At 37.4% G+C, this 72,089-nt stretch overlaps 1 protein-coding gene and 1 long non-coding RNA gene across 2 annotated transcripts; both read left to right on the forward strand.

Annotated features, from left to right (window-relative positions):
• The first annotated feature begins 4,918 nt into the window (after window positions 1–4,918).
• LOC149201108 (NAD(P)H dehydrogenase (quinone) FQR1-like) lies at window positions 4,919–46,028 on the forward strand. The gene is made up of 4 exons (XM_089402871.1): window positions 4,919–5,342; window positions 5,450–5,543; window positions 8,506–8,768; window positions 45,546–46,028. Exons 1-4 carry the CDS (start codon window positions 5,320–5,322, stop codon window positions 45,775–45,777), a joined length of 612 nt encoding a protein of 203 aa, XP_089258997.1. The 5' UTR covers window positions 4,919–5,319; the 3' UTR covers window positions 45,778–46,028.
• Window positions 46,029–46,659: 631 nt separating this feature from the next.
• LOC149201109 (uncharacterized) lies at window positions 46,660–51,909 on the forward strand. The gene is made up of 2 exons (XR_016253401.1): window positions 46,660–49,177; window positions 49,392–51,909. It is a non-coding gene; the product is annotated as an uncharacterized LOC149201109 (long non-coding RNA).
• Window positions 51,910–72,089: the final 20,180 nt, after the last annotated feature.

Consider the following 72,089-nt stretch of genomic DNA (forward strand, 5'->3'; position numbering starts at 1 on the left):
ATCCATCATCATTGTGCGGATGTGTATAGATTGTTGGGAATTAAATAAGATCAAGCTAAAGAACAAGTCCCCACTGCCCAAGATATATGATTTGTTGGATCAATGTAGCAAGTGAAATACTTCAGCAAGTTGGACTTAAAGTCTAGATATCACCAGGTTCGATTAAGAGAAGAAGATACTTGAAAGACCTCCTTCAAAACCAGGTAAGGTTTGTATGAGTGGTTAGTCATGCCATTTGGCCTATGCAATGCACTAACTACCTTTATGAGATTAATTAATGATGTACTACGCCCTTTTATAGATTCATTTTTTATTGTCTGTTTGCATGATATATTGGTATGTAGTGCTATCTAGGAGGATCACAACTCAAATTTGACGTAGGTGTTGAATACATTAAAGAAGCACCAACTACTAGAAAATCTTAAGAAGTGTGAGTTTGCACAATATTCTTTGGTGTATATGGGGTATGTGATAGGTGGAGGAGAGTTGAAGATATATATACTACCAAGATGGAGGTCATCATGAAATGGCCAATGCTTACTAATGTTTTTGAGGTCAAGAGTTTCATTAGGGTAGCACAACCCCAAAGGAAATTTACAGCATTTTCAACGGTAGCAGTGCCACTCCATGCTATAATAAAAAGTGGCAAGAGTTTCCAGTGCGGAAAGGGTTAACAGAGTGCCTTCGTGGATCTAAAGAAGAAGATCAATCAAGCACTAGTTCTGGCATTACCAAACTTACAACAACACTTTGAAGTGAAGATAGATGCGAGCGAGTATACTATGGGAGCGGCCTTGATGCAGGGAGGAAGACATGTATGCAACCATTTTGAAGTATTTCATGGGGCGGTTCTTAACTACGATACCTATGACAAGCAGCTCTATGACCTATGAAAGCTATGAAGAAGTGGAAGTACTATCTTATGGGAAAGGAGACAAGTAATCCACACATATCATTAGCCACAACAATATCTGCAAGCCTAGAATAAGCTACAATAGACCAAACATTACAAGTGGATGGGGTTTCTACAACAATTTAATTTAGCGATTAAGTACAAGAAGGGTAACACAAACAAGTTGGTTGACACGCTTTTAAGGCCACCCACATGAAAGATGATAACTTTGGTAACTCTGATGCACATGGAAACATTCACCCATGATGCATTCAAAGAGGCATATTTAGAGAATGAGGACTTCATGGAGGTGTTTCAACAATTGCGAAGTTAGAGTCTTGTGCACAATGGCGACATCACCGTTGACTACCATCTCCAGGATGGGTTACTCTACAGGATGGATAAGCTATGTGTTCCTAAAGGTGAGTGATTGCAACTAATTAGAGAGGCTCACACCTCTAAGGTTGTAGGGCACTTTTGTGTAGGGAAGACCATGGGAAACTTGCAGAGGCATGTGTATTAACCCAAGATGAAAGAGAAAGTAGCTAGGTTCATAAGAGGGTGCATGATTTGTTGTACCAACAAGGCTAGCAACATGAAATATGGTATATATAATCCCTTACATGTACCCACTCATCCTTAAGACAACATTTCCATGGACTTTGTGGGAGGTTTACCAAGAACCAAGAATGGACATTACTACCTATATGTGGTATTTGACAGGTTCAACAAGATGTGTGTTATGATGCCCTGTAAAAAGATCATCAATGGGTAAGAAGCAACAAAATTGTTCTTTGGACAGGGCTAGGTGCACTTTGGGATACCAAAGAGCATCATTTCAAATAGGGACACAATATTTCTCAGTGCATTCTCGACTACATTATGGGAGAAGATGGACACAAAGTTGAAGAGATCTACGACATCTCATCCATAGATAGATGGACAAACATAAGTATTCAAGAAGGCTTTGGTGTAGCTACTGAGGGGATATAATCATAAGCATCAAAGACCTCAGATGAAAATCTGGTATATATACAATATTCTTACAACAGAGCAACCCACACTTCTATTGGAAAGTCCCCATTTGAAACTTGTTTTGGATATTTACTGCCTTCACCTTTGGACACTGCATATGGGCAGTAAGGAGGAGTGAGGGAAGAACTTATAGGAGATGCCTTGAGGGAAGAAAAATTTATAGAGAAGACCAGGGAGTTCCATATACAAGTACAATAGACACTGCAAAAGTCACAAGAGAAATATAAGGCTAGGCATCATCAACATAGAACAAACAAAATTGTTGAAGGTGGGAGATAGAGTATGGCTACAGTTGAACAAGGAGAGGCTATAGGGGCTTGGTAAGAAAATAACAGATTTACGGTATGGTCCCTTCAAGATGTTGGAAAGGTGGGTGATAATGCTTATTGACTCAGTTTACCACTGTATATGTGCATTTACCTAATTGTGTATGTAGAGAATTTAGAACTTTATGAGCCTTCGATGCTAGAACAGGCTCGAGGAACAAGTCCTACCTTTTGTGGAGGTTTTGGCACCCGATGCTCAGGAAGAGTTGACAAAAGATACTTTTTTCAAAAGAGGTTCAAAACTACAAGAAAGGGGCAACATGACCTTTAGCAAATTGGGTTGAAAGGACAAATTCCAGGCAAAGCTAAATGGCACACCCGAGAGAAGGTGAAGGGAAAATTTCTTGACCTCATTCAATATAAGCTTTTGGGGACGAATTGCCTCTCAAAATGGGGAGGTATGATCCGGATTGGAACATTATATTGTTTTCATCCATCTCGATGCTTTCAGAGTGGAAAAAGTGGAGGAATAAACTCACAAGACCCTTTTTACTGATGGAACGCAATTTGGTAATTGGGGTTTGAAACCTTTCAGGAGCATTTTGAGGCATCAAACAACATTAGAGGGTAAAAATTTGCCTATTTAGCACCACACTTCTTCTCCCTATTATACACACATAGACCCTTCCAACGACGCAAGAATCACATCAATTAGAGTCTGTATGCGAAAGTTATGTCACTTAGAAGTTGACCTTCCTATTTTCACCACCATAATTTGAGAGGATGCCACGTCAACCCTCATTATTCATGAAAAAGGGGCTATCCACATGATTATGATGAAGAAGACTCTAGAAGAGTTTATATTATAACTATGTTGAAGAGTTGGGGTAGTCAAACCTAACCACTAGTAGACTCTCAGACTGTGTTATAATTGGGCCACTAGGATGAAAAGGGGTTCCGTTTTTTTTTAGTGCATTTGTTCCATAGTTGAGAAAAAATAGCCAAGAGGGATAGGAGGTAGAGCACACAGAGAGGATTTGTGCACTGTAGCAGCCCATGGGCCACAAGCCATACTTCTTTGTACTCACAACCATATTTCCATTCAGAGAAAGAGAGCAGAGTGACCTCACCTTCCAGCTAGGTTTTTCTCCTGAAAGGGTTTCCTAGGTCATATCATGTGTCAAATGTGTTTGTGAGCTTTTATTTTGTCATTCTCTATTTTCTACATAATTTTAATTTGCATGCATACACTATTAACAATAATCTACAAATCTAAAGAGATATAAAACTATAATAATGTATATTTTGGAACTTTTATATATAATTTTATCAGATTCGTTGTGGCTAATTGTATAGTGGAATATTCACAACAATTTTTGGACCAATAATGTGGTGGCATTTTGACATCACCCCATGTTCTTTTCGTGAGATAGATGTTGCTTCATTGTCACCTGCTTGGCTCCTCGCATCACTGTTGCAGTTGGCTATTTTTATTTTTCAACACCATGCCATAGGTTTATGCAGGTCCATCCTACTCAACTATAGCAATCCAATTTCGTGAGCTCTTCTCCTCCTTCACAAGGGCTCCTCCATGCCAATTGTGCATCTTTACTCTACCCATAATATATCACTCTTTTCTCATTCCTTGAGCTCTTTCATGATAGCCAACAAGCACATCTCCAATAAGAACATAACTTCTCATCCACATAAATTACGACTCTTCCCTTTAGAAATTACAACTTTGGTAGTGGTGATTCATAAACTTGATGGTTGGGCACTTTTCTCCTTGTGTTCATCTAGGAATTCATTTTATTCAAGCATGGATTTCACATACAATGGATCCATATCCATCTACACATCTATCAAGCAGATTTACAATAACAATTTCGAATTAGCTTATTTACAATACACAACCAGCCCCTGAGCCAACTAGTTGCACCTACTCACATGTGTCCCAAGGGCTTTGAATGGGTTCTCCTTACTCTCATCAATGATGGAAAAATATGCACAAACTAAAAAAAACACTATACACTACTCTCCCCATGTCCTTAGGCCTTCTCATGGAGCGAGTGAAGCCCAAACCCACTCTGTACCATGTTAAGACGCAAGAGAGTAGACATTATTGCAAACCAAAATTGCATTGAGTGCTCTATATTAATAAATATAATACTACAAATATACACAAAATGAACAAATTATCTTGAACACAAATAGTCACTTAGAAGAATATTTCAACCACACACCAATCTACGAAGCTAACTAATTACACCAAATCTCTCACATCCAACTAAACTTCAATAACCTTTTCAAAATTAAAAACCAACTCTTTACCTAAAAACACCAAGTCTAGTGACTAATCACTAATAATCTCACCAATCAAATTATTCACTAATAATCTGACCAATCCAATATAATGACACTTTGAAACAAATAAAAGTTTCATACTCCAACTCAATTTTCCCATATCTCTTACCCATATTAATATAATTATTATATTATTTTAAATTTTTTAAACATAGAAAGGTGACATTGCTTTTAGCTCGTCGGTCGAGACTATTCGAAATTTCTCATAGCATTTTGGCCTTATCTAGTGCTGTACTCTATCCAACCAAAAACCGATAAGCTTGAACATGAGCCACATCACTCTGACCAATGATCATCAGCCTCAAGCGTCAGCTTGACAACACAAACAGCCAGCCATCTATAATGTGGAAGATACGAAAGGATTATGCTGACAAAGACGGTTAATAGAGACATTTCTCACAACTGGTTCAGTATCAATTACATTTCTTAATGGCTCTGCTTAATAACCCCCGAATCAACATGTCCCGCGAGTTCGAGTCTTGTTTTGGATAAATTTCGATCGTGTTGCAAATCAAAAAAGTGGGTGGTTTCTCTGAAAAAGAAACAGAATGATAGGGAGAAGGGCTTCGGTACTAAAAAGGAACCTTCAAACATCCATTTGAATGCAATTTAACAGCCAGATTAAGAGCAATTGAATTCTCTCTAGAAAATATCGTGCCCTGCGAAGCAGACACAGATAGATTTTAGCCGGGTGTTGTTATTTGGTAATTTTTATCCCTCGTGCTGGAACACCCTTCGGCGAATATAGTGTGATCAGCTACCATGGCTATTAAGCTCTATATTGTGTAAGTATTTGCTATATTCCAGGAACTGATAAAACTGAATATATCTATTTTGAGTTATTTGCTTCTTCAATTCTAAGCATAATATGTGCATTGGAATCTGCTTGCAGGTACTATTCCACATATGGGCATGTAGAAACAATGGCGCAGGAGATTTATAGAGGGGCGAACTCATTGGAGGGCGTCGAGGCCACACTTTGGCAGGTAATATATCTTGGTATGTGTTTATGATTATATGAAAACTATGCGTATCATTTTCACAATTCCGATGATTAATCAAACGCCTTCAAGGTTTCGGTGCTGTTAATGTCTATTTACAGGAAACAAGAAAAATATGAAATGAAAATTCTGTGTTTTGATGCAAGTAATCTTTTAGTTTTTTTTTAATATTTAAATATGGGAAAAGTAATTGAAAATGACAGAATTTTGCGAATGTGTTGATATGCTACTAATTCTTGTCGTTGGATCCAATGTCCATAGTCGCAATGTGGTCACCATATCGGTACATTAGTTGCCATAGGGCCACCAGATCAGTGCTTGTGCTTTAATTGCCGCATGGCCATCATATCAGTAAATTAAACCATCGATGTCTCTGGTGGGACAATTAAGTGTTGGGAACAATGGGATGCTATCCTCTCCGTCTCCGCTTTTACCAAGTCATAAATTTACTAAATCATAAATTTTAATAATAAATTTTTAATATATTTGACTTATCCGCCATTGATTGAATCAGATAGCTCTACAAAGCCGTTGATTGAATCAGATAGCTCTAGAATTGAAATTTTTGATATATTTACCTATCAGCCGTTGATTGAATCAGATAGCTCTACAATTGAACATTGACATTGATTGGTTCTTTCTATCTATGAACGGTTCTGAAACTATCCGCTGAAAGAAAGAACGTGTCGTAAAACATAACAACAGAGAAGAAACTATGTATACAGATGTTGAATGCCCAAAATAATCTGAAGAAGAAAAGAACAAAGAAATTCAAAACTAAAAACAATGACACAAACCAACCTGCAGATTGTAAGAGGAGGTCCAAAATCTGGTCTAATGTTCTTCTCAAGCTCTCTTGCAACTGTAAAATGCTTGCTTCCACTGTACAGCTTTCCAAGAGTCCAATGTTCAATCTCACTGGCACAAATTCTCTGCGTCCAAAGTGATACGGTGACAGTCACAAAATGGCAATTGCAAATGCTCTTTCCCTCTCAAAATACACTGTTCAGTAGCTCTCAGACTTCACTAGCAGTGCAAACTCATGTCAATTTCTGCGAGAGCAATGACGTCTTAGTGGATTTTATAGCATTTCCAAGGTTAGGGTTTTTAATTTATTTAATTTGGAGTATTTTTTATTTTTATTTTTTTGTTCCTTAATGTTCCCTTCTTTCTGCCTGCATTTCACAAGAATGCAAATTGTTTCTTGAAAGAACAAGAATGTTTCCAGAGAAATGCAGGCCATTTTTCATGAAATCCATTCTTTGAGAAATGAGAAATGAGCGCCAGCAAGGGCATTTCTCACAGGTTTCTCGTTTCTGATGGGTTTCACCTAGAGACTCTCCCTCAATGTCACGTTCCTGGTAGTCACGCAATGAACATATTAGGATCCCTTGTTTTATTAGTGTATAGTGCCCACCTTTAAATTGTACTTAAACAACCTCCAAATACTGGAGAACTGTTGGTCCTAACTTCTTATTTATCATTGATAAAAAAGGTGGGTCTTCAAAGGTCAATCCACTTTATGAGGCATCATTCACCTTACCTTCAAGTTCAGATAAGGTCATCACTTACCTTCGAGGTGAGGTAAGATTTTATCCCTTCCTTTATGCATACTCAGTTAAGGTTAAGAAGGGCTGGACCAGCTAAGGTCCCTGGTCTTATCCCATCCTGCATCGACATTACTTGTTAGGTTGGTCTTGACTGTTCAACATTTTGCTGGTGTTGGTTACAGCCTTATTGGGTTGGTCCTGCTGGTCAGCCTTGGAATAGAAAGGTAAAGTCTGTCCTGTGATGGTCATATGGGGTTGGTCCTGAATGAAAGTTCAATCTTGAGCTCTGATAGCACATGTGTGTGCGTGCACACACAGATATGTCAACCAAATGAATTTTGTGGTGTGATTGCTTGTTAATGAGTTCTTATAGTCTGGAATCTCTGTTATTGGATTCTCTATGACTCACTGACCTTCTTCATTAGTTGGTAGTTGTTGGGAAGAAAGGATATCACCTATATCTATAGTATACCTGTAAAGTTTGGTTGTTTGTTATTGAGTTCTATAGTCTAGAATCTCTGTTATTGGCTTTTCCCTGATTCACCGACCTTTTTGATTAGCTGGTAGTTTTGGGGAAGAAATATTATCAAGCATCTTGAAATTGGATTGTATATATTTGCAGGCATAGCATCTTTAGATGTAGCGTTTGTCCATCCCTGGTTTCATTTCTGTTCCATATTTTGCAAATTCAATTTCCCAAGTTATTTTAGGAGTGGTCCATCTTGTTGTCTTGGTCCGTAGATCTTGGGAATGGGATTTTATCCTTCTGATGGGATTGCATGGGATTCTAACTAATGATTAGACTGATATAGAAACAGTAGGATAAACTACTTTTCCTTGATGGTTCCCAGAATTCCCTCATCACGAGGCAAAAACGTAAAATCTTATCATACAAAAGAAAAGGCATCTTAACCCTTCATCAAGTTTCATATTTTTTTGGGCTGCTAAATTCCATACAAGATTAGCTCTAGGTTAGGCTATACCTTTGGCTAAGAGCTGCATCTGAGGGCTATCTATTGCATCACAGTGCTACTGGCCTCATCCACATAGAATAGTGTGTTAGCACAGGCAATGTTTTTGCTGGAGTTTGGACCTGGGTCATCATCACTGCAAGAGATCCACCTTGCCTCTATACCACAACCTAACGACCTCCTTTCAAATATAACCTTAAAGTGAAAAAAGAATTAGATTTACTACAAAAGTGAAGTTAACAAATGGATCACATTTCTTTCTTTCGTATGACAGCACTCCTGGTCTTCTTTGAACATACCTTCCAATGTTGTTGGTGTGGGGTTCTTTAACTAAAACTGCAAATAAAATGTTTAACACGTTTATATGTTGAAATTGGTAAAGCCGATAAGGGGTGGGTTTGTATGTAATGCATTTGAGAATTGCAGGTTCCTGAAACACTTCCAGACAAGGTACTTGAAAAGATGAAAGCCCCTCCTAGGAAGGAAGTGCCTATTATCACCCCTGAACAATTGGTAGAAGCAGATGGTTTCATATTTGGGTTTCCTTCACGCTTTGGAATGATGGCAGCACAATTCAAAGCTTTCTTTGATTCGGCAGATGACCTCTGGAGGACTCAGAAATTAGCTGGCAAACCTGCTGGCATATTTTGGAGCACAGGCTTTCATGGTGGAGGCCAAGAAAATACTGCGTAAGTTCAATGTCTTTTACATCCCCAGAATATGTTCTTGATTAATTAGAAGCTTTTTTCCATCGCACTCGTCAAGAATCATTGCTTATGAGGGAAATAATAGCTTGCATCATTCATCTTTTGGTGCTATTAGCCTATTTCTATTCACTAGCAGTTGCTTTTCTAATAAGTGGGCTATGTAAATTTATAGGATACTATTATATCTAATGAATAAGCGTTATGACAAAGCATTACAATAATATTTTGCCTGGATTATTTTGTGCACTTTGTTTGTGTAACTGTATAGGAGAGCTCCTGAAATATGCTGGAAGCTTATTTCCAATTCTGTTATACAGAAGTATTTGCTGAAACATTGGAAAGGAAAAACCAAGGTTAATATGCGACAACTGTTATCATTATGTATAGAGGTTTCTATTTTTCGCAAAAGTAATAATTTTAGCATTTGGTTTTTCATCTTATTAACATAAGAAAAATTGTGAAACAAGGAATGGAATTCCTACACACGGTTGAGAATCTGTGCAATAGTTTGAGTGTTTTTTAGTTAAAATGATTCTTTGGCTATGCCTTGCAACAGCTCTTATTTGCAATCTTTGGAAAGGAGCTTGGGGGAGTAGAAACTCCTAAGGGGATTAATGTCAGAATCTCTTTGTGGTGGTTTCTTGCAAATTCATCAGAAGGAAAGATGGGCAAAGATATGAATACGATCATTCTGTTCCAACTGAGTTTTTCTAACCAAGAAAATGGGAAAAAGAAGGAATGTAAGAAATTAAAAAATTCCTTGTGGAGGTGGGGGAGAGTTTTAGTGAGTGTTATCTTAACTGACTAATTCAAACTGATTCAACTGTCTTGAACCCTTCTTTTTGCCAAACTGGTCTGAATCTGTAGCTGACTGCTGACTTCATCTGACATGGTGGTGTCAGCAGTGACTCACCCAAGTCTGCCAAGCTGACTGAACCAACCACATTAATCCTAAAAAAGAGAAAAGGCCCACCCCAAAAGTAAATTAATCCCCTTTGATGGACTGCCTTTGACCTAGTTACTCTTGGAAATGGATTCTCCAAAGAATCTCTCTCTCTCTCTCTCTGTAATAACAAAATTTAATTTTGCAAATTTGAATGAATAGTCCAAAACTTCATTTCACTTGGAAGATGAAATGAACCATTATGATGGTTGGCTTTCCAAGGTAGCCCATTAAATATCAAAGATTTTGGGGAAGAAGATCATTCAATGAAGAACATAGCTGGAAAGGAAATGGAGAGGCAAAAGATGGACTCGGAAGAAGAAGCTTGTTCGAAGATCGAAGGCTGTCTCTGAGCCAAAACTATTTGCAATCTTGATAGTGAATAAAAATGCATTAAATCTCTGCTTGAGAATGCAGCTCACATTTGTCACCATTTCTGAAGCCTAGTAAAATTCCCCCTAAATGCTGGTTTTCCCATTTGGGTTTCCAGCGTAAAATCTTTGTTGCTATGGTGAGATTGAGTTTAATCTTGTTTAAACTTTGGGCACTATGTAAACTACAAGAAGTACCTAGAATTGCCTTGACTGTACCCCAATTTGTTCCATGGCATAAGATTAAATGTATCGGCATTCTCTTCAATTTGTTTTGACTTCCATCATTTAAAGAAATCAAGTGATTGCTTTGCTGTGTGTTACAAGAAAACCTAATACCCACAGTGTAAAGTCCTAAGCACCATAGTACTAGCTTTGTGTAACTTAGGATGGCTACCCATTGTCACCTCAGTAGCCCTTCCTCTCTCTTTAGGTTGGTTCTTCTCCAATGCAAGGGGATTATCCATAAGTAAGATTGCTAAGGCTTTGGTGTGGAGGCTCTAGGTGATGTTTGAAGACTAGCCTTAACAAAACAAAGGTTTTAGTGTAGATGGAAGAATGAATTGTGTGAGAGAAAAAAGGTGATGGAAAACCTCCCTACTAAATCTTGGGTGAAATGGAGTCAAAGAAGATCACTATAAAGAGGGATCTTTTGTTAATAATTAAGGAGAGGGCTACAAATAACATGCAATGATCAGCCTTAGGAGTGCTGGAAATAACAATAGAACTTACTCTTGGAGAGCTCTATTGGTGCTACTCTTGGACAAGTTTGTCAAGGTGATGCCCTATAATGATATATTAATTACAACAACTTGTTTCATAAATGAAGAATTAATATATGCAGAAATATAACAGCAAAAGAAAATAAAAGGAAGAACCTCCTCATAGTACTCCTATCCTAATAACAAATGCTCCATTACAAGGTCTACATAACAACCAGGTTGATTGACCTTCTCCCTGGAAACAGTGCCAAACAATGTTACCAATCAAGTAAGTAGAGTTGTAAATCTCCATGCAACTTGTTATGATTAGCACACATAGGATAAGGGCCCACTGTCATTTTGGTCCAAATCTCCACCCTTTTAGCCCAGTTTCCCCTAGAAGGGCTATGGAAGGATTTCTGTTGAGTACCTCAACCAACCAAGTGAAGACTAGTGCCTTAGATGGGGTCAAGGGATGAGGTGGAGGAGTTAATTCTTTGCTGTCCTACTGGTTTCTGTGTACAAGTTTGCCATAAAAATTCACAACCAGCAAGATGAAACACTTAAATGCACAAGATATATCATTTAAGTGGTCAAAATAAGTGTACAAAATATATCAGCTCCTGGGAGGTAGCTCAATTGGCGATGGCCTTGCTATGATTTTTTTATGTAAACTATGAGATCTGAGGTTTTTTGATGATTTTATAGATGATTCTAAATGCCTTTCTATGGATTAGTTTGTTTGTGTGGTTCTTGGTCTTCCACACTATGATATTTGTCCTTATGGGAAATACTATAGGTAGCACATTTCAGTGAATCACTTCATGGATTTTGTTCTCCTCCATCGTGTTTTTGATCTCTCATGGATGCTCTATCATTGGCAGTGCCAATTTCATCAATAGATTGCACTATTTGTAACAGCGCCGAAATAAAAACATGTAATTAATTAGATTAATCATGCGATTTATAATCAACACGCAATTTATCAACTAATTAACATCAAATTTCAAAAATATGAGTAGAGACAACTTACCTGTGGTGATGATGTTTCTCACTTGTGATTTCAGGGTTGAACGCTAGTTGAATTTTGCTAACTGCAACAAAGTGTTGGGGACAACTCTCCACCCAACCGTAGGCTCAATTGCACAAAATCTTGCTACAACTGGCCACCCCCGAGCTCTCAATCAATGTACTGCCAGGGAATCCTTTGTCTCACAACCCTATTCTCCCAAGAGAATGGATGATAGAATCATGGAATGATGGAATGCCTCTCATCTTCCTCACCATCTATTATAATAGAGCAAACATTGGAAGGGGAACTACATGCACACACTCCATGTGTCAACATGCAACTTTACTGCTTTCTTGTTTTATTTATTTTGTTTTTACTTTTTGATAGCTTTACTGATTTTTACTGCTTTTCTGTTTATTTTTATTTATATTTATTTAGAGCTTTAGTATTGTTATTTATTATTTATTTACTATTACTATTTATTATTTATTGTTTATTATTTATTTTCTTGTATTTTAATATTATATTATTTTATTTATTATTATTATTATTATTATTTATTATTATTTATTATTAAGGGACATGAGGTTTCGTGATATAATGGTAGGAGGATAATGATGCACATGTGGTTCTTATAGTGATGATATATCCTTATGATGATGATGATATGCATAGGCATTATGATGTTATGTCGAGGTATATTGACATATTCATTTACTACGTGATGATAGGTATTTAATGTTGAATACTCATGATGGATATGATATGCATAACGTGGCATAGGAATTATGATGCTATAATATGAGGTTTATTGACATGTGGTTCATTTATTATGTGAAGTCATGATATGTCTTTGATGCAAATATGTTGATGTTCTAACTTATGATGGTATTTCATGAGGTGAAGCATGTTATAGTTGCGTACAAATTTATGACATGCATGAGCATGCAGTTCGTTATTATTCATAATGTTGCGATTAACAATGATGAATGTTCTCATGATGACATGAAAGACTTGGCATGTGGATTATTTTCTATGATACTATGATGGTATAGCTAATGCATTGGTTGCATGTTGAGGTGTGATGATTGACAGGACTCCACAAATGGGCCGAGAGGGCTGGTTTATTTGATGATCTTGTGTGAGCCCATACGCACGAGGGAGAATAAGTAACACCACATGGGCTGGGGACAAACTCAATCAACACTACATATGCCAGTGGTTCCTTTGTCTTGTGTAGCTCTTGATGGATAGCTCTTGAAGGGCTATGGGACCATCTTGAGGAGGCCAAGTGCCTGATGTTCTAGGCTAGGTGCCTGTTATTGGATTGGGATGCCGAAGTTTGGTGGGGGTTTAAGGACTTCGATGCTTGGGGTTGTGGGCCAGCCTTGCGAGATGCCCAGAGTCATTGAGTACCGTACCGGATGCCTGCCTTGGGGCAGATGAGGTCCCTTGGGGCAGATGAGGTCTGAGTCAGGTGCGAGCCTTGGGGCCAGCTTTGGACTAGGATACAGACCGAGGAGGCTTATGCTTGGTTCCGAAAGTGGGAAAAAGGACAGAGATTCCTTGAGATTTCCCGGGTGTGGTGAAACTTTAGATGCTTGCTGGTTATATGAGTTCGGCAGAGGGTGTCGGCGAACATGAAGTAATAAATAACAAAATAAAATGTTAAATAATTCAACTTAACTTTGGGACGAAGTTCCTTAAAGTGGGGGAGTATGTAATGTCCCTTAATAATAAATAATAAAAATAATAAATAATAAATAATATAATATTAAAATACAAGAAAATAAATAATAAACAATAAATAAAAAATAGTAATAGTAAATAAATAATAAATAATAATAAAATAATAAATAACAATACTAAAGTTCTAAATAAATATAAATAAAAATAAATAGAAAAGCAGTAAAAATCAGTAAAGCTATCAAAAAGTAAAAACAAAAGAAATAAAACAAGAAAGCAGTAAAGTTGCATGTTGACACATGGAGAGTGTGCATGTGGTTCCCTTCCAATGTTTGCTCTATTTAATAGATGGTGAGGAAGATGAGAGGCATTCCATCATTCCATGATTCCATCGTCCATTCTCTTGGGAGAATAGTGTTGTGAGACAAAGGATTCCCTAGCAATAGTACGTTGATTGAGGGCTTGGGGGTGGCCAGTTATAGCAAGATTTTGTGCAATTGAGCTTATGGTTGGGTGGAGAGTCGTCCCCAAGACTTTGTTGCAGTTAGCAGAATTCAACTAGCGTTCAACCCTGAAATCACAAGTGAGAAACATCATTGCCACAGGTAAGTTGTCTCTGCTCATATTTTTGAAATTTGATGTTAATTAGTTGATAAATTGCGTGTTGATTATAAATCACATGTGTAATCTAATTAATTACATGTTTTTATTTCGGGGTTGTTACACTATTGTTTGCTCCTTCAATTGAACAACATACTTTAGTGGCTTTTTCTTATAAACTTAAGCCAAAGGCCACCTTTGTCAAGTTGTCCATGTTGGTATTGGTCTTATGGTGTTTTGGGGAAGTTCTATCTTTAGATGGGCCACATTTAACATTAAGTGGGGAAGGTATGATCTAATGCTTCCTCTTCTTGGCCTCCTACCCATGCATAGAGCCGACGAAATGTGTATTCATAAACTCTGTAACTTGATTTTGGCTACAATGGACCATGATTTTTGAGTTGGTTTTGTGAAAATTCCTAAACCCAGAATCCCTACTACAGTAAATTGATGTTACTTCTCCTACTTGTTTAATCCATGCAAGTTATTTACGGTGTTCTACTGCAAATATCGAAGTAAATACAACTGCAGCCTTCACTTAATTAAATTATATGCGGAAACAAGAAATTGAATAGGAAAGAGATACAACACACATCTACATAGTTATTTTTGGACAAATGTCCTCGAAAAAACCTAGTGTGGGAAAACCGGTGCAACAACTCTGAGGGTTTTATTATTATGCAGTAGTAATTTCTAAATACAACTTCTGGATGCCTTCCCGGAAATCCAGTTACAGAGAATATCACTGACAGAGAGATTTGTGAGATTACCTCACACTATCACTGGAAGTCCTCGCTGATCCAACCCTTGAATGAATAGCCCTTGGCTGCCTCTACGCAGTGTCTGCGTTAGCCCAACGTCACATTGTCTAGGACCTGCGTCACTCTTCCCGGCTGATCAATTTTCCTCTGAGATTCAGACTTCTGCTCTCCCGGTCTCACACCTCGGCTTCCAGCTACAGAAATTGAACCTTCTAGCGAATTTCGGACTCCCTCAAGGCTTCCACGCTGCCTCTGCGTTAGTCTACGCTGCCTATGCGTGGCCCTGCGTAGCTTTGCGTCAGCCTCTTCTAGCTCAACATCGCCTCTCTCGGATCTCTCTTTGCCTCCTCTGCTGAGTATTCTCGGATCAGGAGAAATCTCCAACCGAAACTATCCTTGCCCCTCACTGCAAAAGCTCACTTTGAATTTCTCACCGGTAGCTGCTCTGCTTCAGAAATTCGATCTTCTGAACTCTCTCTTTGTGTGTTCTCCAAGTGCCCATGAAGCCTTCTCTTATAATTCTCTCATTGATCAATCAATGGCCCAGATTAGATTCTAATCAATGGATAGGATCATATTGACTTATCTCTATCTTCTTCTAGAATTTCACTCACAGTTTAGATTAACACCCTTTAATTATTTTAATTTCCTAAGTTTAGACTTAGGGTCCCATTAAAAATAATTAATTATTTTAATAAAACTGTCTCCGAGTGGTATTTCCTAAAACGATTTCTGGGTATTGGAGAATGCATGTGTCTAAGCTTGGAACACACGAATTTAGCTATTGATAGCCATGATAAATATTTTATTAATAAATGAATAGATGATGTTTACATTTTGTGAGAGGCCCTGGCTATATACTGCCTTGGGTGCCTCTTGGTGAACGGACCCTTTGCCTAATAAACTATAAACTAACTAATTTTTTTATATAACATTGCCTTCCTCTCAAAAGAATGCTTTGCCCTCAAAGCATACGTAACGATGGATGTTGTTGACGAAATGCTTCAGTCTCCCAAGAAGCTTCTTCTTTTGGTAAGTCCTTCCACTTGATCAAGTATTCCTTGATTGCACGAGATCGAAGCTTCCTTTCTCTGGTAGATAAGATACCTTCTGGTTCTAGAATGGTCCTTCCTTCATCGTCTAGGGATGGAAGCATCGTTTGCTCTAATTGATGGTCGCCCAATGCCCTTTTAAGGTAGGAGAAATGGAAGACGTTGTGAACACGACTTTTTTCTGGAAGGCTTAAGCTATATGCAACTTGGATGATCTTTTTATTGATCTGATATGGTCCATAGAACTTCGGTGCCAATTTATTTTTTCCTTTTTGTTTCAAGGACAACTGTTTGTATGGCTGGAGCTTGAAAAATACCCATTCTCCGACTTCAAATTCTCTTTCGGTTTTGTTTCGGTCCGCTTGTTGCTTCATACGGTTCCTTGCATTATTCAAGTTTTCTTTTAGGGTTTGGATGATTTTTTGGGTTTCTTCTAGTTGGTTTTTAACAGCAGGTAGATTTGTTTGGACGGTAGCTAGATCCTTCCATTTTGGGGGTTCATATCCATACAAAGCTTGGAATGGCGTCATTTTTGCTGATGTATGATAAGTAGAATTATACCACCACTCAGCGAGATGCAACCATTGAGCCCACTTATTTTGTTTTTCTGTAGCGTAACAACGTAGGTAGGCTTCCAAACATTTATTGACAACCTCTGTTTGTCCATCTGTTTGAGGGTGATAAGCAGAACTCATATTTAGGTAGGTTCCTATGTGGTTGAACAATTCCTTCCAGAAATTACCCTTGAATTTGGCATCTCTATCACTCACAATGACTTTCGGAAAACCATGTAATTTATATATATTTTTGCAAAATATTTCAGCGATTTGTTTAGTTGAGTCTGATTTCTTTATTGCCATAAAGTGAGCATATTTGGTGAGTTTGTTGACCACTATGAAAATCTTGTCCTTGCCTTCAGATACAGGTAATCCCTCAATAAAGTCCATTGATATTTCTTCCCATTTCTGATTCGGAATGTTTAAGGGGTGAAGTAATCCAGGTGTCATAATATTTTCACTTTTATTTCTTTGACATGTGTCACATTCTGCTACATACTTCTGAATATCACGACTCATCCCCTTCCAAAAGAATGATTGACGTGCATTGTAGTAAGTTTTAAAGAATCCTATATGTCTGGCTAACAGTGAATCACGTGACTCCTTGAGTATCTTGGATTTAAACTTGGAGTTTGCATTCAGATAGATTCTTCCTTTGTACCATAGAATATCATTCTTCCATTCAAATTTTGAGTTGTTTGGAAGGTTATTGATTATCGCAGTTATTTTTGGATCCTTGGCATACTCACTTCGAATCTCATTAAGCCATTCAGGAACAACAACCGAGATTGCAAGTAGTGTTGGTTCTTCGTCTTTCCTAGACAGGGCATCCGCTACTACATTGACTTTTCCCCTTTTATGTAGTATCTACATGTCAAAGGTGACAATTTTTTCAATCCATTTTTGTTGTTCTTCGGAAAGTGTTTTTTGTTGAAGGAGGTGTTGGAGACTGTTATGGTCTATTCGAATGGAGAACTTACTTCCCAAAAGATATTGTCTCCACTTAGCTAGTGCGTGCATAATAGCGAGCATTTCCTTGTTGTATGTGGACTTGAGACGTTCTCTTTTATTGAGCTTCTTGCTTTCAAAAGCTATTGGATGCCCTTCTTGCATTAACACTGTGCCTATATCGAATCCGGAAGCATCACACTCGATGATAAATGGTTTAGAGAAATCTGGAGTTGCCAATACTGGGGCATTAGACATAACTTCCTTTAGTTCTTCAAAACACCTTCCTGCTTCTTCATCCCATTGAAATGAATTCTTCTTTAAAAGGTTTGTCAGAGGTGCAGTTATATGTGCATAGTTTTTAATAAATCTTCGGTAATATCCAGCCAATCCTAAGAACCCTCTTAGCTTGGATACATTAACCGGTTTGGTCCATTCCTTTATAGATTTTATTTTATTAGGGTCCACTTTTATGCCTTCATGGGATATAATGTGTTCGAGGTATTCTACTTCTTCCTTTCCAAAGGTGCATTTGGATTTTTTTGCGTAGAACTGATGCTCTTTCAGTAGTGTAAGAACTTTATCAAGATGTTGTAAGTGCTTCTTTCAAGTTTTAATGTAAATTAAAATATCATCAAAGAATACTAATACAAACTTCCTAATATATGGATGAAATAATTCGTTCATAGTGGCTTGGAACGTTGTTGGTGCATTGGTTAACCCAAATGGCATTACTTTAAATTCATAGTGACCTTCGTGTGTTCGGAATGCCGTTTTTGGTATGTCTTCCAACCTGATTCTGATTTGGTAATAGCCTGACCTTAAGTCCAATTTTGAGAAGTATTTTGCGCCATGTAGTTCATCCAACATTTCATCGATAAAGGGAATTGGGAATTTGTTTTTAATCGTTATTTTGTTTAATCCTCTATAGTCAATGCATAGCTGGAATGAACCACCCTTCTTCCTTATCAGTACCACTGGAGCAACATATAGACTTTTACTTTTCGAGATGATCCCACACTTTAAAAGGTCTTGGATTAATCTCTCAATTTCCGTCTTTTGGTGATGTGGATATCGATACGGCTTGATGTTGACGGGGTCTGACCCTGCTTTGACTTCTATTGTATGCTCAATTTCCTTGTTAGGAGGCATTTTCATAGGCAGGTCTTGAAATACCTTTTCATGCTTCTGAATTAGATCTTGTACCTCTGGTGACTCTTCACTGATCATATTTGCAGATAACATTTCTAATTGGTGACATTGTACTACATAAGCTGGTGCTCCTTTTCGAATCATCTTCATCATCTGAGATGATGATACGATTTGATTCTCTGGTGCTTGGAATCCGTATAATTTGTACCTCTGCCCTCCCCAATTAAATCTTATGAACTGTACTTGATGGTTGGCAGCGTAAGTGCCTAGAGTTCGTAGCCATTGGATCCCTAAGACCACATCTACTCCTAATGGTACAATGAAGAACGGGGATTCTAAATTAAAGTCTTGTATCTGCAATTTAACCTTATGGAATTTCCCTACCTTTTCAATCTTCTTACCGTCAGCTACCATCACCTTCATGTTCGGTAAGGGAAATGAGAAAATATTGAGTCTCTTTGCCACAGTTGCATCTAAAAAATTATGGGTGCTACCAGAGTCGATGAGAACCACTACGTTGTTCTTCTTTATATGTCCTTTCAATTTTAGAGTCTGAGGTTGTGATATACCTATCATAGCTGATAGTGACACTTGTGGAATACTTCCGTCATCTAATTCTGGAGAGAATTCTGGGGCATCTTCTGTTTCTTCTATGTCGGAATCATCACTGTTTGAATCATTAGTTGCTTCATAGTTATATAGGTTCTTTGATTCTTTTCCTTTAGCACACCTATGTTTAGGGTCCCACTTCTCGCCACAGCATTTGCATTTGCCTTCTTTTATCCTTTGTATTTCCACATTAGATTTTTCGCCTTCACGATGATGTGGTGGAACATATCTTGTATTATTCATATCCACAGACTGGGGCATTCTTCGTCTCAAATATACTTTTTCTGGTTTTGACCACAGTATCTGTTCAAATTTCTTTTCAGCAGGTTTTGCTTTTCGTCTTGCTATTTCTATTAACGTAATGTCATGAAGCTCAAGTTCGACTTGTAGATGAGTTTTAAGCCCAGAGATGTATGATTAAATTAGGCGAGATTCTGATAACCCAGGTACTCGTGTTGCTAAGGTCTCCTATTCTCGAGTGTACTCATCCACACTTCCTTTTTGTTGTAATCTGATGAGTGTTGAAAAGAACTCTTCTTCCTTTACACCTTGGAATCTTTTAAAGAATGAATCCTTAAATTTTCTCCAACTGATGACGATTGCCGTCTTCTTCCCCCACATATACCAATTATATGCTTCTCCTTCCATTTTCATGGAAGCGTGCCTAATCTTTTCGTCATCATTGTCGATGTCGTAAATATCAAAGTATCCTTCTGCTTTATTCAACCACGCAACACTGCATTTTTCGTTCCCATCGAATTTGGGCATCTCGATTTTTGCCTTTCGCTGATACGTTGCTAATGGTGGAGCGAAAAGAGGGTGTTGATTGGTGAATGTATCCCAGAGTTGCTTATTTGAGAAAGTCGCGTTATTATTTCCTTGATGGTGCGTGGATGATTTTTTTGGAGATTCCGCTTTTTCATGAGAATCTGCTGAATTTGTTGAATCTGATGAATTGTGCGGTTGATTACCTCCATCATCTTGGAGTAGTTGTTCGGGTGTAACCTTCGGCCTTCCACACAAAGTGTTCAACAATGCTATTGTCTGATTATGATTCATTTCGGATTGGATCTGGTTCTGCCCGAGCTGTAGTTCTATCCGATTTGACGTATCCTGAAGCTTCTTGATATCGTCAGAATGCTCGATAACCTTACTCTCGAGATCGACTAATTTTTTGTTGAAATCATCGGAGTGGCTAGTAATCCTATTCTCCAAATCAATCAATTTTTTGCTGAAATCGGCCATTGACATCGACGACATTGAACGAGTTTGTGGGGGTGTATATTTGTCTGCCAAGTTAATTTTTTTTTTTAATAATTAAATTAAATTAATTAATTTAATTATATGACATAGGTTTTTTTTTAATATAAAATATATAATGAATTAATAGTTCGAATTAATATGAGGACTTAATAATTCAAATTAGCAGAATGAATTAATAATTCAATTAATTCAAATTGTTGACCCGTGACTTCGAGAGGTTGACTTGTGGATGTGTCGATTGGGAAACGGGGCCGACGGCTAGACAAGATGTTCACGATGCCTATGGAGTGCTGTAGTTGGCATGGAATTCTCGCTGGACAGTAGCTCGATGGCGGCTGTCGACGTTAGGACAGGGACAAGTTGAATGGATGGGTGGCGGAACACTTCGGGGTGAAGGGTCGTGGTTTAGCGAACAATATACAGGGACAACGACAGTGAAGGTGTGAAAGCGTTGTACGGACAACAAGAAGCCAACAATCGACTTGCTATGATACCAGATGGAACACACGAGTTTAGCTATTGACAATCATGATAAATATTTTATTAATAAATGAATAGATGATGTTTACATTTTGTGAGAGGCCTTGGCTATATACTGGCTTGGGTGCCTCTAGGTCCTTTATCTAATAAACTATAAACTAACTATTTTTTTATATAACAAAGCCTCCCTACAAAATTGGAGACTTAGAGCACATCCGATGCTACCAGAAATCAACACTCCCTCTTAGCGAGGAATGTGCTCTAGCAATGCAACCTACTGAAGCATCACTCTGTTCTGTAACATCTCCTTTTGCACTACTGATGTCTGACATCCTGTCCACCAACTACTACGCAAATGCTGCATCTGTACTGCTGCTAACTCTGCCACTATCAACACTGCATCTGTACTGCAACTCCCTCTCAATTCTGCATCCGTGTTGCTGCTGCCACTGCCACTGCCAACTGCATTTGCACTGCAACCTTCTCCAACTACTATTGCTACTGCATCAACAACAAAAAATCATCCCAAATTACTGAACTGGTGTTCAGTATGATGTATCTCGTTGGTAGAGTTTGACTGCTGTTGGTCTCTATGCTGACCCTCTAAAGCCTCTGCGCTGCTGCTGACCTCTGTTTTGTGCCATCTGCACTACTGCCAACTTTGCTCTGCACTGCTCAGTCTCTGGCGCTACTAGACTCTACAACTGTCACTTTGGCACTCCTCTGCACCAACTGACATTGGTCCATCCCGCTACAACTGATCTAGGCTTGCGTAGCAAGGTATTGATCCTAGAGGTGGCCTCCTCAAGGATCCTGCCCATCTGCAGTCCTTTCGAACTACAACTCTAAATAAACCCACATCCCTCTTGGAGGTATCTCAGCTGTCATGACAAACTCATCCTCCTCGATCTTCGCGGTTGCAACTTTCGGATCACGCTTCTTATCTTTGTCCTTCTTTCTGAGAGCACACTGTGTTGTGTAGTGAACAAATTCACCACACTTGAAGCATTTGATCTTCGAAACGTCTTTCTTCTTCTTCCGTTCCTCCTGCTGCCCCTTGGATGCGAGGGCTGCATCCTCTTCCTCCTCCTTGGGCTTCGATCCACTGCTGCTGCTTTCGTCAAGTTTACACTTAACCAAGTCCCTCCTCAGCTCCTCTTGCTTAAGAGCTACCCACATCTCATCCCAATTTGGCATAGTCGCCTTGACCAGGATGCTCTGGACAAAGACTTGCCACTCCTTAGACACTGAATTTAGGGCCAGTCTTACCATCTCGGAACCTTGAGGTGTTGACCCCACAGCTGCCAATTTATCTCGGGTCTCCTAAAGTTTCGTGAGGAATGGATCAATGCGTTCTCCTTTCTACATTTGCGTAGCTCTCATCTTCTGCTCCAAGTACATCTTCCGTTGCTCGGAAGATCCTTGATACAATGTCGACAATGCATCACACATCTCCTTGGCAATGTTTCTGCCAGCTTTGTGATAGACTGTTAGGATATTCCGACACAGGAAATACTTAAGTATAACTTGGTCTAGTGTAGAGTTAGGTAAAGTGTGTTTCTTTAGTATGTACTTTTGTAACTTACAATCCGACGGTCACGATATGTAGTGATCCGATGGTTCATTCTCTCTTTGGTATTACCGACACTTGATCTGTGGCTACACCTGATTGGTCCATGATCTCTATTTAAAGAGCGTGGAGGGTCATTTGTAGGGTAATCGTTCATGAGAGAAGCTTATGTAAATTTTCATTCTTTTATTAATAAATTGCCTGAAGTGGCTGCGTTGGTTTAGGCCGTGGATTGTTTCCCTCTTTGAGGGTTTTAACCACGTCAAGAATACTGGTTTACTGATCTGTGATCTGTTTGTGAGCGGTGTCCTTTGATGTTTTGTTTGAGGAACTCACCCTGTAAATTCTTACATGGTATCAGAGCTATTTGAGGGCCGCATTCGTTGGTGATCCAAATCTGAAATTGGTAGAACTGCAACCGACTGTTGTTTCCTAGATTTACTGTTTCTGACTGCTTTCGGGCCTAGAGGACTGCTCTATTGTGTTAGGAGTATCTGTTCCAGTGAGGAACCCCTTTCATTTCACGCGAAAAGGTTTCCGGTAGCCCTAGCAACGTCATTTTTAAGATCTGGAGGTATACAGTGTTTATTTGCAGTTTTTAGTTATTTTCTCTCTGTTTATTTCAGTTTATTTATCTCTTTGTTTTTTTTACTGGATCTATACCTTTCATTTCTGCGTATGCTCTTTGCCCCGCGACTCTGTGCGATCTGGGCAAATCAGAAACAGAAAGGAAATATTTTTTCTCATGCGTATGCTCTTTTCCGCCGCGCCTTAGTGTGATCTCGGAAAATCAGAAACATTGAGGAAAATTTTTAGTTTCTGGGTAAAGCTAACTTCAAACCATAAGGTTTGTTTTTTTTGTATGTCGTGTTGGGTTTTGTGGTTTTTGTTTTGTAGGCAAAAAAGAGCTTTCTCAAGTAAGCATGCACCCCAAAGCTTCAGTGACTAAAAAAAAAAAACCCCTTTCCTCTTTTCCAAAAATTACTAACCTTTTAAACTAGCTCACTTGGTCCAAAGTTACTTTATGAGAATAGAGGTCTTGGGTTCAAGTCTTTCTTTTTGTTGAGTTACTTTTTCAAAAAGCACATGTAGCTTATGTTTTAAAGTTACTTTATGTAAAAGTGTTCTCACCCATTATAAAAAATGAGTCACTTATAATTCTAAAGTCTCTTTATTTTTTATTTAAGTTACAATTTCGTGGATAGCTCATAAAGTACCATTGTAAAAGTGACTTTCACTTATTTATAAAAGTGAGTCACATAATTTTTTTTAAAAGTAAGCTAATTAGATTTATGTTTGGAAAGCGGGGGGGGGGAGGGATTTTTTCTTAAATATAACATTACCATTCATTTCCTCACATTCACGCACTTCGTCGACATCTTCAACAACTTTTCTTCAAAAAGCCATAACTTCTTCATCCGGAAGCCATTTTTAGAGCCGTTTTTTTGAATCAGCATAAGTTTTCAAAATCTTTCCATTGGAACACTTAGTTTTAGCATCTACAGCTTTAGTTTCTATTAAAATGGAAAGTCCATGCCAAGTTATTCTTGACAGCACCAACTACTTCTAATGGTGGTCCTACATTGTGGATTTACTTAGAAATAAAGGTCTTTACAGAATAGCCTCAGGCTAAGAAACCAAACCTCAAGATGAAGATAAGGTAGCCAAATGGGAAAATAGGCAAGATCAAGCATGTGGGTTGATAAGGATGTTTATTTCTCCAAACCTTAGATTCCATATCGCAGAACTTGATACTCCTAATGAAGCAATGAAACAACTCACTAAAGTTTTTGGAATTAAAAATGAAATTAGAGCCCATCAACTTGAAAATGAGTTGCTTACATTGGACTCCAGTGATTTTTCTTCCATTGAAGATTTTTTGTCCAAGTTCTTGACCCTTAGACTTCTCTTGGAAGGCGTTAAGGTTAAGAAAGAAGATGGTAGCCTTATCTATTCCATTCTTACTAAGTTGGGACCAGCATACTTTGTGTTTGTTTCCACCTTCCATTCTACTAGAGAAGCCTTTATTTCTCAGGGACAAGACTACAAGTCCCCCTCTTTTGATGCCTTTTATGATTCTTTAATAAGAGAACAAGAAAAGCTCTTATATCTTGGTCTTTTTAATATTGGAAACTCTTTTAAGAAATCCTTAGCCGCCCAACATCAACCAAATTCAAAGAAACATAAGAAGCAGTATCCTAAAAAGAATGGTCCTAAACCAAACAAGGGTCTTAAGCAATTTTAGCCTCAAAATGAAAAATCATTTCAACAAAATGATAAGGCAAATAAAAACAAAGGGAAGATTGATAGACATTGCCACTTTTGTAATCGAGATGGCCACTTAGAATCCAAATGCTTTAAAAAGATGGAAGCCTTGGGAGCAGCAATGAAGAAGCATAACATCCATTTTGAGCACTCTTCAACTTCAACTTCATCTTCAGGAATAGCACTTTCTGCATGTGGTTGTCAAGCATCTCAGTCTAGTTATGCACTAAATGTATCTTCTTCTTCTCATTCTCATGAGTGGCTCATTAATTCTGGAGCTTCTTATTACATGGCCAAAAACAAAGCCATGTTTTCTTCTTTAAATGATTGTAACACCAAAAATATATATGTTGGTGATGATAGATCTCTTAGTGTTGTAGGGACTGGAACTGTTCATCTAGACAATGGTCAGTTTAATGATGTATTATGTGTTCCAAGCTTCTCCTACAACCTTTTATCTGTATATCAGATAACTCATTCAGGTGAAGGTAAAATTGTTGAATTTTCACCTCACGATGTTGTAATAAGGACCTAAGAGATCCTAGACAGATTTTAGCTACTAGCATTGCTGATGATTCTACAAGGTCGTATAAGTTTAACAACTTTGGGTCATCAAATCTTCCCTCGGTATTTGTTGCTCATAATGATGAAGTGAGCAAACTTTGGCATAAGCGATTTGGTCACTTAAACTATCGCTCCCTTCAGAATCTATGTAAAGAAAATATGGTGGCAGGTCTTCCAATGGTATCTTGCAGAGATGGTATTTGTTCCGGATGTGTACTCGGAAAACATCATCGGGATAGTTTTGAAAAACATGCCTCTTGGCACGCCTCAGCCCCTTTACAGCTTGTGCATAGTGATCTATGTGGTCCACTTCCAGTTGTTTCATTCTCTGGATACAAGTATTTCTTAACTTTCATTGATGATTTCTCCATACGCACTTGGTTATACTTCTTAAAACTCAAGAGTGAAGTATTTAACATGTTCTTGGCCTTTAAGGCCTTTGTTGAAAAACAATCTGGACATCAAATTCTTAAGCTAAGATTTGATAATGGTGGAGAATATGTTAACAACAAATTCATCAACCTTTGCACTGAGAATGGAATTTAAATGCAACATACTGTTCCATATACTCCACAATAAAATGGTGTAGCTGAAAGGAAGAATTGCACCTTAAAGGAAATGGCTAATTGTATGCTTCAATCCAAAGGACTTAGTCTTAATTTTTGGGCATAAGCAATTAACTGTGCAAATTACATAGTAAATCGCACTCCTGCTAAGGTTTTAAAGAATATCACTCTAGAAGAAGCATGGAGCTCAATTAAACCAGATGTAAGTCACTCTCGTGTTTTTGGAAGTGAAGCATGGGCCCATATTCCAAATGAGAAACATAAAGCTTTAGAACCTAAGAGTGAAAAACGTATTTTTGTTGGATATTCTGAAGATGTCAAAGGATATAGACTTATTCCACTTAAGTCCAAAAATGTTATCATTAGAAGAGATGTAAAGTTTGCTAAAAATATATCGGCCTACGAGCCTAGTTTGACGGATGTGCCACCTCTCTCTATCCCTTCTACTTCTGAAAATATTTCTTCTTCAAATGATGACAACGAGGATCAATGTTGCACTAATCGTTATCGGGATAATATCGGCGCGAGGAAAAAGTCGGAGAAAATCGTAATAATCGGGAAAAAATCGGTAATAATCGGGAAAAAATCGTTTGGTACAAAAATATTCATTTTTTTCAATTTTTTTAATATCTAAACCATCTAGAACATAAAATAAATACATTGACTCATAAATATGATAAAAGAACTAATATATAAGATGTTTAATATCATTTCTAGTGCTAAAATCACACACTACATTGAATCATGTCCTGAATAGTAAGTCCTGACTCCTGAGTCCCAATTTAACCTCAAAATATCAACAAAAAAATATAATAATGTATCTCATATCATGAGTCATAATGTCATATACATTGAAATGAACCAAATAACTAAAGTTTAATACTATTGATTTCCTTTGCCTCTCTAGATGTAGATGTCGGTGGAGTTGGCATGCTGTAGTAGACTATGGAGTCTGCTGTGCTCTAGAAGCTGAAGAATTAGGAGCTATAGGAGGTAGACCATGTCCTCTACTTGTGACAGGGGTAGCTTGGGTCACCTCTTCCTCAAAAAAAAATAAAAATTCCCCCCCATAAAAATTGCGATTTTTTCGAAAAAATCGCCTATTAAAAGAAGTCCGAGTACTACTCGCGATTTTATCTTTTTGCTGAAAAAATCACGAAAAAATGATAATATCGCGATTTTAACAACATTGGCGAGGATGACAATCCTCCCCCACCTTCTCAGGATCCTCCTTCAGCTCCTCAGCATCCAAAATGGGTCCGTGCTACTCGGGATGCAGCAGGTGCTCTTGTCGGTGATCCTACAGATCAACGACGTACACGTTCTCAGTTTGATAGAGCCTCTTCTTTACTGGCTCAAGCTTCAACGAATTATGATCCTGACACCTTTGTAGAAGCTTCAGGCCATCCAGATTGGGACGCAGCTATGAATGAAGAATATCGTTCATTATTGGCAAATGATACATGGGATCTTGTTCCTCTTCCAAAGGGACAAAAACTTGTTAGATGCAAATGGGTTTACAGAACCAAGTATGGACCAGATGGAAAAGTTGATAAACATAAAGCTTGTCTTGTTGCTAAGGGTTTTTCACAAGTTGAAGGCATTGACTATACTAAAACCTTCTCCCCTGTTGCCAAAATGAACTCTATCCACCTTGTTCTTTCCCTTGTTGCCTCTTTCAAATGGGAAGTCCATCAGATGGATGTTAAATCTGCCTTCTTGCATGGGGACTTGCATGAAGAAATCTATATGGAACAACCTACTGGCTTTATACAAACAGAGTCCAGTCTTGTATGTTGACTTAAGAAATCCCTTTATGGTCTCAAGCAAGCCCCTCGGGCTTGGTATGCCAAAATGGATAGCTTTCTTTTAGAAACTGGCTTTTCTAGGTGTCATTCTGACAATACTGTCTACACCAAGAAAGTGGGCAAGTCTCTTATCATTCTTGTTCTTTATGTTGATGATCTTATCCTTACTGGTAGTGATCCCAACCTTATAAACCATGTGAAGTCCAACTTTAAAAAGAAGTTTCAAATGACAGACTTAGGACTCTTGCATTATTTTCTTGGTCTTCAAGTCTTGCAATCCAAGGAAGGTATTTCCCTTTCATAGTCCAAGTATGCCTGTGATCTTCTACACCATTTTCACATGGGAGACTGTAAGCTAGCCCCTTCTCCCTTTCAGTCTGGAGCCAAACTTTCAGTCACTTGTACTTCCCCTGAAGTTGATGCTACCTTATACCGTCAACTTGTAGGAAAACTTTTGTATTTGACCCATACTCGTCTTGAACTTTCCTTTGCTGTTGGCCTTATTGCTCTGTTTATGCAAAACCCACATGAAAGTCATGGGAAAGCAACTAAAAGAATACTTTGTTATTTTTGAGTTACAGTTCAGTTTGGGATTCACTACAGTGCAGAAGCATCTCCTCTATTTGTTGGTTTCACTAATTCCGATTGGGCTGGTGACCCTGATGATCGAAAGTCTACTACAGGTTATGTGTTCACTATTGGTTCAAGACCTATTACATGGGCTTGCAAGAAACAAAGTGCCATTTATCTTTCTTTAGCAGAAGCAGAGTATCGTGGTGCCGTAGAAGCTAGTAAGGAAGCCCTGTGGCTTTGTCAGATCTTGTTAGAGTTTGGCTTTCAGCGACAACATTTGACTACACTTTGGTGTGATAATCAAAGTTCCATTCAACTATGCAAAGATCCAGTCCAACATCAGCACAGTAAACAAATTGAACTACACATGCACTTCATCAGAAAGCTCATTCATGACCATGTCCTTGAAGTGCAATATTGTTCAACAGATGATCAACTTGCAGACATCTTTATAAAGGCTCTCACAGAGGCGAAGTTTACTAAACTTCGATTTATGGTTAGAGTTCAGGAAGTTGTCACTAAGGGGGGATAGGTTCTAATGCCTCCTTCCTTCTCCTATTGTGTCATATTTGTACATCCTTCAATCCTATCCCAAGTTGTTCTTAAGGGAGGATGTTAGGATATTCCGACACATAGGAAATAGTTAAGTATAACTTGGTCTAGTGTAGAGTTAGGTAAAGTGTGTTTCTTTAGTATGTACTTTTGTAACTTACAATTCGACGGTCACGATATGTAGTGATCCGACGGTTCATTCTCTCCTTGGTATTACCGACACTTGATCCGTGGCTTAACACCCGATTGGTCCATGATTTCTATTTAAAGAGCGTGGAGGGTCATTTGTAGGGTAACTGTTCATGAGAGAAGCTTATGTAAATTTTCATTCTTTTATTAATAAATTGCCTGAAGCAGTTGAGGTGGCTCAGGCCGTGGACTGTTTCCCTCTTTGAGGGTTTTAACCACGTCAAGAATACTGGTGTACTAATCTGTGATATGTTTGTGAACGGTGTCCTTCGGTGTTCTGTCTGAGGAACTTACCTTGTAAATTCCTACACAAATTATATGATCCTTCACTCCGTTGAGGATCATCCTTTTAGTCTTTGGCATTTCTCCCTTGTACTTCTTGAGTTGTTTCGGATTTGTGGGCTAAGCTACCACGTCGTCAATGTAGGCTTTGAGAAAATGCTCATCCAGAAGGCATGACATCCTTGCCTTCCAGATCACATAGTTGGATGCCCCATCCAACCTATCCTGATCTCTTATTCCACTGGCTGCCATCTCTACCAATTGAAAAAGTCGAATATCCTCCTCTCTCCTCTACGCAACACTAGACTGGCCTACACACTCCCTGCTGGAGCTTGTAGATTTGCCCTTTCCGCTGCTGCTCAGCAAGTGAGAATTCAGACTCCTTGGTTGGAAGTCCTCTGAGGAAGAATTCCCTCAACCGTGTCTCTCTCTTCCCTCTGACGTCTTTCTGCCAACAACTGCCTACAGAAAACTGCGTCCCACCAGAAAACCCCTCTTCACTGAAGCTTCTGCTGCACTACTCCCTTTGACTTTGACAAATCTCGAACTGGAAATCTTACCTCTCTGTCGACTCACCTAGAGAGAGATTTACCACGAAAATTTTGCCCTCCTAGACTGCACTGCGCAAACCCTCTAGGGATTCGAATTACTGCCTCTGCAAGAATTTTGAATTCCCTTCTTCCTTCAGTGCTTGGTCTTTCGCCTATGCTCTTCTTGCTTCACCTGCAGCTCTGGTACCATCTGAAAATTCCTAAACCCTGAATCCCTACTGTAATAAACTGATGTTATTTCTCCTACTTGTTTAATCCATGCAAGTTATTTACGATGTTCTACTGTAATTATTGAAGTAAATACAACTGCAACCTTCACTTAATTAAATTATATGCGGAAACAAGAAACTGAACAGGAAAGAGATACAACACACATCTACACAGTTATTTTTGGACAAATGTCCCCGGAAAAACCCAATGCGGGAAAACTGGTGCAACAACTCTGATGGTTTTATTATTTTGCAGTTGTAATTTCTGAATACAACTTCTGGATGCCTTCCTAACAATCTAGTTACAAAGAATATCACTGACAGAGAGATTTGTGAGATTACCTCACACTATCACTAGAAGTCCTGACTGATCCAACCCTTGAATGAACAACCCCTAACTGTCTCTCTGTTGCCTCTACACAGTGTCTGCGTTAGCCTAGCATCACACTGTCTAGGACCTGCGTCACTCTTCCCGGCTGATCGATTTGCCTCTGAGATTCAGAGTTTTGCTCTCCCAGTCTCACACCGCGACTTCCAGCTATAAAAATTGAACCCTCTAACAAATTTTAGACTCCCTCAAGGCTTTTGTGCTGCCTTTGCGTCAGCCTACGCTACCTCTGTGTGGCCCTTTGTAGCTCTCCGTCAGCCTCTTCTAGCTCAGTGCTGCCTCTCCCCGATCTCTCTGCCTCCTTTGCTGAGTATTCTTGGATCAGGAGAAATCTCCAACCGGAACTATCCCTGCCCCTCACTGCAAAAGCTCACTTTGAATTTCTCATCGGCAGCTGCTCTGCTTCATAAATTCGATCTTCTGAACTCTCTCTGTGTGTGTTCTTCAAGTGCCCATCAAGCCTTCTATTATAATCCTCTCATTGATCAATCAACGACTTAGATTAGATTGTAATCAATGGCTAGGATCATATTGATTTGATCTCTGCGTTATTCTAGAAGTTTCACCCAAAGTTTAGATTAATACCCTTTAATTATTTTAATTGTTTAAGTTTAGACTTAGGGTCCCATTAAAAATAATTAATTATTTTAATACAACTGTCTCTGGGTGAAATTTCCCAAAACAATATCTGGGTATTGGAGAATGCATGCGTCTAAGCCTCCCTGCAAAATTTGAGACTTAGAGCACATCCGATGCTACCAGAAATCAACAGGTTATTCACACACCAACTCTTGCTTGTATTTCAGCTGCCTTCACTCCTAGTTGTGTTTGAGTTGAGTACTCACACACCCATTCTTTTCTATATTTTGGCCACAAAAACTCTTTGTTATATATAAACCCACTTCCATCTTGTATTTGAACTTTTGAAATGTCCTCTCTGAGGTGCATCTATGTTGAATATTCAGACACTCACACCCTTGTTGTATTTGAGGTCTCTCAATTGTGTTCAAGCTCTTAGATTGTATTTATGTTTTTTTTTCAATTGTACCCTCTTAGATGTCTTTGCGTAGGGTATTCACGCACCCACACTTTTATTGTTTTTCATCATTTTCAACAGTGTTTGAGCTCTTTCAAATGTATGGGGTTGAGTCTTCCTATTGTCATTTCAACCACGAGTCACATTGATCTTCTTATTAGAGTTGTGTACTCCCATCTCTTCTCCCTTAAAGTGTTATGGGGTGTTCCTTTTGACACTTCTTTAGATGGGCATATAATAGTATTATTTTTCTAGTAGATGTACAGTATGGCTCGGATGTGTCTTCCAACCCTCTCCCTTGGATGATTCGGTCAATGACAATGTTCAATAGTAAATATGTAGTTCACTGGCAACATATTTTTAGCAGACAAGTAGTGTAGTGGTCACTTTCCTTTAAGGATTGAACAATGAAGAGTTGATTCTGTTGAGAAGTGTAGCTTGGGAGGCACTCCCACAACCCTTGGGGTACTGGGTTAATGTGGAGTTGACCCACGAAAAAGTGGTTTTGTGGGAAATGTACCCAAGTGGTGGGATTTAGGTACAAGTTAGTGGGCTAAAGACCCAAAATAAATAATAATTTTTTCTTATTGTTGTGTGGGGGTATCCTTGAAGAAGTAAAGGGGCACCTAAAAGCAACATTAGGAAAGTATAAATATAGGAGACCTAGGAGAGGTCTCGCCTCACAACAAGAGCATTCATTCTTATGATATATCTGCCTAAGAGGGAGCTGCATACCTCAAGAGGAGCGCAGCGTTGGAGAGAAGTTTTATGGTCTAATTTTCTGTGTGATGAAGGTCGAGTTTTTCTTAGAGAAAAGAAGCACGCTGATTCTGTGTGTGAAGAAGCCCTAGTGTAGGTCTATCCAAGCAAGAATAAGCCATTAAATTCTCTACGCAAGGTCTGATGATGTTTTTGTGCATAAGGAGGGAGGGCCGAGCCTTGAAAGAGGCCTATTGTGCCTCAACACAGTCTGTTAAGGAGGGCCACAAGGCATCTAGAACAACGCAGGAGTTCTTTGGCCAAGTTCAGCCCTAAAGGAGGCCGAAATTAGCCTCAACCTTGGATAGTGGAGCAACGTGTTATCTTATGGAGAGAGAGTCGACCGTGGGACGTTTGAGGGCCGATATACTAAGTAGAATGATTGTTGAAATGATGTGTTGAAGTATGTTCATGCATGCTGGTGTGGACAATTGTTTTTTGGCTTATGTATAGTGATTTTGATGAGGCAAACATCGTTGTGATAGGGTTGATATTTGAGCCTATGTACAGTGAACTTGGAGCAACATAGTCATTGTGAGAAGGCAAATTGTTGAAGCTGAGTATGCAAGTGATTTTGAAGAGGCAAACATCCTTGTGAGTAGCTGATGTGCAGAGGTGTCTAAGGAACAATATTCTCTATGAGTATAGGTGGCAAAGGACCTGCCAAGTGTTCAAGACAAGTGGACTGAAAAAGTTGTGGTCATGTTCTTCTTCAACAAGTAAGTCAAGTTTGTTCTTGTTCTTGGGCAGATTGATAGTCAATTTTCAAACATTGTTGACTTCAAGCCCTAGTTTTCCTTGTATCAGGCTAATTGTGAAGGCCATGATCCATGGTAGGGGAGCCCTATGTTTTTTGTATTAAAGTTGTAACATAAACAAATTTTGTGTCTGCAAATCTTGTGTAATTTGTTGATTCATTGTTGTTACATTTCCATTTTGCAAAGTGCTTGGAATTGTGTGTATTTCAGTGTGTTTGTGATCATGTTTTATACATAGACCTAATTCTAAAGTACTAGAAAAACTCAAAATTGTATCAAAGCTAATTTGAAGGGACAACTGAGTCGGAGTGTGCACAACGGACAACTCAAGAGGAAGTTGGTTACCTTGTTGTTGAAGGACTAACAACATGGCGAAGTTGGTCACTACTCTGAGGTAGGAGGATAAGTTGGATGGGTTGTCCAACTATAGTCCTTGGAAGGAAAGGATCAAGCTGGTCTTGTTGGTGAACAATGTTGACATCTAATCATTGGGATTGGGTGAATCTTTGTAAATAATGGAGAATAGGAAAATGAAGAGACACTGGGAGGTGAAGCCCAAGAGTCTCTCCCTCCTTGTATATATCCATGAGCAATCTTAATGAAGAAATACAATTCATTTGAGGAGTTACCTTTTGGCCTGACATGGTATTAGAGCCAATTCCATTTTTGGCATCCCTTTTTGCCCTTGTAACTCCCTTTTGCCATTTTTTTTGCAGTCTCTCCTCTGCGCCTCTCTTTTGACAAAAAAATTGTCATGCCATGCACATCTCTACACCCCAAATCTCTGCATGAAAGTTGTGAAGGATTAAATGTTGGTGCATTGAAGTTGAAGGAGCTCGTTGATATATCAAGGTGAATGGTATGCCAACTCCTTTTTTTAGACAGTCGTGGCTTCGCATATTATTTGTGTGAAAATTCCTAGTCCAAGGAGCCCCTACTGCAACAAAACTGAATTTACTTCTCCTACTTGATTTTAATATATATTATCAAGTTATTTTCTGAATATTGAAGTAAAATACTTTTGCAGCCTACACTACTTTAAATTTGATTTACATGAAACATAAAACCGAGGAAAGAACAAGATACATAGGACAGTTATTTTTGGACAAAATAGTCCCCGGAAAAACCCAATGCGGGAAAATCGGTGCAACAATTCTGAGGGTTTTATATTATTTAGTAGTAGTTTTGAATATAATGCTGGATGCCCTCTCGACAATCCAGTTATAAAGAAAAATATAATGGCGGAAAACTGAGTGAGATTACCTCACTTCACCCGGCAGTTTCCGGTAGATTCGGCAGCAAAATTGGAAAAACCCTGGCTATCTCTGCGTTGGCCCTGCATCAGCCTCAGAGGCTCTGTGTCAGCCCTGCACTGTCTCTTCTGCCTCTTGGAGCTTTTGCGTCAACCTCTCCCGACTGTTCTGGCAACTCCCCGACAATTCTGGATTTTTGCGTGAAGGCAACTTCCCTTCTGTGTTGGCCCTTCTGGCTCTGCATCAAGCCTGCGTGGGCCCAGATTGGCCCAACGTCAGTCCCTCTAGGTGCTGCGCTGTCTCCACTAGTGGCTCTCCGCCTCTCTGCCCAGTATTCCCGAACTATCCCTGCCCCTCTACTGCAGAATGATCACTTAGTTCGAATTTCTCAGCTTCCAAGCCCCAAAAATTTCGAACTCTAGATCAATTTGTTCTCTAGGTGTGTCTTTCTAAATGGACCCCTAGCCTCCTTATACTTTTCTCGTTGAGACTTAAACAACTGAGATTAAGTCTCTAATCAACGACTAAGATTAAAACTTGACTTACTCCACCTTCTAGATCATTCTCATCCATATTTTGATTAATACCCATTAATATTTTAATTTTCCTAAGTTTAGACTTAGGAACCCTATTAAAAATATTAATTATTTTAATAAAATACAATTCGGGTGGAATTTCACCAAATGGTATATGGGTTCTTTCGAACTCATGTGCCTTAGCCTCCACCAATTTTCATGGCTAGAGCACATCCGATGCTACCAAAAACTAACACTCCCTCTTAGCGAGGAAAGTGCTTTAGTAACAATGTCCAACTGCATGTTGCTTTGTCTCTGAAGCATTTCCTTTTCGCACTGTTGCTGCCACCAACACTATGTTGCTGCTGCTACTATGCTGCTGCCCGTGACACTGACACTGCCACTGCCACTGCTGCATCTATACTACAACTCCCTCTGCATCTGTTGCTAACACTGCCACTGCTAGCTCTGCATTGCGTCATTTTCCAATTGCTGTTGCTCAGCAACGAAAAAGCATCCGAAATTTCTGAACTTACTGTGTTCAGCATAATACCATCTGAATGTCAGAATCTGACTGCTACTAGTCTCTGACCCTCTGAATCTTCTGTGTTGCTGCTGACTTCTGCATTGTGCCATCTGCACTGCTGCCAACCTTGCTCTGCGCTAATCAGTCTCTGGTCTCAAGTTACTGCATCTGTCTCTCTAACCAACCCACTGCATCATCTGACACTAAGTCCATCTCACTACTACTGAATCTCGGGCTCCCGTAGCAAGGAATTGATCCAAGAGGTGGACTCCTCAAGGATCCTTCCTACATGTAGTCCTCTCGACTACAGCTCAATATCGCCCCATTTCCCTCCTGGAGATGTGTGGGCACTCATGGCAAACTCATCTTCGTCAATTTTTGCTAGAGCAGCTTTAGGATCATGTTTCTCATCCTTATCCTTTTGCGTCAAAGGACATTTGGATGCAAAGTTGTTAATTTTAGGTATGTTCTATGCTTAGAGCAATTTATTTCAATTTTCACAGTTAGCTCAATATCTTTTCCAGATTAGCAATCACATCAGCGTTAAAGTAAATTGTAGATAGAACATAAACATAGATCGTAGAAGACAAGCCAAGACAAGAGGACACAAGATGTGGCGTCAGCCAGGGACAAACCTCAATGTGGGGAAACCCTTGATCAATTCTTCTTATATGTTCTTCAATAGTTTAGCAGAGAGAGAGAGATAGTACATATACAATAGAAGTCAACACTTTGACTTATTTAGATAAGAGCATAAATCATCTGTAGATGATACATGAGGTAGCTGAACTCAGTTGAAGACATGCTGCTTCAACTAATTCTCCCATGTGACTCCATCACCATGTTGCACCTATCATTGTACTGCTCCTCATCATCATGTTGCACCTCATTGCGCTGCACCATGCTGCACCCATCATTACTATGCTGCATCCCATCATGCTTTACCAATCATGACTGTACCCATCACTATACTGCATCATGTACCTTTGCAGTCCCAATGTGCTTGCTACACCTTTCTTACCATACTGAGGTCCCAATGTGCTTGCTGCACCTTTCTTACCATACTTGCTGCAGTCCCAATTTGCAGCACCATGCTTGCTGCCCCAATGTAGCATTGCTGTCCCAATTTGCAATACCATGCTTGCTGCCCCAATGTAGCATTGTTGTACCATGTTGCTGTCCCAATTTGCAGCACCATGCTTGCTGCCCCAATGTAGCATTGTTGTACCATGTTGCTATCCCAATTGTGCCATCATTGCACTATGCCATTGCTGTTGTCATGCTGCCCATGCATCTTGCCATCATACTACTAGCACTGTTGTTCCAAGTCTGTTTTCACTGCTGTTTATACTGTGACTGGTTAGGGCATCTCGTCATGCTGCAACAACCCTTAACCATCCACCAAAACAACTCTTAATCTCTGCGGCACACCTTCATGAGACACCTCCCCTAGCACGTTGTTGTTTAGGGCGTGTTTGAGCCCTCAACCTCTCCACATTGTCCCTGTTTTGAGGTGGTTAGGGCTGGGCAGACTTGCGGTTAGGGCAGCGTTAGGGCTGCTTTAGGACTGCGGCTAGGGCTTATTAAGGCCTCCTCCATAGCTGCGTTAAACATCTTCCACGAGCTCCTTTAGGTCAACGTAGATCCCTTCCATAGCTTCGTTGGCCTGTTTTCTTTGCTGCGGATAGGGTAGCCTCCTTTCCTCCAATGCTCCTAGATTTCTCTCACACTAAAACCCAAAACATGTGGAGAGAAATCAAGAGAGAAGTGTTTGTGAAATGACTCTCAAGTCATCTCCTTTTATACTAAAACGTTGAGCACATGTGGGTGTTATTTGGATGTTGGCTGACCTTAACGAATTGACTTATAACACAAATAAATTCATAACTCCATGAATACTTATCGAAATCGTATGATCTTTAGATCAATCCTACACCTCTCGATGAGAGGGATCCAAGAAAAATATCAGCTGCCAATGGAGTTTGGCCCTAGTTTCCAATTTTAACAAAAGTGGCCAATCTCGCCACATCTGAAACATTTCACCCTCGAAATGTCCTTCCGCTTCTGCTTTTGCTTTTCCTTTGATGCTAGAGTTGCGTTCTCCTCCTCCGCCTTGGTCTTTGTGCCACTCCCACTATTGCCATTGAGGTTGACCTTTACCAGGTCCCTCCTTAATTCCTCCTGTTGAAGGGCTTCCACATCTCCTCCCATGAAGGTAGTCTTTCCCTGCCCAATATACTTTGGACGAAGACTTGCCATTCATCTGAGACTCCATTCAGGGCTATCCTTACCATTGCGGTAGACTGAGGAGTAGACCCCACTACAGCAAGCTAGTCTCTGGTGTCCTGAAGACGTTGAAGATAGGAGTTAACTCCTTCTCCCTTCTGCATCAATGTCCACTGCAACTTTTGTTCTAGGTACATCTTCCGTTGTTCGAAAGAGCCTTCATATAGTGAAGACAAAGCTTCCCACATCTCTCGCGCTGTATCTTTGCCCTGCAAGTGTGAGACCACATGATCTCGAACTCCATTGAGTATGAACCTCTTCGCCTTCCCCTTCTCAACCTTGTACTTCTTCTTTTGATCATTGTCAGTGGGAACAACCACAACACTCTTGACGTAGGCTTCGAGATCGTACTCCTCTAGAACAACTAAGATTCTGGTCTTCCATATGACATAGTTGGAATCTCCTTTCAACCTGCCCTGATCTCTGAGCCCATGCGATGCCATCTCACCGAAACTGTCGAATTGACTCCTCTAGTAACTGCTCAACACTGCTGCCCGACAAGTGAGAAATTCGAACATTTGGCAAGAAAAGTCCCCTGAGGAGAAAATTCCCCTTCTATGTGTCTTCGCTCTTTTTCGACGGATTTCTGCCCTTGCAAAAACTACGTCCTTCAAGCACTGCGTTGAGGCTTTGTGTCACTCCCTCCACCTCTGCAAACTCACGAACTGGAAATCACACCTCTTTGTTGACTCTCTTAGAGAGAGATTTCCTCGGAATCTCTGCTTCCCAGCAAGGACTGCGCAATCCTTTAAGGGGATTTGAATTGCTGCCAAATGCAACTATTGGCCTCTCTGCTCAGCGTTGGATCTGCTCTTCCTGTTTCAAAATCAACGCTCTGATACCATGTGAAAATTCATTGTCCAAGGAACCCCTACTGCAGCAAACTGAATTTACTTCTCCTATACCATGTGAAAATTCCTAGTCCAAGAAACCCCTACTGCATCAAACTGAATTTAATTCTCCTACTTGATTTTAATATACATTATCAAGTTATTTTCTGAATACTGAAGTAAATTACTTCTGCAGCCTACACTACTTTAAATTTTAATTTACATGAAACAAAAAACTGAGCAAAGAACAAGATACATATGACAATTATTTTTGGACAAAATAGTCCTTGGAAAAACCCAATGCGGGAAAACCGGTGCAGCAGCTCTGAGGGTTTTATATTATTAAGCAGTAGTTTTGAATACAATGCTGGATGCCCTCTCGACAATCCAGTTATAGATAAAAATATAATGGCGGAAAACTGAGTGAGATTACCTCACTTCACCCCGCTGTTTCTAGTTGATCCGGTAGCAGAATTAGCAAACCCCCGACTATCTTTGCGCTGGCCCCGCGTAGGTCCTGCGTCAGCCCTATGCTGTCTCTTTTTCCTCTTGGAGCTTCTGCATCAACCTCTCCCGACTGTTCTGGCAGCTCCTCGACAGTTCCAGATTTCTGCGTGAAGGCAACTTCCCTTCTGCGTTGGCCCTTCAGGCTGTGCGTCAAGCCTGCGTGGGTCCAGATTGGCCCAACGTCAATCCCTCTAGGTGTTGTGCTGCCTCCACTAGTGGGTCTCCACCTCTCTGCCCAGTATTCCCAAACTATCCCTGCCTCTTTGCTGCAGAATGATCAATTAGTTCGATTTTTTCAGTTTCCAAGCTGCAAAAATTTCGAACTCTATATCAATTCGTTCTCTCGGTGTGTCTTTCTAAATGAGCCCCAAGCCTCTTCCTTATACTTTTCTCGTTGGGACTTCAACGATCGAGATTAGGTCTCTAATCAAGAGCTAAGATTAAAACTTGACTTGATCTGCCTTCTAGATCATTCTCACGATTAATAACCATTAATATTTTAATTTTCCTAAGTTTAGACTTAGGAACCCCATTAAAAATATTAACTATTTTAAAAAAATACAATCTGGGTGGAATTTCACCAAACGGTTTCTGGGTTCTTTAGAACTCATGTGCTTTAGCCTCTCCACCAATTTTCATGGCTAGAGCACATCCGATGAACCCCATTAAAAATATTAACTATTTTAATAAAATACAATCTGGGTGGAATTTCACCAAACGATTTCTGGGTTCTTTAGAACTCATGTGCTTTAGCCTCTCCACCAATTTTCATGGCTAGAGCACATCCGATGCTACCAAAAACTAACAATCTGCGGGGTTAATATAGTTTCGGTATTAATACAGTTCCACTTGGTGGCCTCCTCCCTCTATCACGTTGCCCATACCAGTCTGCTCCCGCTCCCACTCTCGGTTTTTACATTGCGTTTTACTGTGACAACTATGCCCCATATTACGTTGTATATGCGTTTTAAAAATATTCCACTTCTCGCATACCACTAGTCCCCATACCGACTATACCATGCTTGCTTCAGTGGTTACCCGGTCTACGCATACTGCCCTCCCAAACGCTATTACGTTAATGCTCCTAGCCATGTTCCTGGCCGACATATCATAATATGCCTAACACTCCTGGTGAGCATCCAATCATACATCCGCACCCAAAATGAGAATCATACCACTACACCCCTCCTCACTGCGTTGCTGCTACCATATGTAGCCCTTCCCTTCTGCGCTGGCCCTTCTGGCTCTGCGTCAAGCCTGCATGGGTCCAGACTGGCCCAACGTCAATCCCTCTAGGTGTTGCGCTACCTCCACTAGTGGCTTTCCACCTCTCTGCCCAGTATTCCCGAACTATCCCCGCCCCTCTGCTGCAGAATGATCACTTAGTTTGGATTTCTCAGCTTCCAAGCCCCAAAAATTTCGAACTCTAGATCAATTCGTTCTCTCAGTGTGTCTTTCTAAATGAACCCCAAGCCTCCTTCTTATACTTTTCTCGTTGAGACTTCAACGATCGAGATTAATTCTCTAATCAAGAGCTAAGATTAAAACTTGACTTGATCTGTCTTCTAGATCATTCTCACCCATATTTTGATTAATAACCATTAATATTTTAATTTTCCTAATAATAGACTTAGGAACCCCATTAAAAATATTAATTATTAACAAAATACAATCTGGGTGGAATTTCACCAAACAGTTTCTGGGTTCTTTAGAACTCATGTGCTTTAGCCTCTCCACCAATTTTCATGGCTAGAGCACATCCGATGCTACCAAAAACTAACAATCTGCGGGTGTTAATACAGTTCCGCTTGGTGGCCTCCTCCCTCTTGTCATGCTGCTCATACTAGTTCGCTCTCGCTCCCACTCTCGGTTTTTTACATTGCGTTTTACTGTGACAACTCTGCCCCATCTTACGCTGTCATATGCGTTTTAAAAATATTCCACTTCTCACATACCACCAATCCCCATACTGACTATACCACACTTGCTCCAGTGGTTACCCGGTCTACGAGTACTGCCCTCCCAAATGCTGTTACGTTAATGCTCCTAGCCATGTTCCTGGCCAACATATCATAATACGCCTAACACTCCCGGTGAGCATCCAATCATACATCCGCACCCAAAGCGAGAATCATACCACTACACCCCTCCTCACTGCGTTGCTGCTGCCATACGCAGCCCTCCCACTTGGCCTCCATACCACGCTGATCCAATACCACCCTCCAATACCTCCCGATTTATATCACTGCGTTTATATACCACTTCACATATAATGAGGCCTGACATGACCCAAACCGCTCGATTGTCATTGCTTGAATGCTGTTGGTTATGGCGTGTATGCTGAACGCTGTTGGTTATGGCATGAACATTGACTATGCTGTTGAATAATATAACCCCCCATATAACCCTTCCTCATATAAACTTCCCTCATATACTCCCTCCCTCATATAATACCTCTGCTATATATATATATATCAGAATTGTAATTTTTTACGAAATTACTATCAGAAATGCATTTGTTGCTAGCAGAAGTGCATTTTTTTTACAACACATACATTTTTAAATGCATTCATTGATATCTATAGTTGGAGTAGTTCTCTCTGGGAAAGAGAACTATTCAGAATGGTTGTGGAAGATAAAACACACTCTCATTTTCAATGAGCTGTGGAAAGGAGTTTGTGTAGGAGAAGGAGATAATGAACCTGCAAGGCCCATATTAGATTAGGAGTTCGCCATTTGGGAAAACAAGAACAGCAAGGCCTATGCTTTGATTGCAGCATCTGTAAATGAAGAGGTGAGTTGCCATATTTCACCATTTTCAAATTCCTTTGAAGTCGTACATAAGTTGAAGGAACTCTATGACTCACACTCTGAACTTGAAGTTGTCCAGTTGATGATTAAATTATTCAGTCTTGAATTGAAAAATGATGATCCTCTTGCTTTAGCATTAGAAGTAAGATCTATTATGCATGATATCAAAGCCACTGATGAGCAACTAGACATTCTTCTTATTGCTTTTGTCAAGGCACTTTATCTCACTTATTCAAATTATCTTGAGTCATTGCAAGCAAATGGAAACCTCAAAGATATTACCTTTGACTCCTTTGCGAGAAAGTTGCTGAGAGAGAGAAAGCTTTTGGGAAGAAGGCAGCTCCTCAATGTTTTGAAGAAGCTGTGTCTTGCACATAGAGAGAAGAATCATGCCCAAGATTCTTCTAGAGGAAGAGGTGGTCGAAGAGGAAGAGAAGAAGAAATTTCAGAGGTAGAAGGGGCAGACACTCTCAAGGAGAAAAGTTGGATCTTCATTGCATACGTTGCAATAGAGATGGACATGATGCATCTACATGTAAGTTGACTTGGGACAGAATTGAGCAGGAAAGAAATCAAGCCAAAGAGATAGGTAAAGCACTTAAATACACTCACTATGTTGTGGCACATTGTAATATTGGAGTAATTGAAGACTTGTTTAATGCTTCACTTGCTTTTTGGAAAAATGATTGGTTGCTTGATTCAGGAGCAACTTGCCACATGACTTTTAGAAGAGATTTTTTTGAAGAATTCACTGACAATGTTGATGGAGCAGTATACTTTGTAGACAAATCAAAACTCAAGCCATCAGGGCTTGGCACAATTAGGCTCAAATTCCCTGGTCTTTCAGACTTTCTTTTGCATGATGTTTTATATCTCCCACAGTTGAGGAGAAACTTGTTGTCCTTGGTCCACATCGCCAGTGAGGACACTCCATTCATATGTTTGATGGCAAGGTTGAGGTTAGAAAAGCATCAGATCACTCACTTGTCATGACGGGGTTAGAAGAAGAAAGACTTCTGAAGCTGCAAGGTACCTCTGTTCGTGCACAAAATTTCTCATACAATTCTCATTATGTTGAAGGTACATCTCCATCAAGTCTTTTATGGCATGCTAGATTTGGACACATGAACTATGACAACCTTTGCTTGTTGAAGAAAAGTGGTGTTATTGGTTTGCCTACAATTAGGAAACTTAAGCAATATGATGCTTGTATTCTAGGAAAACATAACAAACAGTGTTTTCATGATCCACATTCCAGAGCACATAGAAAACTTGAACTCATTCATTTAGATTTATGCGGTCCAATGCTTGTTCCTTCTGCAAATGGAAGTAAATATCTGATGACATTTATTGATGACTACACCAGAATGTGTTGGGTTTATTTATTAAAGAACAAATCTGATGCTTTTGAAACATTCAAGAATTTTCCTACATGGATTGAAAATGATGCACAATCTCATATTGGCTCTTTTCACGCTGATAATGGAAAAGAATACACTCCAAATGAATTTGAAAACTATCTTCGCCAGCATGGGAACAAACATCAAACCACTGTGCCTTATAAATCCCCAACAGAACGGAGTAGCTGAAAGAATGAATAGAACAATCTTAAATAAGGTACGTTCCATGATGTTTTTCAAGAATACAAAATTGATGTTTTGTGCTGATGCAGTTCTATGTGTTGTATATGTAAAGAATAGATGTCCATCTAATGCTATTAGAAACAAGACTCCTTATGAAATGTGGTATGGCCACATTCCTTCGGTAAAGCATCTCAGGGCCTTTGGTTCCACTTGTCATGCCTTGATACCAAAGGAACAAAGAAACAAACTTGGTGCAAGGAGTCGTAGGTGTGTCTTCTTGGGGTATTCAAATACCTCCAAAGCATACCGTCTCTATGGTGAAGTTAATAAGAAGTTTGTTGTATCTAGAGATGTAATCTTTCTTGAATCTTCCAAAGCTGACGATGTTGTTGAGCAACAACTTGATTGCTTGGATAGATTCAGACATGCAAAATCGTTTAAAGAATTTGATAATCAAATTCCACATCTTGAAGGGGGGATTCTTATACTGGATCAATCTGTGGAATCTTCTTCTGAAGTACTCTCTCCCCTACATGAAGCTCCAACCATTGATGATACTTTGAGTGATGTGACTAACAGAATTAGGAGACTTAATCTTGATTCAGTCCCAACTCAGTCAACTGAGCAGCCCGGGCCATCTCAGAAAGGTCCTCCAAAATGGCTGACAAAGACACTTGAAAGTGTTCATCCTGATGAGGTTGGAAAGATAGGAACACGAAATTCAACTAGGCAAAATGGCATTGATGTAAATGATTCTTATTCACATGTTGATATGGATGTTTCTTATGATTGTGAACTGAATTTGTCTTCAGATTTTGAACCAACTTCCTTCAAAGAAGCCACTTCTCATGATGAATGGAAAGAAGCGATGCAAAAGGAGTATGATGCTTTGATAAATAATGGAACTTGGAAGCTGGTTGATCCTCCATTGGGAACCAAACCAATTGGCTGCAAGTAGGTCTACAAAAACAAGTATAAAGTTGCTGGCTCACTTGACAAGCACAAAGCCAGGTTTGTGGCAAAAGGATTTGCACAGAAGGAAGGGGTCGATTACCATGTCTTATCTATGGAGTCAGTAGTACTAATTACAATAGGCATCCTGCATCCGAGTACTAAAAAGTAAAATACTTTTAAGATTTGTCAGTTAAAAAGTTTACGGTTTTTCACATCAAAACTTCTCAAACCTATTTCTGCTTTGCTCAGTCTACAATTCTCGGTTCAAAAAGGTTTGAAAATAGGTTTACTGTGTGCATGGTAGATGGTCGCATATCCTTGGTTATCAAGATCTGTATTCTGTTCCATATTTTTCTTGAAATTTGTTTACTTTTCCTGCAACGAAGTTCTGGGGTTTTTTCATATAAAAAATTAATATAAAATCTAGATAATGATTTCTTATAGACTTTCGGATTTAAGACTTAAATTCTCATCCTGTATTTTAGGCTAAGTTTCATGAATACCAATGTAGATCTGCTGGAATTTTTGAAAAGTCGGGTTATTTACATGGGGAAATAACATAAAAATTCAGATTTTCAATTATTTTAACACCAAATTGTGCTCACAAACACATATTTTAGGCAAAAGTTAAGGTTTTGGGGCTGCACACTTTCTCTTTTTTCTCTCTTGTTTTTTATTTTTTGTATGTATGTGTATTTGTAAATTGTTTTTCCTGAGGATCGATTGGCTTGATGTTTCTGGCAAGTTGGAAATATATCTTGTGTGCATCCTCTGGTACTTCCAAACTGAAAACGTATCCTGAACTGTGGAAATGTGGATCCTAGATCCTCCATAGGTCGATATGGTAATGTAAATACTATGTTACAATATTTTCTGATAATCCATTTTCCTATGATATGATTGTTCTTTAGTTTTTCGTTTGCTTGTCCATATATTAAACCTATGGCAAGGGAAATTAAAATCTGGAAAGTCTTGTGGTTCGGACTTTTTCTTTATCAGTTGTGTTTTATCTAGATATTTGTCAAATCTGCCCTGTACTGTGTTATAGGTATGCTATCTGAGATGAATAGTTTAGGCAGCGTACTGTAGGAACCATTAATCTGCCTGTTCTGCTCATTTCATTTTGACCGTAGAAGGCTAAAGTAAATAAAGACCTCAGAGGAAAGGACTGGGGTATCATGAAAAGGCTATGATTACATTTGACTATAGCTTCTGCGTTTATGCCCTGATATAAATGAGAAGAAAATAATTTAACCCATCTGTTTTTCCTTTGTTTGGAATGGTGACAGGCTAACAGCCATTACCCAACTGGCTCATTATGGCATCATTTTTGTCCCACTGGGATACACTTTTGAAGCTGACATGTTTGAAGTAAACGAAGTGAAAGGTGGCTCTACCTATGGTTCTGGGACATACGCAGGAGATGGTTCTCGTCAACCAACAAGGCTTGAGCTGGAGAAAGCATTCTACCAGGGGAAGTATGTTGCTAGCATAACTAAAAAGCTAAAATCTACCTTGTAGTTTGAGCAAATATTCTTTTGCTTCAAATATGTCCTACAATAATGACTGTTAAAGCTCATTAGAGCTACATAACTCTCTAAAGAAGCCTTCATCTGATTTGACTCAAACTGTCAAACCATATGGACAATACAGTTTAAATCCTTCGAAGTCACACGCTTAAGTGTAAATGAAGAGGTGGGAAATCTATTGCCCAATTGGCATTACTATTATTTCCCTTAAAGGTAACGAAAATTGGACCTCTTATCATAAAACCCATATGTTGATGTTTTCGTGACGATACTAGAAAGCTGTCAATTCCTTGACATGTTTGAACATAGAAATCTGGAGATTCTGTTTCTTGCTTTTAGGCACATTATTTGAGTGAACTCCTACACACTGAAGAGTGAGTAATCATTATAAAAATAACTAAGTGATCATTTAAAAAGGAAATAATAACTCTTGTGATTTATTAATTTAATTAGAGAGCTCCTGCACACAGTATAAAAATAACTCAGTGATCATTTAAAAATGAAATAATAGCTCTTGTGATTTACTGATTTTTGTTCTTTCTCAAATAAAGATAATTATTTATTTTTAATTTGTTTATTTATTATCAAATGTCCTAGTTACAATATTAAGAGTGATTATAATGGTTTATAATTATTTCTTTATTTGTTTATTGACTAAATATTTATTATCACTTGTTGATGATGATAAAATATTGAAATTCACAGATGCATGGAAAATGTGAAATGTAATATTTTATTAAAATAAAGCCACTTAATACAATGAATTTATGAAATATATTATTTTGTATTTCATATATTGGGTAGGTTTGTTCCCTTCTGAACCTGCACTTACGAGACCTTAATAGCCTGTAGTTTGTCACTTGACATAAAGTAATGTTAACCTTAATTGTGGAGTGTTAATACTGACCAGTACAGAAAATACTATTCTCAACCATCTACCCTTTTCACTCATTAAAAGCGTTTGTAACCCCTTCTCATTCACTGAAAGCATTTTTACAGAGATGACCGCAAAATTGTTGGAGACCGAAGACTGCATATGTGTCTACCAACATCTAGCAAGGCACGTGGGTGATCATCTGTGTTCCTTAGTTTTCTATGATGGTCACCTGGTTACATGTTGCATATCCTGCTGCTCTTCCTTTCCAGTCTGTTATAGACTGTTGTACCCTTCATTTTGAAGGCATAATTTTTCCAAATCCACATAAGAATTCTTCCAATTGAACAGATTGCCATCTCCTTACGTTGAGGGCAAGGTTTTAGTTGAATTTATCTTAACAAGCGAAGTGTCCCAACAAATGTACCTTTTTTCTGGAGACTCTGGTAGTTAAATAACAAGTAGCCTTCATCGCCGTCTTCGTTTTTTTATGTTTCATGAACTGTAGGAGTAAACTAGAATTGCCTATAACAGTGCTTGTGGAATAAATTTAACACAGTCAATCCCTCTTCCTTACTAAACTGCACCCAACACAATTATTTAAATTGCACCCAACACAATTATTTCAGCAATTTAAGTTTTCTTCTGCTTCTAATTTGAGTTTTACAATTAAGTGGGTAAAATATATTTTCCCTACCATATTCTCTTTCTCATCTGCTGGTCTGCTCTAGTTATGTTGTGTATGAGACATTATACGGGTTGGTATCAACATGAGTTTTCTGCCCTAGTATGGGTTCTCATTCTGCAACAATCTGTAGACTCTGACATATTTCTCAAAACAGATTTTGTCCACAGTACTGAGGATGCCATGTCTCAGATGGACAACCCTAGCATATTCATTTGAAGTTAAGTTAACTGTTAAAGGCTTTGTACTAGATGGCTAGGGCTATTTCTATGCATCATGCGTTGAGCCAATCATCATTAGTTTAGTACACTTTTCATCTTGTTTGGATCATTAGTTTAGTACACTTTTCATCTTGTTTGGATGAGAATAATAATATCCCATGGAAAAGAAAAGGCATAGAACCAATCATTAACTTAGTTCATAGTATAGTAATATGGCCAATGGCTAAATAAAGCCATAAAAACCAAACATTTTCCATATCCAATTTGGCCACCATACACTATCATTTCCAATGTATATAAATCAAAATTTCAGGTCCGTCGTACAAATTGTTGCTTTGACTTTGTTCACTGAAGATGAACTTAAAAAATTCCGACAGTGTGCAAAAGATTAAAAGTTCTCCTATCTTCATTTTGGAGTTATTAGAATTGGCCTTGCTTCTTTGTTCAGACACGGGTTGAATACTCCATGTATTGCTGAAGTCTTTGACACCCACCATAACCATTATGATCATGCTAGAATTGGCACTATCATAGGAAATCTAGCTACTGGATGTCAGTATGGTACTATTTTTCCAGATTATGCTATCAGTCTCACTGATAAACATCTAAAAGATTGCTGGAAATTAATGGTTGGAGTTCAGGTTTTACAGATGATTGATGATAGTGAATTCTTATCCGTTTTAATCCAGACATCATTTTAGTTGAATAATACAGTACATCCTAAGTTGAAGTAGCCACAATTAAAAGACTGTGTTACAGTTGGAATTAGTAATGCATAGGTAGGAGGAGTCTCATATGATCAAATTGATCTTCCTAACGACTAGTATTTCCAATATAAATCTCTTGAAGAATCTGGCAAACCAGTTGATAAGTCTAGAAGAGTGACTATTAATAATGGTCAAGTCCATATCATCCCAGATAGACCAATAGTCCCTATACCTATTGTGAGACCTCGTAGACATGTATTACCAGTTATACCTGTTGAAGAAACCTCTCTGCAAGCCTCTAATAGAAAGACAGAGATTACTCAGTCTGTTCAAGCCAAACCTATTCTGTCTACCTCAGAATTGTATATACCTGAAGAAAAACCTTTCTTTGCTGTAAATAAAATATTTAGAACTTCCACATCTCATTTTCCACTAATGGAAGAATGGCAATATGCCAATCATCATTTTGTAAAAGGGGGAAAATGGCCTCCTAAACAAAGTTTTGTACAACTTCTTCCCAATCAAGACAACCTCCAACCAGAGTTGATTGTGCTCCTCTGATTGAGCATAATTCATCAAATACAAATGAACTAGACCAAGTCTATCAGATTGGAAATTATCTTACCACTTGGTGTTCTCATGCTGAAGATGCTATTGATGATTTGGGAAAACAGAATGAGCTTATAATGGCTAATCTAAAGTTGTTGTATGAAGAACAGCAAGAAGAAAGCGCAGAAAGAGAAGCCAGACAAAGAAAAAAGGACAAAAAGAAAGCAAAGGCATCAAAAGGTCCTAAGTTTACAGTTGACATGAACACTCCAAACTTTTGGGATCTAGAAGAAGAAGACGCTGAAACGAGTGCATCAGAATCAAATCCTAAAGCTTCTGTTGAAGAACAATTAAAGGTAGCAAAAGGAAAAGCCTTAAAAACAGAAGATTCATTTGCTTCCAAAAATGAAATTCTTACTTTAGAAAAGGCTGCCTCAAAGTTTCCTTCTTTTATTTTGCCTTCTATTCAGAATTAGAATAAAGCTCATACAGTGAAAGAAATTCAGAAGTATCCTCGAGTAGAAGAAGATTTATTTGCTGCTAATACAAGTGGATGTGTGTTACATTTAGATGAATCTTCAAATCCCGGAGAATCTATCAGAATTTGGATTGGTGCATTATACCAAATGCAAGTCACCACCAAATTAGATAACATCTCAATTATGGTCCTAGTTGAAAAAGAATGACAGGTATAGTCTATCACTGGTGGATGGGACCAATAGATGAAGAAAGAAGAGCAATGGCTGAGTCAGGGTTATCAACAATAGAGATACGGTTGAAAACTCAATTTGTGCTAGAGCTTGTAGATGAAAGAAAACAAATCTTAACTGATCTTACAAGAATGGAATTAAAGGATTTGAAATATTTAGATCAGTTTGGGCAAGACTTTATGTCAAAAGTCTTCAAGGGTAATCTCTTTAATGACTTTGCTCAAAAAATTTCATTTTTATCAAAATTGCCTGGTAATTTAGAAGATCTGATCATGAAAGATTTAGATGTTCAAAATAAGAAGATAGATCGGATTTATTGGATTGAGCTTTTATTCAGTGTAAAGAAAAGGTGAAGTATTTGTGTTGGCAAAGAAAAGCACAAGATGTAACTCCCAGTGCTGATGTTTGTAGATCTATATTGCCTTAGACACCTTTTCCAAAGAGAAAGAAAAGATCAAAAAGATATGGAAGATTTAAGCCCAAGAAAGTTGCAAATACAAGAAGACCTTTCAAGAAGTTCAGATTTTTGAAGAAAAGAAAACAACCAAGAAAAAATAATTGCTGTTTTATTTGCAAACAGGAAGGACATTTTACCAAAAAGTGTCCCAATAGTTCTTCAAATAAACTGAAAGCATGTTTTGAAATTGATGAATTAATTGAAGATTGGTCAGTAGTAGATTCATAAGATGTATCAGATGTATATATTTTGATTGATGCCTCTTTGTTTGATGAAGAATCCTATTCAGAATTGGTACAAAAGATGAATATTTGTCATGACTGTACAGATAATGAGTCCTCTTTTTCAGAAGAATTACATTATAGTGAAGAATATGATACAGACAATACTGAAGAAGAAACTGCTGAAGACAGTGATGACACTGATGATGTACATCAATAGCTTGGTCTACTGATGTCAAGATTGATAAAGGTAAGCAACGAGTTTCTCCATTGAAGAAGTTGAATTCATTTTGTCCATATGAAAAACAAATCACTTCTTCATCCTCTTTACCACTTCCAGAATATGACAATTTAGCTGAGCAAAATCTTCTCAAAAAGATGGTAAAAACAAATAACTTGTTGTATATACCAGTTCAAGTTCAGGTTAGAGGAAGTTGGATAAATGTTGATGCATTTGTAGATACAGGTGGCTCTAATAATTTAGCATGCCCATCTCTTTTCAAAGGTCTTTGGAAACCTTTACAGAATATTTTGGTTTCAGAAACTGTTGGTGGTTCAGATAAACTCACTCATTATGTGGATAACATTTCTTTAAAAGTTCGAGGGAACATTGTAAAAATTTCAGCTATTCAACATTATGATCCATTAGCAAGCTTATTTTTGGGAATGCCTTTTATCAATGCTATACTTCTTGTGACCATCATTGAAGATAAATTGATATTAAATCTAAAAAAGAAAGCTATCTCTATACCTAGACTCACGCTAGCAGACTCAGAAGCCAAAAGAGAAAATAGCCAGAGAAAAGCAGGGGCCAGAAGACTAGAGAATGATTGAAATAATTGGCAAGAAGTCTTACAGAGCTATGAAGAAAAGATAGAGTTAAAGCATAAACAAAAGGCAAATGTGAATCCTAGTTGGACTTCAGAACAAAGTTCAATGTTTGAAAGATTGTTGAAAAGTTGTTCCAATAATCCTCAACAATTTTGAGAAGTTGAAAGTCCAAAGCAAGAAATTGTGATTCTGCATGATAATGGAGTCAAAGGTAAGTTAATTCCTTGCACTCCAAATGATGAATAAGAAATTAGAAAACAAATAGATGAATTGCTAAGTTTGTAGCGAATTGAACCTAGCATATCTCACTATTCTTGTTCTGCATTTTTGGTAAGAAATCATTCTGAGATTGCAAGAGGAAAAACAAGAATGGTTATTAACTATAAACCATTAAATGCTATAACTCAAAGCTTCAATTATCCCCTGCCTCGTCAAGAGACATTAATGCAGAAGATTCAGAACAACAAGATCTTCAATAAATTTGACATGAAGTCCGGATACTATTAGATTCAGATTGAAGAAGGAGACAGACATAAGACCGCCCTTACTTGTCTAGCAGGATTTTTTCAATGGAAGGTGGTTCCTTTTGGTCTGAAGAATGCTCCAGCTTTCTTCCAGAAAAGAATGGACTTTATTTTTGGTAGGTATGAGTTCATTGTTACATATATTGATGATATCTTGATACATAGTCCAGACTTGGCACCTCATATGAATCATTTAAAATTTTTCTTGAAAGAAGTTCAAAACCATGGTATTGTTCTTTCTGAAAAGAAGATGGTAATTTTTCAAGAAAGTATTGATTTTTTGGGAATACATATCATGAATGGTCAAATTCAGATGCAACCTCATGTATTAACAAAATTATTTGAATTTCCTGATCAACTACAATATACAAAAACCATTCAGATTTTTAGGTGTTCTCAGTTATGTTCATAAGTATATTCCTCAATTGTCCTTAAAAACAACACCTATCAGAAGACATCTTCATTTAGGTTGGTCAGAGCAAGCTACAAAAGCAGTTCAACAATTGAAGGTTGAATGTCAACAGCGTCCAAAATTAAAACCCCTTGGAAATGGTTAATTGATTCTGCAAACTGATGCTTCTGATGAATCTTGGGCAACAGTTTTATTTGAAAAAGGGGAAGAAGTAGAAGAATTGTGTACTTATGCATCTGGTGAGTTTCTACCTCATCAAAGAATTATTTTACTGCTGAAAAGGAAACATTTGCAATATTCAATGGAATTCAACGTTTTGAAATATATTTGGCACCAACGAAATTTTTGATTAGAACAAATTCTATGAATTTTAAATATTTCTTGTCTGCACAAATTTCAAGACAATTAGGAAGAGGAAGATTATTGTCATGGCAGATTTGGTTTCAACGATATGACTTTGAAGTAGAATGGGTGCCCGGTAACTCTAATTATTTGGCAGATGCTCTTACCAGAGATATGAACAAGGCATATATTCAAAATGCAAAATTTGAGTTGTTTGCAATCCAAGGTAAGACTCCAGAAGATGATGATTTTGATACATTTGTACATAGATTTCATATTCTTGAAAATCATCTTGGCCACATCACTGAAGAAATAAAAAAGATTGTTGGTTTAAGATTGCGAAGAAATCAGTGGATTCGAAAGTGCTAAGCATGGCAATCAAGGAATGTTGGGATCATCTTAAGTCTAAATGAAGATCTGGTTAAGGTTTATCCTTTACCAAATATGAAAGTAAAACTTTATTTTAAAAGTCTAGATCATCGTTGGTCACTCCAATACACTAAACCTATGCTATAGGTACTCAAAGTTTTCAATTATTATTAGCTAATAGGTGGTGTAGATTTCTCTTTGGCAATCTTCATAGAAGCCAAAATGCTAGATTTAGAAATGATTAATATTAAGACTGAGATTGAAAAATATCTATGGACTTTAAGAATTCCTGATATTCTTGATGAACTTGAAGCAACTTTTCTACAAAGAAATGATGAGAATTTTGTAGGAACTAATACTTTTCCCCGATATGAAATCTTTGAAGAATTTGCAGATTGGGAAATCAAAGGTGGATTTTGCAGAAAACGAAGAACAGTAAGAACTTCCCAGTGCATTGAAAGATCTCTATAGTATTTGAGGACATTCTCATCCCCTTGGGATTATCAGAGTCCTGAATCCAGAAAAGGCATTTCTCCAAATCCCTTTTCTCAAGTATTCAGTTTTGGTAAAGTTGAAATGTCAATTTTAGCAAACAATGGCAGTGAAATACAAAAGGTAACTCAATGGTGTAAAGAGTTTAACAAAGCCAAACTATTAGAAAAGCAACAGATTTTGCAACAGGTTGATGAGTTACAAGGTGAACAGAAGATTTTAAAGTTCATAATCAATCAAAAGGCCCTAATCACGATCAACATTACTTCAGGAAATTGGACCAATGATGTTTTGGGCATAGTCAATTTGATGTTATCAACCAGAGTTTGTACAACTATAAGTTTTGAGTTTGGATGGCAAAAGAAGGATCTCATAAATCAGAATTGCAGGTTTTGGGTTCAACATGCTATTGAAACTTCTACCAACATGTTTCAAATATTCAAATGGAACTTCTAGATGGTATCGAACTAGCAGTCTAGCCAGCCCCAACGTTTTCAACAACATACACAGATTCCTTCCTTGATATTGAAATCAACCCACTATCTTTGTTCAAAAAGTGGAATACAAATGATGATTTCTTTACACCCCATCAAAAGAATCTTCATTTATTAAAAGACAAAGTTAGGATAGAGACTGAACAATCATCTACAACACAGGCATCTCAAAAAAGTGAAACATCTACAACATCGACATCACGGAAAGGAAAAGAAAAGATAGATACCGAAGAAAGATCCAAAATCTTTTTGGACATGTATCAAGATGCCCAAGATCCGGAAGACATTGATTGGGAAACAAAATATATAAAAGCAATGGATGAAGCTGTGTTAGCTAAGATGCTCTCTTCTGACGAAGACTATGATAGTGACCGTAGTCCGAAAGGACCATGGTGATAGGTTTTCTTTTGCATTATTGTACTTTGGAATATTGAGTAGACACCGTCTGGATCATAGATATCCGACAGGACCCTCAATAATTTCATCTTTTTAGATAGGTTAGAATCTTTTCATCTAGGAGAATTAGCTATATAAGAATGTTCGAGTGTCATTGAGAGACACGATTGGTTGTAAGAAAGTTTGAGTATGAAGTGTGAGTTTTTTTGTGAGTGTTTGTAGATTTGGGCACTATTAGACAAGAAAGTTAGGCAAGGTCAAAACTATGGTTTCTAACTTATGCCATATATTATTATTGTTATAGGTAGAAAATATTAATAAGCATGATAGTTAAGTCTTAATTTTATTCTAAACAACTTATTCATAGCCCATAGTAATATGGTCGATGATTAAATAAAGCCATAAAAACCAAACATTTTCCATATCAAATTTGGCCACCATACACTATTATTTCCAAAATATATGTGTTATCGTTTCCAATGTATATGCTTGTAGATTTGGGCACTATTAGACAAGAAAGTTAGGCAAGGTCAAAACTATGGTTTCTAACCTATGCATACATTATTATTGTTATTGTTTCTTGTAATTTAAGTATAGGTAGAAAATATTAATAGGCATTATATTTAAGTTTTAATTTTACTCTAAACAACTTATTTTTATATTTGTTTTATAAGTTGACCACATGTTCTTATACAAGTATTAAGACAATTAAAGGTTGGCCTATATAAACCTATGCCAAATATGCATAAAGTATTTCATTCATCTTAAATGAAACATTTGTGGACATCTATAATCATGAGTAATTAGGTTCAATATGCATCTATAATATTAATGTTGTGGGGAATGTGTTATTCTTCCCAACAAATTGAACAACCAATAACTCAATGCCATGCATGTAATATCCTCCATAGTCGTCACATCGTCATCATTATAGAGCAAACCATGTCACAATTTGTTATCAAATGAAAGGGACATAAAAGGAGATTCAATTAACTTATATCTTTGTCATAGTGCACACTAGGAGGATTTGTCATAGTGCACACTAGGAGGATTCTTCATAGTGCCTAGGAAGGATTAGGTTAACTGATTGCATGTTGGGGTGAAATCAAAGCTTGTTAGGCTCAATTTTTTTTTTTGATAAGTAACTTTGATTCATAATTTGTTCGATTTGACCACTTTTAACTTCAACACATTATATGTCATGATTGTTTAAAGGGTTTCCAAAAATTTCACATGTGAAAGGTCAACTTATTCTATATAATGATTCATTCAAAGGGTTTCCAAAGATTTCACATGTGAAGGGTCAACACATCTTAAATCATGATTGCTTCAAAAGGTTTCCAAAAATTTCACATGTGAAAGGCCTCTTGCCGTTATCATGGTATCATACCCCACGTAGGTAGCAGTACCATTCATGTTCACAGATATAAAAAATTATACCTATGATATCAAGCATGGTTAAAGGAATGATTACCTCAATCCCTTATATGAACAAGGTGGGTATGGTTCACCATACATGTATGGATGCCACAACATCCATAATACTACTACTGCTAGTGTTTCTCATGAATGTGTGGAACATCTTTCCATTGGCCACTTAATAAGTGTTCCCTTATCCTAATTCTTTGATGGTTACACAACCAACAATATATACCACATTTTGTTGATACACATTGATATATTTGCAAGAGGGTGTATAAATACATACTCATGTACATTGGTTATGCTTACATGCATATTTTCACATAATTTCATGTAAAAAACTACTACATTTACATTTAATGACATTCCTATGCACTGGCCATACACATATAACCACATTTCTCATTCTAGAGAAATATACACTATTGTAAAAAGAAGAAGAAGAGATAAGTCAAGAAAAAATCCCTTCCAATTCTCAATGTAAAGTAGGGGTGTCCATATGTTACAATTGATTCAATTTGCTAACATATTGCAAGACACACATGCAATCATTAGTTATAATTTCTCACACTAAATGTAAATTCAAAATCCATATACTCAAAGATATTGTCTACTTCTACATATCGTACAACTTTTCATAAAAGAAAAATACACATTAAAATTTGAAGCCTTCACTATAATTGTAGGTGCATTGCAAGTTTCCCCACCATTCATTGTTTTAATTGTTCTCCAAGAAATTGTAGCATTCCCTTGTCTTGGCCTCCTTTATATCCTATAGAAATATAACTTACTCTTCCATTCCTCTGGCAATCTCAACGTAAGCATAACTTTGATTTCGTTGTTTTCATCACATTGCGACGTTGTATCCTTAGTAGTTGTTTCCTGAATGAATTGAAGTTCATCATTCACTTCACATCCTTACACATAATTGTTGGTTCATATCCTAAAACCATTTCTTGGTTTCCCAATTGATATCATTCAATCGCCACATGTAGGTAGCGCATGCCCTCATTTCTTTGATTAAATTTCTATATCATATACCATACCATGCATCCAACAACTCATTCATATGAAATCATGATGCCCATATTGATATTTAACCTTAGTTACTTGATTGCCTCTTTTATCTTAACTCATTAACAATTCCATATGGTTAGAAAAACACTCAACACTCTCCATATTTATACCATACTAGTCTCTTACATTTATACCATAGTGGTCTCTCACCATTGCAATTATTTTCTAGCAACTTGAATAATCATAATATGTCTTATTATGCATTTCAATCATGGTCATCCTCTAATAAACTAATTGAGGTAATTACATTTAAATCCTACACATGATAATGCAATACACAACAAGTTGATCCTTATGCTTATGTTTAGCGTTTCTTACTACAATCCCACTCTCACCTAGAGGTGTTGCTCACTTGATAGAAGACTTTTGGCACTTCTCCCATACGTTTGTTGATTTCAATTAGCTATATCATCTACAATCATATGTTGAGGTAGCATTATGTAATTTTCTTTTCCATTGATTTCTTGTTCACCAAGTTCATCTTCTAGGTATCCTAGCCATACTTCATGTCCATCATTAAAGTTGGTTATAATAACCCAAAATATTATGTTATTTTCAAACATTTCATGCTTCCATATTTCTTTGCAAGCGTTAGTATTACAAGCTTTGAAATAATCAAAGGTCCTCTTTTGTCTTTTATACTCATATTATATTCATCATAGACCCGTATCCTTAGTTTATAGAGCAATATAGGATATATGTGGTTTTTGACCTTTATTACTTTAATGTGGATAAATGATTGAATCCCAAGAAAAACACTGTAAATCTTATTCTTATAGGAATTGATTCATGGAATGAGTTTCCCATGTTATCATTGATGCCCCCAAAAATAGAACTCAATTATGTTGCCAACAATTCAAATTTCTTATACTAATAGAATTAGGTATTTAAACAAAAATTTCACAATTTGTTCTTTTTTATCCTCTATTTATCTCAAGTAGGATTAAGCCTTTTCCTCCATATCTACCAAACATTTATGAGTTAGGAGGAGTGATCCCCTTAATCTATACAAGTCAACCCTAGTTCAATTATTTAGTTGAAATCCTAGATCATCAATATCAATGGATTAGACATCTTACATATTTCTAGATAGTGTAAATTTTTTATTAATAGGAATGTGCAAGGTAAACATATTCCCTATGTATGACAATTAGTGGAACCACCTTCCATGTTAATCTATTATTTATTGAATTGGGATCCAAATACCATTGAGTAACTAGCCATATAAGGGCTTAAGTGGGTCCTTCATGCCAATATCTGATAATCATAGTAGCGAATGAGGATTGTCAATATTCATAGATATTGTGTATCATGTATTCAATAGAGAGAAACCTTTTTCAAAAATGGGTTGCACAATTAGGAAATCTGTCCCTTTGTCTCATAGAGGGAGCCCTCTAATAACCTTTCCATGAGTTTTTTCCACTAGTATACTCTTCAAATTGGGGCTCTTGTGGTACATTTCTAAAGTTTATGGGTGGAAGGATTTTCATCATGTCCATGTACTTTAGGTTCATAAAGATACATTGTAGATATCCCTTGATATAACATCTTATGCACTGACTCTGTTGAGCCTTTGTCAAAGCTAGATGCAAAGCCACACCACGTGTCCTACTTGTTAGGTGGTAGGAACTATTGATCCAGGAGGATCTTGTTAGTTCAGTGTATCCAAAGAGTTCAGGTCATCTTCAACGTCGTTAGCTTCGCTAGTGTCTTCAGTTCTTCAGGGTGTTGGTTACCTCTTCATGGTGGATATGGTCCAGGTTGTTGTCATGGTGTTAATGATTAAATTTCATATTGTGACAAAGATGTTTGTAATGGGTTTTCTCTATGGTGGAACTAAACCTAAGCTAGGTGGAAAGATCTTTTGTAATGGCCCTAAGCCTAAGTCTAAGTCCTAACCTAAGACCTAGCACTAAAGCTAAATTCCTAAGGGAAACTAAAACTATGGTGTAAAACACATGTTATAAACTTATGCACTAAAGCCATTGTAATAACCCATTCAAAATTTATTATATAAAAAAATACAAACAATGCAATCCCTAACCGCGTGGAGAAGACCGCAACGCACTGTGTTGCACATATGAACGAGTGATAGCCAAATCGCAGTTCGGAGACTGCAACCGCCAGTTCCTGACCGCAGCGCTCCTAACCATCAGGGACTGTGACATGTGAACAGTCAGCACGCAGTTTGGAAGCCGCAGTCTTGAAGTCGACCGCCACTGGGGAACAACTGTCACGTGAAACAGTTCGGGCACCACACTGTTAACCGGAACTGACAGAGGGTGACTGCGAAGGTGGCGGCCTGTGGTTAGACCGCCCTTGTTCACATGGGCATGGTCAAGGCCTGCGTGCTGTTACCTGACCTCTAGTGAGCTTAATTTAACCTATGGTGTATTTTTGGGTTTTTGTTGAAGTTTTGTGCTATTTTTAATTGATCCACCATGTAACCCTATCCTAAGGTGTCACAATATGACAAGACCATAACTCTAAGCATTCAAAGCAACCACATTCATGCCTATCTGAGCTTGAGGGGCCTCGAATGAACCCAATTCACTATAAAATCAACCTTTTTGTTCGTGGTGAAAAAAAGGAGAGTGATTTTGAGTCTTGTATGCAGACGCTGAGCCAGAGAGGCAGTTGTTGTTTTCAGTGTATCTTAGCCATCCGGAGGCGGAATTGGGAACCGAGACATGCATTAGAAAGCTAGGAGAGAGAGATTTTTGTTGACAGAGACTAGAAGTGCCTGTGTGCACATTCAGTTTGGTGTTTTTATGTGTAAAATACCTCTTTCGAACAATCCTAATAAAGCAGACGCCCATCTTGAAAGCATACCTGGAGACGTAGTCCATCAGGGACAAACTCTGTAATCAATGTTTTATGTCTTCTATCTCTGTTTTTGCTGCAAATTCATGCTTAATTATGTTTCTTAAGTTCATGATTAAGTCTTGAATCAACTGCTTTCTTTGAGTCTTGCACATTCAACACTTAATGTTAACGATCAATTCACTATTGGCAATTAATCTATTCTACTTCAGTTTTAGTTTATGATAGATTTTAGATCATATAATTTGGTATCAGAGCAGGTTGCGTTTTGTAGAATTTTTTCCACTGAATGTTAACCAGGTCTAAGTCGCGATGTGGAGAAGGAACACTTAAGGAGTTTGGTCCAGATATGGGAAAGCGAAAAGTCACTCATAAATCGACCATGATAGGATCTGATGCAGGTGAAACTCCTGAAGAGAAGATGAGCGATGAATAGTTTCAGAAAGTGTTTTTGAGCATGCGGCTTATGTTGGGAGAACTCTATGAAGATAAGAAGGCGATAGATGCAACTTCTTCTTCAAAGACATTGAAGAAGGACAAGGGAAAATGCAGGGCTGATAAACCTCCTTCTCCTCCATCATCTCCATCATCATCATCATCATCATCATTATCATCTTCTTCCAGTTTAGATTCTGAAACAGAAAATAAACCTAAGAAAACATATTTTTTGAAACTTGATGTAAAATTTGAACTACCTATTTATGATGGCGAAATGAATCCTGAAAAGTTAGATAACTGGATTAAGCCATTAGAAGTGTATTGTCATATTCAGAACATTTCTGATGATAAAACGAAAATTCAGTTAGCTACACTTAGAATGGGCTGAACAACTTTAATCTGGTGGGAAAGTAAAACTCAAATAGATGTAAAGAGGAAAGGTAGAGTCATCAGTTTTTAAAAGCTCTCAGGAAACAATTCTATCCTTTGGGATACATGCAGCAAGCTGTTATTGATTGGTTACATTTGAGGCAAAGGTAAGGGGCAGAATGTTAAAGAGTTTACTCAGGAGTTCAGGAAGAAAGCTTTGGCGCTTGGTATTCCATTGGATACACATGAAACTTTATTAAAGTACATTAGTAGTTTACATTCATACTTACAACATACATTATTGATGTTTAATCCTAATGACTTTGATGAAGTGTGTGTTCAAGCCATACATATTGAATCAAGTGGCAGACCGTTTAAGTTTTCACAAAAACCATCAAGACTGTTGGAAATCAATGATTCCAAACACAACAAGAGGAAGAGCAATTTGAAGGGAAAGAAATCGGCGACAACTCAGAAGGAAAGTGAAAGACCTACTTTTACTCATTGCCAAAGGATCGGACATGGTGAATCCAAATGTTGGAAACTTCACCCAGAACTCAGACCAAAGAATTTCCAGAAGAAGAAAGGTGAAAATAAGGCTAATGCAACAATCCAACAAGATTTGGGCTCCTACTCAGGTGATGAAGGTAAAATAACTACAATGGTTTTGACAGGTAAAACTTCTAACATTGGTTCAAGTTCTAGTACTTCTGCACCTTCTTCAAACATAAATCATCTGAATGAGGATAAAAAGGTTGAATTATTTCATATAAGGATAACTTCCAAGCACAAGAAAATAGATACATTATTTGACAATGGATCACAGGAAAATTTAATATTTGAAGATTTAGTTAAGAAATTGGGTTTGGAGACACATAATCATCCAAGACCATACCCATTAGGTTGGCTAAATAAAGAGACTCAGATTAATGTCACAAAGAAGTGTCGATTAAAATTTGCCATCAAAACTAATTACATTGATGAAGTGGATTTAGATTTGATTCCAACAGACATATGTGGAGTAGTGCTAGGAAGTCCTTATCTCTATGATCGTGATGCAGTGTTTCATAGGAAAGAGCATAAATATCACCTTAAGAAATATGGAATTGAATATATTGCCAGGGCACATAAACTCAAATCACACTTGGATTTAGTTTCAGTTAATCAGATGAAGCGTTTAATAATTTCAAGTAAGAAATATGTACTCATGGTTGTAAAAGAACAGCATAAGGATCTACAAGATCTTTTTCAGGTTGTGAGTCTCAGTTTAAAGATAGTTTGGTTAAAGTGGTAGAATCTTTTCCAGGTCTATTTAAAGAACCAAAACATCTTCCTCCTAAGCGAGAAATACAACATGAGATATAGTTGATGTCTGATTCCCCTCTTCTTAATATTGAAATATATCGCATGTTAGTTATAGAGAACGAAGAAATAAAGAAGCAAATCTAGGGATTGATTGAAAAAGGTTTCATCTGACCCAGTTCATCTCCATGTGGTTCACCTATAATTTTGGTTCCTAAGAAAGACGAGACATGGAGAATGTGGGTCGACTTTAGGGCCTTAAACAAAATCACAATAAAAAATAGGTATCTTCTTCCCAGGACATATGATTTACTTGATCAACTGAAAAATGTTGTTTATTTCACTAAGTTATATTTAAGAAGTGGGTATCATCAAATTCGCATAGTAGAAAATGACATTTGGAAAACTGCATTCAAAACTAGGTAGGGACTATTTGAATGGTTAGTAATGCCTTTTGGTTTGTGTAATGCTCCAACAACTTTCATGCGGGTTATGAATGATGTATTTTTCCCATACATTGATAAATTTGTCATAATCTACTTAGATGATATTCTGATTTTCAGTTCAAGTATGGAAGAGCATGTTAGGCATGTTAAGCAGGTGTTTGAAGTGTTGCACAGGGAAAAATTGTACCTTAAACTTTCCAAATGTGAGTTTGGAAAAACTTCACTGAATTATCTTGGTTACATAGTTGGAGGTGGAAGTTTGAAAATCGATCCAGCTAACATTGATGTGATTGTTAAGTGGCCAAGACCACAGAATGTGACTGAAGTTAAAAGTTTTATAGGTGCAATTTAGTATTGGAGGAAATTTATTGCTCAGTTTTCTTTGACTGCATCACCGTTACATGCTTTAACAGGTTATAAAGTTCCCTTTTAGTGGGGAGGAAAACAACAAAAATATTTTGATACACTTAAGCAAAAAATTGTCACAACAGCAATATTAGATTTACCAGATCTTCAACAGTGATTCAAAATTGAAACAGATGCTAGTGGTTATGCAATGGGTGTAGTCTTACTTAAAAAAGGGAAACCAATTTGTTTTCATTCTGAAACTTTTTCTAAGGCAATAATGAATTATCTGGCATATGATAAAGAACTGTTTGCTTTGGTTGAAAGTGTTAAGAAATGGAAACATTATTTAATGGGTAATGAAATAATGATTCACACAGATCATCAGCCGCTTCAGTACCTTCAGTCTCAAACTAAATTGCAACAATCTCGTCATTAAAGGTGTCACAAACAAAGTAGCTGATATGTTTTGTAGACCATTTTTGAATGCTTTAATAGTACTGCAGAATAGTTCTTTAAAACATGAAATTTATATAGAACAATATAGTACAGATGCTGATTTCAAAGATATTTATGAATCACTAACTCATGGTGCTCAAGTGGAAGAAGTCAATTATCATATTCATGACAGGTTGTTATATCATCAGGGTAAGTTGTGCATACCACAGACAGAAAGAGCGCATGTTATTCGGGAAGCACATTCTTCTCACGTTTCAGAACATTTTGGAGTAAGCAAAACAATGGCACAAATTCAAAGGTATTGTTACTGGCCTCACATGTACGAAACAGTTGTTAAGTACATTAAATAATGTGTGATGTGTTCGACCAACAAGCCAAGCAATCGAAAGATCAGTTTGTACATGCCACTTCCAGTGCCTTTGCGACCATGTGACAACAATTCCATGGATTTTTTTGGAGGACTTCCTATGTCTAGGAGAGGGCATGATTACATGTATGTTGTGGTTGACAAATTCAGCAAGATGTGCATTCTTGTTTTGTGCAAAAAGCAAGTGACTGCTGAACAAACTGCAAAGATGTTCTTCGAATAGGTATGGGTTCATTTTGGGTTACCTACTTCCATTATTTCTGATCGAGACACTCGTTTTGTAGGAGAGTTTTGGACCACTTTGTGGGGACTCATGGACACAAAACTGAAGAAGAGTACAACTTTTCAACCACAGACCGACAGGCAAACAGAAGTGGTGAACAAGATAGTCATATATATTCTTCGAGGCTATTGTAGTAAACGTCCTAATTTGTGGGATGAATCTTTACCTCATGTGCAACATGCTTACAATCAAGCCTTACATTCTTCAACTAATCGATTACCATTTGAAACATGTTTTGGGTATCTACCAAAGTCACCGATGGATTTCATGTTCGGTGAAGAGGATAAAGTGGGTGAACATGATGATGCAAACAAAGCAGTTAAGTTCATTCAACGGGTACAATAGATACATGAAGCAGTGTAGGATTAGTTAGAGAAGAGTCAGGCCAAGTACAAAATGTGCCATGAAAAGCATCGAGTTGATCATCATTTTCAGGTTGACGATCAGATATGACTATATATCAGTAAAGACAGGTTGAAAGGAGAACGTAAGAAACTGAAACCCATCAGGTATGGCCCTTTCAAGATTGTGGAAAAGGTTGGAAATAATGCATTTTGATTAGATTACCTCCTTACATGCATATTTACTCAGTTGTAAATGTGGAAAATCTGAAGTTGTATGAACCTTCGATGATCATGGATCCCTAGGAATATACACAGATTTCGACTATTGATGATTTGGCCCTGAGTATATGAATGAGTTGCAGGAAGATACCATCTTAGACAGGAAGATTCGATCTTCAAGGCATGGAGATGTTGAGTATCTTTGAGTGGGACTCAAGGGCATCAATCCGAGCAAGGCAAGTGTTGGGGCAAAGTGATTGCCTGTCATTTAATTTTTCAACCCGGGGGCTTTGTAAACTTGTGAAGCATGCGTGCACTGTATGTGTTAGAAATTGTCTTTCAGTTTAGATCAATCTAACTACAAAATAACGAAAACCAATTCATCTAATAATGAAAATGAAATTCAACTAACCTATGAAATCGAAAGCAACAAATGTATACTTAGTTACTCCAACATTCAATTATGAAGTGTTACCTTCTTGAGATGATGTGTAAGCAACTATTTATACTTTAACTTCTAATGTCCTAGAAAATCAAGTAAAGTGTGCAGAAAATAATTCAGTAATTGCATGTATTAAATATTCAACCATTCAATCTTGATATATGATTAAATCAATTTCTTAGAACGATCTTTATGAATATCAGTGAATGCAATTAAATGAGGATCTTAAAAGAAAATATAAAAGCACGAAAAAGTAAAGCTCACTGATTGCATAGGTTGAACATTCAATCACCCAATTTGAAGCCATCTTCTTGGCCTGATCTTTTATTCAATTATACAATGAATTGATAGTTTGATATAAGAAAGAAAATAAATGAACATGAAAGGAAACTAAATAATTATGAGCTCTTGCCTCAGACTTAATCCAATTGGAAAATACATAAATCTTTCCTATTGAAATGTTTTTAGAAAAGCAAAGATTACACAGTCATTTTAAAATTAATACTAAGAAAGCAAATAAACTTTAATCTATAAAAGCAATTAAATCTCACACATTTTAGGTAGCTGATCTAAAAGTGTGAGAGATGGTAAATCGAGATGCTCCATATGTAAGCAAAATCAAGTCAAAATGAAGGAACATTCATGAGTAAGGTGCCACAATCTAATTCTGTATTCAAAGCTTGAGCATAACTCTAATTTTACACATGAAAATGAAAGGAGAAAACTTCCCCTATTTATACAGAAAGATGAGAAGCTATTTCATTAATGAAAGTCCATGAATCTCTCCCCATATCTTTAGAGTTACAATCAAAATAGGAAATGATAAGACACATGTCTTCTTAGAGTTTCAATACAAATAGGAAATGAGACACATATCTTCATGATCCCATGATCTTCTCCACTCAAATTTGAATTTGGTTTTGGGAGGCCACATAAGGGTCTTTTAGAAGCTTCCTTTTGACCTACACATATCAAAAATCTCATCCCACTTGTTAGGTATAAGCATATGCACATTATTTTCTAATTTTTAACCATAAGTTCACTTAAAAATGCTAAGAATTAATAAAGTTTGGAAAAACATAAATGTGACCCAATAATGATAATGATAAGGTAAATGTAATGAAATAGAGGTGGAGTGAAGATGACAATATGGAAATATAAGTGAAAACATAATGGAAGTAAATGACAATTTCAAGGCCCAACATACCCCCCAATTGAAGCTATTGCATGTCCTCATGCAATCTATTACATTAATTCTTTTTGATCCTTGAGCTTTGACTTAACTTTGTATGATATCATTTGATAACTTCATACTTCTGCAAAATCTTTTAGTTGAATTGCAACATGGTTGGTTCTTGTGTTACAACCATCTTTTGTTGTTGCATTCATTTTTGATCTTTGAACTTTGCCTAATGATAATTTGATTATTGTTGCAAAGTATATTTTTATTGGATTGTATCATAGTTGGTTCTTGTATGACAACCATGATTGTGTTTATATCCAATAATCTTCTTAATATTTTTGACAAGCCTTTATATGCTCATAAAAATAATGTAATAGTTAATATCTTTTGAAAGTATGTGGGCTTTTGAATGTGATATGAATATGGAAAAATATGAATATGAATATATCCCCCCAAACTGATGATATTGGCAATTTTTATGAGATGAGGATGAGAAATGATTTTTAAAAAAAATTATCAATCTAGCTTTTCAAGGAATTTTATGGTAAAAAGTTAGAAAATGACATACCTTAACTTATCCTTTAGAAATGGATGAGTTGCATGTGTGGTGGCTGCGAAATTCTGATCATAATCTTCTTCAAGTGATTGGACAAGTCACGGAGAAAAGAGTCAAGATGAATTTTTATTTGCTTTTATTAAAACTTGCTGAATCTGTTGCAGAATAGTGTTGATTCTGCTGCTGCCATTTGATTTCGCCGCTGTTATTTGATTCTGCAGCTGTCATCTGATTCTGCAGCTGCTGTCTGATTCCGCAGCTACTATCTGGTTCTACAACTGCTGTCTGATTCCGCAGCTTCGATGTAGTTTTGTAGTTGCATATCTTCTACATTTTCTCCAAAATGCTGAAAATGATAGTCTTCATGTCTTCAAAACTCATTGTCACAATTCTTGCTATGTGAACAAATTTTCTGATATCGAACATAACAAGAAATTATTAACTTAGTGGCCATTAATGGATGCCACTAGTCAACACGAGAACTCTCACCATTGATGACAATGAGAGTCAAGATGCCTAAACACATCTTGCTAAGTACGAATAATTTGTTGTTGTCGAGTACCTAGAAGATCTGATAAACAAGGGACATTGATGTATTCCCATTGTTCATCGGCATGAGGACTTGCCATTAAAACATGCAAGCCTCAAGGTGTTTTTGCAAGGATTTTAAACTCAAAGGACTATGGACTCAATAATTTGCATTAAAGCAGAGTTTATTTGTGAAATGAAAAAGAATAGAAAAAGAAAAATGAAAATGGAAGACGACAATGGAAAATAATAATGACAATGGGCAATAAGCATGTAAGTGAGCTTCTTGCTTTTATTTGTGGGTCAAGCGGAAAGTGTATGTAAAGAAAGGAAAATGAACAACTGACTCTTACTGGGAAAAATCACTGTGGCTTGCTTTGAATTGCTTGGTTGGATTTATAATTCAAAAGGGAGGAAAGGTAATGGTTTTGGTGGATATGAACATGGAATTGTTCTTATGTTTCTCATGGAATTGATCATTTGAAGACCAATTGTGCGCACAATTAGTTTTCTTCAATGATCATTCGATCATCCCAAACCTGCAAAAAAACTTGACATAAATAACATAAGTGTGTTAAAAAAGAAATGGCCAAATTACTTTCTGATTCTTATGCAAAATCTAAATGTCAAATAAAACAGATTAAGGAAAATAAAAAATGTTATATTCATTCCAATTCATGATATTGATAACAATCCATTTTTAAAAAATAACCATGAAAATTAAATTAACTCCCTGTTGTCAGATGACTTCATGCACTGTGCTCAGTAAAACAATTGGCATCACAAAGATTTGTTGTGCTCTGCAAGTTAAAACTTCATAGAAAAATACACAACAACAATATTAATGCCAAATGTTCATAAATCATCTAAATAATTTTCCAATTGTTTTGCAAGCCATTATTGAATCGTCATTTGTGCTGCAAAAATAACATGCTGTCAAAAATATTTGCAGCGGAAAAAATATGAAAAAGTACTTGTACAATTTTTATTTTTATTTTTTTATTTTTTTTTAAATTATTTTTTCTCAATCAAATTTTGTAAGTATTTTTCGCTTTATAAATTTCTTCAATAAATTGATTGCATATGTATTGATCATCACATTTTTTTTTTCACAAATAAAATGATTTTTTTCATTCAATCTTTGAAAATTATTGTTGTTCGTTTCATTACTTCAGAAGTAGGGACCTTTCTCATTCTAGCAGTTGGCGTTCCTGGCCTTTGATAAAATTGTGAAATGTGAACATGCGGAAACTTGTATTCTTTGATCATATTAATAGTGGCCTCCGAATTATGTTCCTTTGTTTCCCCTGGAAATCCACATCTCACATTAGTCGCTATCTGCATGTCTAATACAAGTCGCATTAATGTATAAACCACAAATCTGAATTCACTGATTGTGTATTCACGCTTCATAGCATTCAAAATAGAATCACTCCCTAACTACATTGACACGTGACGAAACGAGTATACACATGGGTGCAGAATTAAGTTAGCAATTTCTTCCAAGTGTTCAAAGATGTAAGGAGAGTAAATCTGTTGAAAGTTTGCAGAGGATCAAGAGTCATTGTTTGATTAGAAGTCTTAGTGAATTAAATTTGTTATTGCCAGCAAAACTTCGTGCATAAAAAAAATATGTTTTTCTTACGCAGTCACCAAACAGGGTCCCCAAGAACCACGATTTTCTCCCGAATAGTTAGGAATCTGAGGAAATGGTTTTTGGGTTATTAAATTCATTCAGTTCTAGAAGAAACCCATGTCCCAGTTTTTTCAGATTCACCCTGGTTTTCTCAGAAAATTCGTTTTAAAATCAGGTGTCAAGATAGTTTACGCTTTCTGGCAATTACGTTTTCTGCAAAAATCAATTTCGGATTTCTCCTAAACGGTTGCAAAATCTAGAAAATCACTCATAATTTATCTAATTTCCCCTGTTCCAGAGAAAACCCATGTCTCAGTTTTGTCTAATATTCCTCAGTTTGCTCAGAATTTGCGTTTTAAAATTGTGTGTTTTTGCTGCTGCGTTTTCTAGAAATGTTCCAGTGATTTTTGATTTGCAGTTTTTGAAGGCTGGGCTTCTGGCTGCATGGATGTCTTCCAACAAAGGAAAATGGAAGATCTATCTATATCAATTGTCCTATAGACAATTCTAGGGGACTCGAAATTTGGAATGAGACAAAAGATGGAACAACGCTTTGAAGAAATCTAACCGCATCATTTTTGTAATTCCGGAGAAAACTCTTGCATTACGGAGTTAAGGATTTTCACACATGGATTTGCAAGTATTGCAGTAGCTAAATAATTTTTATGATATACTAAAAAAACAATTTCTTTTTTTGATCCTCCAGGTCACACGAAGAGCAGAAGGAGAGCATATTTGAGAGATTTATTTTGTTAGCATAGTCAAGATTTTATCAATCGATTCCTCTGTAAATTTTGCAAAAATAAAATGAAAAGACTTGATCTCATACCTTAAATTATTGTTTGTGATCTTAGTTTGCGCTCCTTGTTCTCAACCATTTGTTTTATTGCAAAATTTTCCTACGAAGGGTTAATAGATGGGTGGTTCTCACTGCACCATAAAACATCAAATTTATCCTAAAAACTATACAAATTTATTTTTATTCTTCCTATCTATCTAAAATTAATTTTTTTATTTTTTAAGTATATTCATGCTTCCAATGAAGCCATTTACGGATTAGAATTTTTGAAATGCTCATATCCCAACTTGAAAAATGTACCTGATTGTTTGTAAGGATATGTGAAATCGACTTAACCTTTCAATTTGCCGCAAGGATTTCTTGAAGAATTGATGAATATTGTGGCGTAACCGCTTCTTGATACCATTCCTCAATGTAGTCTTTGGGCTGCATTCTAGATCCTTTGTCCATAAATGGTTAGTAAAAACAAAAACAAATAAAATACACTCTAAACTGAAAGCTAGTTCCTATGCACACTTCCCCGGCAATGGTGCCAAAATGTTGGGGCAAAGTGATTGCTTGTCATTTAATTTGTCAACCTGGGGATTTTGTAAACTTGTGAAGCATGCGTGCACTGTATGTGCTAGAAATTGTCTTTCAGTTTAGATCAATCTAACTACAAAATAACGAAACCCAATTCATCTAATCTATGAAATCAAATAATGAGAATGAAATTCAACTAACCTGTGAAATCAAAAGCAACTAATGTATACTTAGTTACTCTAGCATTCAATTATGAAGTTTTACCTTCTTGAGATGATGTGTAAGCAACTATTTATACTTTAACTTCTAATGTCCTAGAAAAGCAAGTAAAGTGTGTAGAAAATAACTCAGTAATTGCATGCATTAAATATTCAACCATTCAATCTTGAAATATGATTAAATCAATTTCTTAGAATGATCTTTAGGAATATCAGTTAATGCAATTAAATGAGGATTTTAAAAGAAAATATAAAATCACGAAAAAGTAAAGCTCTGATTGCATAGGTTGAATATTCAATCACCCAATTTGAAGTCACCTTCTTGGCCTGATCTTTTGTTCAATTATACAACGAATTGATAGTTTGATCATGAAAGGAAACTAAATAACAAAACATGAAAGGAAACTAAATAACTATGAGCTCTTGCCTCAAACTTAATCCAATTGGAAAATACATAAATCTTTCTTATTGAAATGTTTTTAGAAAAGAAAAGATTACATAGTCATTCTAAAACTAATACTAAGAAAACAAATGAACTTTAAACTATAAATGCAATTAAATCTCACACATTTTACGTAGCTGATCTAAAAGTGTGAGAGATGGTAAATCGAGATGCTCCATATGTAAGCAAAACCAAGTCAAAATGAAAGAACATTCATGAGTAAGGTGCCACAATCTAATTTTGTATTCAAATCTTGAGCATAACTTCAATTTTACACATGAAAATGATAGGAGAAAACTTCCCCTATTTATGCAGAAAGATGAGAAGCTATCTCATTAATGAAAGTCCGTGAATCTCTCCCCATATCTCTAGAGTTACAATCAAAATAGGAAATGATAAGGCACAAGTTTTATTAGAGTTTCAATACAAATAGGAAATGAGACACATATCCTCATGATCCCATGATCTTCTCCACTCAAATTCGAATTTGGTTTTGGGAGGCCACATAAGGGTATTTTAAAAGCTTCATTTTAACCTACACATGTCAAAATCTCATCCCACTTGTTAGGTATAAGCATATGCACATTATTTTTTAATTTTTAACTATAAATTCACTTAAAAATGCTAAGAATTAATGAAGTTTGAAAAATCATAATGTGACCAAATAATGATAATAGTGTTGGAAATAATACTGAGAGGGGGGGGGGGGGGTGAATCAGTATTATCAGATCAGTAAAAACTTTCCAATTTCATACTCAGAAACATATACGCTACTTCAATTAAGTGAACCCGCGTGTACACGCTACTGTGTCTAATGAAACTCGCGTATATCTAGAGATCTTATAATTCAGTTAGCTTAATCTTCAGTAAATGCATCAGAACATTATTAAGCATATTAACAGTAAACAGGTGCAGAATAACAGAACAGAACATCACACAAGAGCCACACACATGAACACCATGATATAAGGTGGAAACCCAATGTGGGTGAAAACCACCTGCTGCAATTCGTCTCTTTCTTCTTTAATAAGAAACTTCTTTTACAATGTACTGGTGCAGTCCTTTACCAGTACGCAGGCTACAACCTGCAGAGGGCTACAACCCTCTCTCGTTTTCCAACTACTTCTGGAAGGGAGCTACAACCCCCTCAGCTCTTGTACTAGCCGATCCATTTACTAGTACGTAGGTGTTGACCCTACAACCTTCTTTCCTTCAGGGACCACGTTTCATCAATTTTCAGACTGGATCCAAGAGTACAAAACAAACATTACTGCAATACAATCATCAACTTATACTTGCATCATAATTCATTAAACAACCCAATACTGAATCACTGAAACCCTGTCATCAAGATCACATAACCCAAACCAGAGCCCAGAACTCTGCAACAACCACCAGAATCAGCAGCAACCTGAAATATCAAGTCTTATTATGCATACGCTACTTCACTATACCAAAACCGCGTGTATACGCGCTTTCACCAAAGGCAACCCGCGTGCAGATCTAGAAATAATTACTTATGCCTACGCTGTCAGATCCGACCCTTGCCAAGCGTCCCGAACAGATAAACAGCAATACCAGATCTTCTCACTTCATCAGACACACAATGCTTGCACCCACTTGCCTAATGATCTTCTCCTTATATAGCCTTAGGTACTTCACAATACCACGGTCCAAAACCATAGTAACACAATACCATCAACCTCAAAACGAGGGATTGACACGCCCGTCGAGACACCATGGTCCGAAACCATAGGCACAACTTCCAAGGACTAACCGCCACAGACCAAAGGTACTTTT

This window comes from Pinus tabuliformis, chromosome 2_1 (assembly GCF_031772625.1).
Source record: "Pinus tabuliformis cultivar Carrire ecotype Pingquan chromosome 2_1, CPIR1, whole genome shotgun sequence".
NCBI lineage: Eukaryota > Viridiplantae > Streptophyta > Pinopsida > Pinales > Pinaceae > Pinus > Pinus tabuliformis.

Bases quoted from the DNA above. Each gene is read 5' to 3' on its own strand.
- LOC149201108 (XM_089402871.1), top strand. From the start codon at position 5,320: ATGGCTATTAAGCTCTATATTGT. The intron at 5,343-5,449 runs GTAAGTATTTGC...ATCTGCTTGCAG, and splicing joins GCTATTAAGCTCTATATTGT to GTACTATTCCACATATGGGC. The intron at 5,544-8,505 runs GTAATATATCTT...TGAGAATTGCAG, and splicing joins TCGAGGCCACACTTTGGCAG to GTTCCTGAAACACTTCCAGA.